Below are 72,089 nucleotides of genomic sequence, written 5' to 3' on the forward strand. Positions count from 1 at the left end.
AAAACTAATTACCAATGTCTTGAATTCATGTTTGAAAACGCACTAATTCTCTGGAATTTGGGCAGCTCTATACTTAGTTCTGCATTAGTCATTGTGATTCCTCGAAAAATGAAAAGCAGAAGTAATGGCTAGTGATTTTAGGAGCAGTTTGGTCATTTAGAAACGTTTAGCTGAATGAAGATGTCATTTAAGCTATTGCAAAAGTCTTACGTTTCATGAATTAGAAAGAAAAAAGAGAGTAACGACAGAAGTGAGTTTGGTTATTGCCAACTTGTTAACTTGTTAGAGCTTGAGCTATCTATTGGGAACATCATGCTAGGTTTAATATAAGTTTAGGTTTATTTGAACATCTTGTACGTACAGTGCATGCTAAAACATACATCATGTGATATCCACAGCACATTTGCCAATGTTACCTAGTGTTGATTTTTCAGTGTAACATTTCTAGTGTTGATTCAGATTTGAAATGAAATCTGTAAGTGTTAAAATAACACTCATTGGTGTAAAATAACCTCAGTGTTGGTGTCAATAACCAGTGTGATTGTCAGTTTTACTCTGTGGAGAGTAAAACAGTCCCATCAAAACCAAGCCCATAATTATATTTCCCAGCATGCTCCACTGCATGTGGAATTATTAGGATTGTTTTTATTATGCGTTTTTAATTGTACATTGATTGATTAATCTTATGCTACACAAAGATAAGTAACATTTTCTAAGCTTATCCAATCAGTTAGTTAGATTTGTTGCACCCGTTACTGAAATGGTTGTTCCAGCGTAGACCTTTCCTGCAGTCAATATCCAAAAACCCCCTCTTTAGCCTCATGGGTGGAACATTATTCATATTTTTCATAATTTAATAATAAATAAAGATTGTTTAAAAAAAAACAATGTTAATTAAACAGTTTTGTTATATTTCAGTCTTCTGTGAAGTATACCGTATAAAGCAGTGTTTCCCAACCCTGGTCCTCCAGTACACATTCTCAATGTAGCCCTGGACAAACACGCCTGATTCAACTTATTGAGGGCTTGACGATTAGTTGACTAGTTGAATCAGGTGTGTTTCTTCAGGGCTACAATGAGAATGTGTACTGTTGAGGGTGCTCGAGGACCAGGCTTGGGAAACACTGATATAAAGTGTAATTTTGGGATGCAAACTCAACATGGAAAACATTTCAACTCTATATCTGACATGTTACATGTGTCTTATTTCTTTAAAGCCCATAACCATTTGTGTGAGGCGTATACTTTTGTTTCAATATAGATTTGTTTAAAAGACTACCAAGATCACTCGGTGTGGCCCTGATTTAGCTCACTGCAGCAAAGGTTTAAATGATCTACATTATCAATGTTAATAACCCTGACGGTCATTCTGCATGTAGGTTGCAGGTGAATGAAAATTCCAACTGAAATATCCTAACTCTGGCTGGATTCCAATAGGAATTTACACAACACTTTGCAAGCCAGCATAATGTGATTTGATGTGGCCTGTAAACAATACGTTTCAGGCCACTGTGTTAGGGTAAAACTAGGCCTCAAAGTAAGGCCTCAAAATAAGGCCTTATGAGATACACTACATGACCAAAAGTATGTGGACACCTGCTTGTCGAACATCTCATTCCAAAATCATCGGCATTAATATGGAGTTGGTCCCCACTTCGCTTCTTTTAACAGCCTTCACTTCTGGGAAGTGGGACTGTTCTAGGACTGTGCAGGCCAGTCTAGTTCTGCCACACCAATCTCGACAAACCATTTCTGTAATGGACCTCGCTATTTGCACAGGTACAATGTCATGCTGAAATAGGAAATGCCTTCCCCAAACTGTTGCCACAAAGTTGCAATCACAGAATTGTCTAGAATGGCATTGTGTAATGTTGCGTTAAGATGTCCCTTCACTGAAACTAAGGGGCCAGCCCTTCCAAAAACATTTTTTTGTGTGTGTGTCAGCAATTGACCTTTGTTCTTAACAATTGGGTATTATTCTACACTACCTGCATACTCTTCAGTGGAATATGCAAAGCAGGTGTCTGTGCATGTGGGCTGTTACGTATGTGTGCGTCAGGTACTCTGAAAAACACAACAGGGTGGTGGCATCTTACACAACTACCTACAGTGTACATGATCCCTAGGTCTTCTCCTGCATAACTTCAAATGTAATGTGCTGACACAACATATCATCATGTGACGGTGATTTTAACGCAACATGATGGTTATTCTATCAACAGTTATGCAAAAAAATAGTTTCCACTGCCATTTGTCACTTCATTTGTTTCGAACGTAGGTCATTTTTGTTTTGTCAACATTTAGGAACGTTTACCGACAATTGCTTTTTCCATCAGACCTGTCGTGAGTTTTTTAATCCAACATGCACTTTACTCGCATAAAAATGGTTGGATGGAAATATTGTTAGCCTAATGATTCAATGCATTTTTGCTTGGTGGGGGGGGGGGGGGGGGGGGGGGTATAACAGAACTGATTTAGCAGGCGAAAATCAGAGAAAAATCCATTCAGGAAGTAGTTTTCTATTCAATGCCATTACAGTATCCATTGACTTAGGACTCCATTTGCAGTTCCTATGCCTTCCACTAGATGTCAACAGTCTTTAGAAATCATTTCAGGCTTGTATTCTTATAAATGAGGGAGTAAGACCAGTCTGAACGAGTGGACCCTAACGTGACGCAGAGTTTGTTCAGGCACATGTGCATTGCTTGTTTACCTTTTATATTGACGACGTTATTGTCCGGTTGAAATATTATAGATCATTTAGGCTAAAAAACAACTTGAGGATTGAATATAAACATTGTTTGACATGTTTCTATGAACTTTATGGATACAATTTTGATTTTTTGTCTGATTGTTTTGACTGAGTTTGAGCCTGTGGATTACTGAAGAAAACGCGCTAACAAAGCGGAGGTTTTTGGATATAAGGAGACTTCATCGAACAAAAGGAACATTTATTGAGTAAATAAATGTCTTCTGATTGCCACCATATGAAGATCATCAAAGCTAAGGGATTCATTTTCTCTCTATTTCTGAGTTTTGTAATGCGTCTGCTTGGCTGGTTACTGTTTGTAATAATTTGTCAACTGGGCTATGTTCTGGGCTAGGTATGTTCTGGGCAAGAAGGTCATTTTTATAATGAGCCTTTCTGTAATTGAATTTGGCGCTCTGCAACCTCACTGGATGTTGGCCAGATGGGACGCTAGCGTCCCACATACCCTAGAGACATATTTTAAGTCATATTCTTGCTTTAGACAACATCAATCGTTTATCACTAATTTCTTATTGTCTTTTTGGTCAATTGACTTTCTCTATCAGACAGTACCATCCGAATGAACAATTCTATTGCCATCAATGACCTGCTGTGAGAGGTGGACATCACAAATTTCTACCGCTATATGGGTTCCTGTACACCCCCACCAGTAACTAGGCCGTTGTCTGGACCATGTTTCAGGAGCCAATTAAAATCAGCAGCGAGCTGCTATCCTTTATAGCATGAAGAAATTGGTATTATTAATATGACTTGGGGTTTTGATTTAGCATTTGTGCAACAGTAAAAAAAAAATGATTATACAGTTGCTTGCGAAAGTATTCACCTCCCTTGGCATTTTTCCTATTTTGTTGCCCTACAACCCGGAATTAAATGGATTTTGGGCGGGTTTGTATCATTTGATTTACACAACATGCCTACCACTTTCAAGATGCAACATATGTTTCTTGTGAAACAAACAAGAAATAAGACAAAAAAAAATAACTTGAGCGTGCATAACTATTCACCCCCCCAAAGTCAATACTTTGTAGAGCCACCTTTTGCAGCAAATACAGCTGCAAGTCGCGTATGTTTCTATAAGCCTGGCACATCAAACCACTGGGATTTTTGCCCATTCTTCAAGGCAAAACTGCTCCAGCTCTACAAGTTGGATGGGTTCCGCTGGTGTACAGCAATCTTTAAGTCATACCACAGATTCTCAATTGGATTGAGGTCTGGGCTTTGACTAGGCCATTCCAAGACATTTAAATGTTTCCCCATAATAAACCATTCATGTGTTGCTTTAGTAGTATGCTTAGGGTCATTGTCCTGCTGGAAGGTGAATCTCCGTCCCAGTCTCAAATATCTGGAAGACTGAAACAGGTTTCCTGCAAGAATTTCCCTGTATTTAGCACCATCCATAATTTCTTCAATTCTGACCAGTTTCCCAGTCCCTGCCGATGAAAGACATCCCCAAAGCATGATGCTGTCACCACCATGCTTCACTGTGGGGATGGTGTTCTCGGGGTGATGGGAGGTCTTGGGTTTGAGCCAGACATAGCGTTTTCCTTGATAGCCAAAAATCTCAATTTTAGTCTCATCTGACCAGAGTACCTTCTTCAATATTGTCATGACGTTGCCCTCTTTGGACACAGCGAGCACCATTCCCCTACCTCTGAACAATCTCCCTCTCTCTGTCGCATACACCCAGGCTGCTGTGGTCAGAGAGGTCGTAAATTCATAGAAGAGATCCTCTCCTCATGGCCAGAGTATAGAGAGAGAGAGAGAGTGAGTTTTCATAGAGAGAACAAAGGAATTCCTTCCACCTCACAGACCTGGAGGTCCAAACAATATTTATGTTCTGGAGAATGTATAAAAGATCGGTGAAGAATCCAGCTACGAACTGGTCCGTTTGGTACAATTTTGTGAAACTCATGAGACAATACAGCCACATTACCATAACCATGTTATGAGGCTCCCATCTAATGGTTGTATAAAATGAATGAGTAAAGAATAAACTACACTGCTCAAATATATAAATGGAACACTAAAATAACACATCCTAGATCTGAATGAATGAAATATTCTTATTAAATACTTTTTTCTTTACATAGTTGACAACAAAATGTTGTTGTGCTGACAACAAAATCACACAAAAATGATCAATGGAAATCAAATTTATCAACCCATGGAGGTCTGGATTTGGAGTCACACTCAAAATTAAAGTGGAAAACCACACTACAGGATGATCCAACTTTGATGTAATGTCCTTAAAACAAGTCAAAATGAGGCTCAGTAGTGTGTGTGGCCTCCACGTGCCTGTATGACCTCCCTACAACGCCTGGGCATGCTCCTGATGAGGTGGCGGATAGTCTCCTGAGGGATCTCCTCCCAGACCTGGACTAAAGCATCCGCCAACTCCTGGACAGTCTGTGGTGCAACGTGAAGTTGGTGGATGGAGCGAGACATGATGTCCCAGATGTGCTCAATTCGATTCAGGTCTGGGGAACGGGCGGGCCAGTCCATAGCATCAATGCCTTCCTCTTGCAGGAACTGCTGACACACTCCAGCCACATGAGGTCTAGCATTGTCTTGCATTAGGAGGAACCCAGGGCCAACCGCACCAGCATATGGTCTCACAAGGGGTCTGAGGATCTCATCTCGGTTCCTAATGGCAGTCAGGCTATCTCTGGCGAGCACATGGAGAGCTGTGCGGCCCCCCAAAGAAATGCCACCCCACACCATGACTGACCCACCGCCAAACCGGTCATGCTGGAGGATGTTGCAGGCAGCAGAACGTTCTCCACGGCGTCTCCCGACTCTGTCACGTCTGTCACGTGCTGTTGGGAAAATTATGATTAAATGACTGAACAAATCATTTTAAATGGAACTGTAACTAAGTTAACATATACTCTGTTTTATTATATCTGATTAACAATATGAGTTCATAAGAAGGGATTGTGTGACACGGACAAGGAGTAATTAAGGTTAATGAACACCATTCCAACGAGGCAGAAACGAATGTGTTGTGGATTAAGTAAGAAGATAAGGTAGTTAACCTATGGTTGAACCGACGGAACTGAGCTCTGGGGTGTTTTAGATAAGGCTGAGTGCATTCCTAGGTTCTCTGTTAATTAGAACTGTCAGATAAGTGGTGATCGATAATGTTGATGGGTCAAAAGTTAATTCAGTTATGTTGTGTGACCTGTGTGTGTGTTAGTAAGTTAGAATGAACTATTAACCTCACTTTGTCCCGGTCGAGAGGAGGGGATTCTGTTAAGCAATGAAATGACGTCATGTTATTGTATATAAACTGTTGCTCGTGGTAACGTGGTAGCGTGCTCCGAGAATAAATTCTGTTACCTATTATTGAAATGGCTGGTCTCCGTCTATTTTATGCAAACAAGAATCTTACAAATTCTCATAAAATAGATTAAGGGTTTTCAATGAATGAAAACACATTGGCATAATTAAATTACAGTAACACGTGCTCAGTGTGAACCTGCTTTCATCTGTGAAGAGCACAGGGAGCCAATGGCGAATTTGCCAATCTTGGTGTTCTCTGGCAAATGCCAAACGTCCTCCATGGTGTTGGGCTGTAAGCACAACCCCCACCTGTGGACGTCGGGCCCTCATACCACCCTCATGGAGTCTGTGTCTGACCGTTTGAGCAGACACATGCACATTTGTGGCCTGCTGGAGGTCATTTTGCAGGGCTCTGGCAGTGCTCCTCCTGCTCCTCCTTGCATAAAGGTGGAGGTAGCGGTCCTGCTATATTCTTTCCATTTTTTAATAATGGATTTAATGGTGCGCTGGTGAAAATACAGCTGAAGCCGGAAGTTTACATACACCTTAGCCAAATACATTTAATCTCAGTATTTCACAATTCCTGACATTTAATCCTAGTAAAGATTCCCTCTTTTAGGTCAGTTAGGATCACCACTTTATTTGAAGAATGTGAAATGTCAGAATAATAGCAGAGAGAATTATTTATTTCAGCTTTTATTTCTTTCATCACATTCCCAGTGGGTCAGAAGTTTACATACACTCAATTAGTATTTGGTAACATTGTTTTTAAATTGTTTAATAACTTGGGTTAAACGTTTCGTGTCGCCTTCCACAAGCTTCCCACAATAAGTTGGGTGAATTTTGGCCCATTCCTCCTGACAGAGCTGGAGTAACTGAGTCAGGTTTGTAGGCCTCCTTGCTCTCACGTGCTTTTTCACATCTGCCCACAACTTTTCTATGGGATTGAGGTCAGGGCTTTGTGATGGCCACTCCAATACCTTGACTTTGTTGTCCTTAATCCATTTTGCCACAACTTTGGATGTATGCTTGGGGTCATTGTCCACTTGGAAGACCCATTTGCGACCAATCTTTAACTTCATGACAGATCTCTTGAGATGTTGCTTCAATATATCAACCTAATTTACCTGCCTCATGATGCCATCTATTTTGTGAAATGCACCAGTCCCCCCTGCAGCAAAGGACCCCCACAACATGATGCTGCCACCCCCGTGCTTCACGGTTGGGATGGGTGTTCTTCGGCTTGCAAGCATCCCCCTTTTTCCTACAAACATAACGATGGCCATTATGGCCAAACAGTTATATTTTTGTTTCATCAGACCAGAGGACATTTCTCCAAAAAGTACGATCTTTGTCCCCATGAGCAGTTGCAAACCATAGTCTGGCTTTTTTATGGCGGTTTTGTAGCAGTGGCTTCGTCCTTGCTGAGCGGCCTTTCAGGTTATATCGATATTGGACTCGTTTTACTGTGAATATAGATACTTTTGTACCTGTTTCCTCCAGCATCTTCACAAAGTCCTTCGCTGCTGTTCTGGGATTGATTTGCACTTTTCGCACCAAAGTACGTTCATCTTTAGGAGACAGAACGTATCTCCTTCCTGAGCGGTAGAACGGCTGCGTGTTCCCATGGTGGTTATACTTGCATACTATTGTTTGTACAGATGAACGTGGCACCTTCAGGCGTTTGGAAATTGCTCTCAAGGATGAACCAGACTTGTGGAGGTCTCAATTTTTTTTCTGAGGTCTTGGCTGATTTCTTTAGATTATCCCATGATGTCAAGAAAAGAGGCACTGAGTTTGAAGGTAGGCCTTGAAATACATCCACAGGTACACCTCCAATTGACTTAAATTATGTCAATTAGCCTATCAGAAGCATCTAAAGCCATGACATAATTTTCTGGAATTTTCCATGCTGTTTAAAGGCACAGTCAACTTAGTGTATGTAAACTTCTGACCCACTGAATTTGTGATACAGTGAAATAATCTGTTTGTAAGCAATTTTTGGAAAAATTACTTGTGTCATGCACAAAGTGGATGTCCTAACCGTCATGCCAAAAATATAGTTTGTTAAACTTATGGCTGCAGGGGCAGTATTGAGTAGCTTGGATGAAAGGTGCCCAGAGGTGCCCAGAGTAAACGGCCTGCTCCTCAGTCTCAGTTGCTAATATATTATTAGTATAATAATATTGGATAGAAAACACTCTGAAGTGTCTAGAACTGTTTGAATGATGTCTGTGAGTATAACAGAACTCATATGGCAGGCAAAAACCTGAGATGAAATCCAAACAGTAAGTGAGAATTCTGAGGTTTGTATATTTTCAACCCAGGCCCTATTGAATTCACATTGGGATATGAATGAAGTTGCACTTCCTAGGGCTTCCACTAGATGTCAACCGTCTTTAGAAACTTGAATGAGGCTTCTACTGTGTTGTGGGACTGAATAAGAGCTGAATGAGTCAGGTTACTGGCAGAGGGCCATTTCCTTTGCATTCCATTTGATATCGACTTGCGTTCCATTGCTTCTGTAGACACAAAGGAATTCTCCGGGTGGAACCTTTAGAATATTTGTGATAAACATCCTAATGATTGATTCTATACTTTGAAATGTTTCTGCGACCTGTAATATAACTTTTTGAAGTTTGAAGTTTTTGTCCGAAGTAATGCACGAGCGTTTGGATATGTATACCAAACACGCTAACAAAAACAGCTACTTGGAAATAAATAACAGACATTATCGAACAAATCAAGCATTTATTGTGGACCTTGGATTCCTGGGAGTGCATTCTGATGAAGATCATCAAAGGTACAGGAATATTTATCATGTCATTTCTGGTTTCTACTCCAACATGGCGGCTAATTTGATTATCTTTCTGAGCGCCGTCTCAGATTATTGCAGTTTTTTTTTAAATCTGACACAGCGGTTGCATTAAGGAGAGGTATATCTATAACTTGTATTATCATCTACATTTATGATGAGTACTTCTGTTGAATCGATGTGGCTATGCAAAATCACTGGATGTTTTTGGAACTAGTGAACGTAACGCGCCAATGTAAACTCAGATTTTTTTATATAAATATTAACTTTATCAAACAAAACAGACATGTATTGTGTAACATGACGTCCTATGAGTGTCATCTGATGAAGATCATCAAAGGTTAGGGATTACTTTTCTCTCTATTTGTGCCTTTTGTGACTCCTCTCTTTGGCTGGAAAAATGGCTGTGTTTTTCTGTGGCTTGGTGGTGACCTAACATAATCTTTTGTGGTGCTTTCGCCATAAATCCTATTTGAAATCGGACACTATGGTGGGATTAACAACAAGATTACCTTTAAAAAGGTATAAGATACATGTATGTTTGAGGACTTTTAATTATGAGATTTCTGTTGTTTTTAATTTGGCGCCCTGCACTTTCACTGGCTGTTGTCATATCATCCTGTTAACGGGATTGCAGCCCTAAGAAGTTTTTTACAAGACATTTGAGGAGTATTTGAAAATGAGTTTTAATGACTCCAACCTAAGTGTGTGCAAACATTTCGAATTCAACTGTATACTGAGATCATGTGACAGACAATGTGATACTTAGATTGCACACAGGTGGCATTTATTTAAGTAATTATGTGACTTCTGAAGGTAATTGGTTGCACCAGATATTATTCATGGGCTTCTTAACAAAGGGGCTGAATACATACGCACGCACCACTTTTCAGGTTATTAACAAAAATAAATCATTTGAAACAAGTTATTTTTTTCATTTCTTTTCACCAATTTGGACTATTACTTGTATATACATTACATGAAATCCAAATAAAAATCAATTTAAATTACAGGCTGTAATGCAACAAAATAAGAAAAATGCCTAGGGGTTGAATACTTTTGCAAAGCACTGGATGCATTCAAACAATTTACTGTACATTTTTAAAAGCTGAGGAAAGATTATATTGATGACGAATTGGCACATTTTCTGGTGCGACATTCAAAATTCAACACTAATCAATCAAAGAAGTGCTTTTAAATTCACAGTGCCGTGTCACTGTACTTACATTCTTTACACCTTAGTTTTTCAACACAAGTAAGCTATGACTATTCATCTGAGGTGACCCATCTATCTCCTGCCTTTATCAAATGCCAATCACTGTATTTTATCTGCTCCTTGTCTGGCTTTGTTGTCACGAGTCTCTCCCTCATCTGTACTGTACTCTACAGTGCCTTCAGAAAGTATTCACAACCCTGGAACCTTTACACATTTTGTTGTTTGTCTGAATATTAAATTGATTAAATTTAGATTTTGTGTCATTGATCTACACTCAATAATATCAAAGTGGAATTATGTTTTTCGAAATGTTTACAAACTAATAAAAAATGAAAAGCTGAAATGTCTTGAGTCTATAAGTATTAAACCTTTTGTTATGGCTAGCCTAAATATGTTCAGGAGGAAAAATGTGCTTGAAGCTGTAGTATGTAACTTTTTGGGGCGATCTGACGAAATTCAAATAGAAATGTGTGTTATAGATCGGTCATTCTCATTGAAAGCAAGTCTACGAAGCAGTAGATCTGTTCTATTTTCGCTATTCAATGCTTCCCGTTCTTAACTTTTCTTTTTGCATCTTTAACTTTCAGTTTTGTATACCAGCTTCAAATAGCTGAAAATACAATATTTTTGGTTATGTAAAATATATTTCACAGCAGTTTAGATGTTACAATGATTCTCTACACTATACCTGCTTGTTTTGTCCCATAAACTGAAATTAGGCAAACTATTCGAATTTTGGCAACCAGGAAATCTCGGAGCGATTTCTGTATAGTGCATCTTCAACAAGCCACATAGTACGTTGCATGGACTCACTCTGTGTGCAATAGTAGTGTTTAACATGATTTTTAAATGACTACGCAACATCTGTACCCTACACACACAATTATCTGTAAGGTCTCTGTCGAGCAGTGAATTTCAAGAGCAGATTCAACCACATTTCCAATGGCCACTGTGTTCTTGGGGACCTTCAATGTTGCAGACATTTTTTGGTACCCTTCCCCAGTAAAAAAAATGTTTTGACCAACAAGTGACAGGTTTAATCAGCACCATGGGCAGCACCCTACACACTAAAGCAAGATGTTGATAAAAACTGATCACATTTGTCGAAGTGGAAAATGAGTTGTAGTTGTAAACACCGCAAAAGTCAGTCCATGTTTCAGTGCAGTCAGTCCATGTTTCAGCATCGGCATAGCGGAGAGAGGCCAATGGAATCTTTGCAGGATATCAAGTGGGGTCCATTTGTTCTTATTGGAGCCAGAGTGGGCATTTTCAGTCTGAAAACACATTTTTGGACAGAAAACCCGTGGCTAGGGTAGGATGCTAGTCTAACCTGGCTCCTCTGTTCCAAGATCATCAGGAACAGTTGGAGGTGGAGGAAGCTATGGAGCTGTTAGGGTGGGTAGGCTCTGCACACAGAGCTAGCTGGAGCTCGGTAGAATCATCGCTGTTGGTCTTGATAGGGGCCTGTGGTTTGATGCTGCTGCGCATCGCTCTACATTTCCTTTGTTTGGGTACTTTGTCGATTAGCAGATTCTAACTAGCTTAATAGGCTAATAGCACTAGAGCTTTTTATAGCATCAAATTTTGATCTTATGGATGGTCAGTCCTCGCATCAATAGATTTGCCTATACATTTCAGTGGTTACATTTCTTCAGCCCCATCCCTCAGCTATTTACCAAAACAGTGGTGGAGTGGCCGCTGTGTTATTGATGGGATTTGAGATTACCCCTTTAAATAATGAAAGCAGGAATTCTGAAGAAACACATTGACTCATTTTCATATTTGTCCATTTTCTCACTACTGAACCGTGCTGTGTAGACTTGAGCCAAGCTGCACTGGATTGGTTACGCATCCACCATAGTTGCAGGAATCATGCTGGAAAGGAATGTGAAATAGCCGTGCCAGTTCAGAGCAGTTTGGGTCGGCATGATTGCGTGAAAGGCTTATAGGAAGCAACAGTCTCAGATTTAAATTAGTGTAACTGCTAGTAGAACTGACTTTCTCCAAAGAAATGACTTAAAGACTTAATCACTAAATATTGAGTATGACGATGAGATTGTGTATTTTATTAAGTAATGTGAATCATTAACAATGTACTGTATCTACTCCTATGACCTATGATGGTATTGAAGAACGCGAGGGGAAGAAATGGATGGGTGAACACAGAAATAGCGAGAGAACTGCAAGTGGAGGTTATTTTGGAAGATGGAGGGTGTCACAATCTCTAAGAAGTGGACCAAAATGCAGCGTGGTATGTGTTCATGGTGATATTTTAATTAAAGAAAACACTGAATACAAAACAATAAACAAAAAACAACTGTGACACTATAAGAACTGTGCTGACACAAGCAACTAACATAGCCAATCACCCACAACCCACAATGACAAAACAGGCTACCTAAATATGGTTCCCAATCAGAGACATCGACTAACACCTGCCTCTGATTGAGAACCATATCAGGACAAACACAGAAACAGACAAACTAGACATCCAACATAGAATACCCACTCAGATCACACCCTGACCTAACAAAACATATAAACATACAAAGCAAACTATGGTCAGGGCATGACAGAGGGGTTATGAAGATTGGATATTTATGAAATGTATTTTTAGCATAATTTATTTGTGTTGCTGTTTAATGATCCAATCTCCACGTAAATAAATATATTTCATTTTGCCAATCAGATCTAATTTGTACTCTTTTTTGGTCATCCCCAAAATGTATTATCAACATATGATAGAAAAATTGTGTATATTTTACCTGAAACAAATTATACAGTGGTGGATTATGTAATGATTTTGTATGGTATAATAATAATCATCACCATCTATTGGATTTATATTGCCCCAAGTCGTTAGTCGTGATAGCTAGAGGGACATTGTAGTCAGGAGGAAACTGTACTAATGTTTGGCACTCTCCGGCTTAGTTTACAGTCATCATTGGTAACAAACTCTGTAACCTGGGACATTTGCCAACCATGGATTAAATACTGTAGTACATTTTGAAAATGAAAAACACATCAGATCTCCCTTGCTGTGTACTATGTGAGTTTTGTCAGCCAAGCTACAACACATGAACATGAGCAGTCACTAAGGCCAATGTATTGACCACACTACAATGAACTTATCGATCATACCTCTCAAGTACATTGACATTTTTTATTGACGTCATGTTCTGGCTTAGTTTACAGTCATCATTGGTAGCAAACTCCGTAACTTGGGCCTATTTTTGCCAACCAAGGATTAAACACTGTAGTACGTTTTAGTTACAGACACCTTGTTAGTAATCTGAAAATAATGACTAACAACGCAACCAAAATGTTATTCAAGTTATGGAATATGGAAAGTGGGTGTCTGATGCATCTGCCTTGTGCCCTGAACTTAACAGTATGCTCTTGTTTTTAATGAAGTCTGAGACACTGTACTGAGGGTTTAACACTATCTGCCCTGACTCAGATGATTGCAATGGATCATAAATAATATGATGACTTGCCAGTACTTATTGACATGCATCTTCAATAGGATCTACAAATCTCTGCCGAGAACCATTTTTTTATCATAAAAATCTCAGGGATGATTGATTCACTTGGCATATAATGGTTTCCTCTTTTCTATTTCAATATGTTATTTCAATTCTCCCCACAGTTTATATCAGTGAGTGGTGTAGGTTGTAATGGAAAAGGTGGAGAGACAACCCAGCTAGCACCTAATGTTCTGAGAACCATGTTTCTTACAACTTGGTGAGAGTGTGGTTGTCCGGTGGTTATTTTGCATAGAAGGATAGTATCTTGGCTTTGGAACATTCTCAGCGTAATGAGAAAGAAGAATTAACAACATGTTATTTTCTTCTCAATAGAGAAAGAGAGGAAAGGAGGAAAGATTGCTTCCTTTGAAGCTGGACAGTTTTTCTTCTGAAGAGAGCAAACATGCTTTTATCCATTAGGGAGTCAAGGGGTGTGAAGATATTCCCCTAATCTATATTAATCTATGGAATTTGTCTCTATGTCAGGTTGCAAATAAAGTGCATTGTGGATGTATTTTGCAGCTGTTGTATTGTTTAAAACACTATGATGAACTGTAGACCAAATAGCCTACTGTTGAATCATGTCACTTTGTTTAGGTTGACTGGTTGTGCTGCTATGAGGACTACTTACAAGTAAGGTTCCAGTTAGTCTTGAATGGATGTTATTGCAACAGGAACTGCACACATTTCCAGGCAAAACTCGCCTAACTTTCTGCCTTTCTGCCTGCCTTTTTTTTTTTTTTTACTGTAGGCCTACTGTTAGCTGAGGTAAAAGAAGCCTCAACATACACACCCCCCCCCCCCCCCCCCCCCCCCCCCCCCAAGGTGATCAAAGGAGGCGTGTTTAGTTTAGCTAGTTGAGGTGTGCGACCGAATAAAAAGTGGAAGGATGGGAGGCTGAACGCACAGGACGGACAGGTGAAGACAGGTGTGGCTTCAAGGTAAGATCATTCTGGCATTGATGCAAACAGACATTGATGCCACAATATGCCCTGCTTTTAAGATATGATGGGTTCTATTTTAACAAAACTAACGCAATGTTAAATCTAAGCGCTGGCGGTAGGGCTATACAGTAGGTTTGGGGGTGTGTCAGATACAGTGGGGCAAAAAAGTATTTAGTCAACCACCAATTGTGCAAGTTCTCCCACTTAAAAAGATGAGAGAGGCCTGCAATTTTCATCATAGGTACACTTCAACTATGACAGACAAAATGAGAAAAAAAATCCAGAAAATCACATTGTAGGATTTTTAATGAATTTATTTGCAAATTATGGTGGAAAATAAGTATTTGGTCACCTACAAACAAGCAAGATTTCTGATGAAAATTACAGGCCTCTCTCATCTTTTTAAGTGGGAGAACTTGCACAATTGGTGGCTGACTAAATATTTTTTTGCCCCACTGTATACTGTATGTGTGCTATTTTTATTTTATGGGCGCAGATGCTGGCAGTGGCGTGAAAGGTCTGGGTTTTTATGAATAAACAAGTTGTGGGTGTGTCGAGGCTTGGTCTGTCACTGGCTGGCCACTAAATATGTGGTTTCTTCCAATTTCTTATTGTATTGTTTTGTATTGCATTGTCATCAACTTCAAGTTCTTAAATTGCCTTCCTCATATTTGAAAAATATGTTGAACATGTTTGTAGTCCACATTGTTCTAACTGCATTGCTTCAATATGGGGGGCACTCAGAGTCTGGGCAGGGGTGGCCGAACACAGGGGCCATGGAGGTTGGAGTGGGGATTTCATTTTTTAAATTTAATTTGACCTTTATTTAACTTGGTAAGTCAGTTAAGAACAAATTATTATTTACAATGACATACTACCCTGGCCAAACCCTGGGCCAATTGTGCGCAGCCCTGTGGGACTCCCATTCATGGACGGATGTGATGCAGCCTGGTTTCAAACCAGGTACTGCAGTGACAGCCTCACTCTAGGCTCCCAAGAGGCTCCCGTGTGGTGGGTCACCAGGTGCACAGAGACTGTTTCTCAGTGAGCTGAGATAAGGCGGAGCTTTACTTAGCGTAGACTTATAGATGACCTGGAGCCAGTCGGTCTGGTGACGAGTATGTAGCGAGGGCCAGCCAACTAGAGCATACAGGTCGCAGTGGTGGGTGGAATAAGGGGCTTTGGTGACAAATCGGATGGCACTGTGATAGACTGCATCCAGTTTGCTGAGTAGAGTATTGGAAGCTATTTTGTAAATGACATCGCCGAAGTAGAGGATCGGTACGATAGTCAGTTTTACGAGGGTATGTTTGGCGATGTGAGTGAAGGAGGCTTTGTTGCGAAATAGGAAGCCAATTCTAGATTTACATTTGGATTGGAGATGTTTAATATGAGTCTGGAAGGAGAGATTACAGTCTAGCCAGACACCTAGGCATTTGTAGTTGTCCACATATTCTAAGTCAGAATCGTCCAGAGTAGTGATGCTAGTCAGGCGGGCGGGTGCGGGCAGCGAACGATTTAAAAGCATGCATTTGGTTTTACTAGCTTTTAAGAGCAGTTTGAGGCCACGGAAGGAGTGTTGTATGGCATTGAAGCTCGTTTGGAGGTTAGTAACACAGTGTTCAAAGAAGGGCCAGATGTATACAGAATGGTATCATCTGCGTATAGGTGGATCAGGGAATCACCCGCAGCAAGAGCCAGAGACTGCCAGAGGTCCGGACAACAGGCCCACCAATTTGACACACTGAACTCTATCTGGCAAGTAGTTGGTGAACCAGGCGAGGCAGTCATTTGAGAAACCAAGGTTGTTTAGTCTGTCGATAAGAATACGGTGATTGACAGAGTTGAAAGCCTTGGCCAGGTCAATGAAGACGGCTGCACAGTACTGTCTTTTATTGATTGTGGTTATGATATCGTTTAGTAGCTTGAGCGTGGCTGAGGTGCATCCGTGACCAGCTCGGAAACCGGACTGCACAGCGGAGAAGGTACGGTGGGATTCTAAATGGTCAGTGATCTGTTTATTAACTTGGCTTTTGAAGACTTTAGAAAGACAGGGAAGGATGGATAAAGATCTATAACCGTTTGGGTCTAGAGTGTCACCCCCTTTGAAGAGGGGGATGACTGCGGCAGCTAGCCAATCTTTAGGGATCTCAGGCGATACGAAAGAGAGGTTGAACAGACTGGTAATAGGGGTTGCAACAATGGCGGAAGATCATTTTAGAAAGAGAGGGTCCAGATTGTCCAGCCAAGCTGAATTGAACGGGTCCAGGTTTTGTAGCTCTTTCAGAACATCTGCTATGTGGATTTGGGTGAAGGAGGAGCTGGGGAGGCTTGGGCAAGTAGCTGCGGGGGGTGCCAAGCTGTTTTTCGGGGTTGGGGTAGCCAGGAGGAAAGCATGGCCAGCCGTAGAGAAATGCTTATTGAAATTCTCAATTATCGTGGATTTATCGGTGGTGACAGTGTTACCTAGCCTCAGTGCAGTGGGCAGCTGGGAGGTGGTGCTCTTATTCTCCATGGACTTTACAGTGTCCCAAAACTTTTTGGAGTTAGAGCTACAGGATGCACATTTCTGTTTGAAAAAATGTAAATAAATAATTTAAAATAGTTTGAGATGTAAACCGAAAACAAAGTGTGTGCAATGTGTGTCTATGTCATTGGGTTAGCTGGAACCCGTTTTAAACGTTTTAGGAGTACTGGTTTAAGAGCTATTGAAATGTGAACATTTTGATTTGCCACTATTTTGACGCTCAGTGCTGTTTGTGGATGTAAGGAAAACTACAGGTGAATATGAGTTGAATATCCAACTTGAATCTGTCTTTACCTCGGTATTATGAACTGAGGTACGGTTAATACCGGCTTTTTGTGGGTCTTAACTTTCCATTAGTGCTGTATGAAAATGTCACCTTTGCGTCAGTTTAAAAGGACACACCTCAAATATTGCCACCCCTCTCCCTCAGCGCAAGTGAGCTGATGTTAGACAGCTAAATTTCCGTACCTGGTGTTCAGAATGGAAAATGCCAGTGTGCAAGTCTTTACTTAACGAAATTGCAAACTATAATGTCCGTTTGACACTTGCACCTCCTTACCGCGAGCTGAAAATAGAGCCCAACATGTTTTAAGTGGTGCACATCTAATTGATTTGGCCTGGCTAATACATTATTTGTTTGTTTTCAGGCTGCCTGGTAATTTACCAAGGTATGAATTGTGTGAGGTTGGGGTCTCCAGTCATGTAAAAAATATTTAAAAATATGATTGCACCATGAAATATTTATAATTGCTCCCATCTGTCACTTGCACTTATGTTAGCTTTTTTTAAAAGCATCAGAACCAACCGAACATTTCAACTACAACAACATTCTCAGTAAAAGGTTATAGAAACATTTTACTTGCTATAATAACAAAATCATTTTAATGAATTGCATTTATATAGCTCCTTTCCGGATGCTTAAAGCGCTCACCTCATCCACCACCAATTTGTAGTACCCACATGGATGATGCAGGCAACCACTTGTGCCAGAACGCTCAACACATATCAGCTATCAGGTCGATAAGTGAGGAGTGATATATGCCAATTAGGAATGAGGGGGATTATTACATGGCAATGATGGAAATGGGGCCAGGTTGATAATTTACAGATTATGATGATGATGATGATGATGATAAAAATAATAAATAACACAATAATCCACATTATAATTCACATTTCCTGTTGCTGCAGGATTATTTTCCTGCTGTCGCAAACTGGGTCAAATTAAGATCCTACATCTGTAGCCAGGACATCGGGTTAACACCCCTACTCGCTATGACTATGAAATGTGGTTGTTTATCTACCTTAGTTGAATTACCTGACTAAATTGCTCTAGATAAAATCGTCAACTAAAAATCTAAGTTTGTGGGATGTTGAAATCAAGGCCAGGGCGGACTGACCAAATTTCAACCACATTTCACATCCATGGCTCTTCCGACGTCGTCGGTGCTCAGTGGGCTCTCTATTCATAATTTCCTATGCCTCGCTTTCAGATGAATCGACTTGTGGTTATCGTTGCGACACTCTTTGTCCCCACTACATACGGTGCTGCAGGCGGTTGTAAGTGATTATTCTATTATTTTGTTGGACTGTGACTCTTCTATCAATGTTGTGACTCTGCATAACTTTTTCCCTTCTTCAATTGTAACAGTGTGGTGTTACCATGATCCTAGTTGTGGTAAGTATTGATTTTACCCACTGATTACAGTGTAATTTCTACTCACAAATTGAAGTGATTGTGATGGCAGTGGATAACAGACTAGAGAATTGATTTATTAGCATATTATATGACCCTTATAAAACGATGGTACATTGACACCATGGTATGATTGATTCCATGTTAAGATGATACCACTTGGTCCGCCATTGTCACTGAACATTGCAATGGATCCCGTCAGTCTCCCATCAACATTGTCTCTGCATCAGCAGTGGGCGATGAAACCCTGACTGCCTTCACTTTCACTAAATACGGAGACAACTCCACAATGAACAAGATCAAGAACACTGGCAAAACTGGTGAGGAGAATGGATGGATGCCTTGCTTTCTCAATCCATGGACACAAAGTCCCACTTGAGGAAAATGTATGTACTAAACCAGGAACCTTCATTTTCGAAATGTAACCAATTCCTCTCCTATTGTTCCTCCTCTCTTTCTTTCAGTCAAAGTGACGCTCAAGAGTGGTGTCCAGGTTACAGGTGGAGCACTGTCTGAGGCCTATGACAGCCTGCAGTTTCACCTCCACTGGGGGAATGGTACCTCAGTACCTGGGTCGGAGCACACAGTGGATGGAACGCGCTACCCCATGGAGGTATGGAAAGGTTCAACACAACATTGCTGCGTTCTGATTCTCTAACCTTCTCCAGAATTATGCCCCCTCCCTTCCACACTCCCACTTCTTGGATTTGTGCAAGCATGGCTGGAAGGAATTTCCACCATATTCCAAACACTAATCCATTCCTTTTAAATTCATGCAGGGAAGAGTGTATGCGTGCACTTCGGGAGAAGGGTTGAGATTCTGAATGTAGCCCATGTCACATGGGGTGACACTTCTCATACTGATGCACATATACCACACTGCAATGGACCAATGTCAAGGTCTTCATTTAGCCTTAGTCCAGTCTGAATTAATTCCCCTTCAGCCAAACTGTATCCCTGCCACTTGGTTTACTATAAATCTGACAGATGGGGAAATGTAACCTCTCTCAAATTCATAAATGGTGCAATAGTCCACTGTTGTACTGAGCTCATGAGGCATTTATACGTTCCTTTCCTCAAGAACCGGAGCATATATATATCATTAAATTACATTTCTTTTGAACAGCTGTAAGTATGGCAGATTGTAGTCTACCTTTTTAAATGTATCATTCCAATATTTTAATTTTCCAATCGTGTCAGATAACTTTAATTGATAATCTGTTATGCTTCACCTTTCAGATGCACATAGTAAATGCCAAGTCTTCGCTCAATGGAAATACGACCGCGGCCGTTGCAGACGACACGGGACTCGCTGTTCTTGGCTTCTTCATAAAGGCGAGTGGATGGTTTAACCTTCCTAGAAATGGCATCCATTTTCCACTGTAGATTGGGCATTTCAGTGTTTTATTGCTGTTTTTGTTTATAAAGTTAATCTTGTTCCATAAAGGCCATGCCGAGTAATGTGACTGGTTCACCAGCAGCCTGGAATACTCTGACATCCTACTTGGCCAACATCACACTAAAAGGTGAGAGGAGAGATTTAACTGGTTCTGATTTGATCAAGAACTACTTCCTCGAAATAAAGCTTGGAAGAGGATTTGGGTTGAATTTTTCTCTTTGAATTCAACATTTGTATTTTTCTTGTTCCATTTCAGTACCATATTATTTTGGTATACATTTTATTTCTCTCTTCCTCCAGATGAGTATATAAACATTACTCATGATGCTTTTTCATTGGATGAGCTCCTGGAAGGAGTGGACCGCACTAAATACTACCGTTACCTTGGATCCCTGACCACTCCAAACTGCAACGAGGCTGTGGTGTGGACCGTGTTCAAGGACCCTATCAAAGTCAGCCAGGATTTGGTGAGTTTGTGCAACAATTTCACAATAAACTGAATACAATTTCTATTTACCAGGAAATAAACATAGCTCCGACAAGAAACATGGACTGTATTCAAATATCTTCAAGTGCAGGATCCATTCCTGATCCATTCTGCTTTTGAAATATTATCACAGTAATGATTCCGAAATAATACCGGCCTGAAGAAAGACACATGGAACAAGGGGTTAATACGGTAATCAGGGGGAGCTGTAATCTATAACAAACCTTGTTCAGTCTCCTCAGGACGTTGAATGGCCCCACAAACCGCGGACCCAGCTTCTGGCAGGGCAGGTGGAGGGTCGAGAGCCAGACCCGGTCCCCCGGCGCGAACACCGGGGCCTCACTGCGGTGGCGGTCGGCGCTCTCCTTCTACCACCTGATGGCACGTTGCAGGTGCACATGGGCAGCGTCCCTAGTCTCCTCCGAGCACCGAAACCACTCATCCCCTGCAGGTGCTTCGATCTGGCTCTGATGCCACGGTGCCAGAACCGGCTGATAACCTAGTACGCATTGGAAAGGAGAGAGGTTAGTGGAGGAGTGGCGGAGTGAGTTCTGGGCCATCTTTACCCAGGGGATGAAAGCCGCCCACTTCATCGGCCAGTCTTGGCAATAGGACCGCAGATACCTACCCACATCCTGGTTAATTCTCTCCACCTGCCCGTTACTCTCAGGGTGAAAACCTGAGGTGAGGCTGACCGAGACCCCCAGACGTTCCATAAATGCCCTTCAAAACCTGAACGTGAACTGGGGACCCCGATCAGAAACTATATCCTCAGGCACCCCGTAGTGCCGGAAGACGTGGGTGAACAGGGCCTCCGCAGTCTGTAGGACTGTAGGGAGACCGGGCAAAGGAAGGAGACGGAAGGACTTAGAAAACCGATCCACAACGACCAGGATCGTGGTGTTTCCTTGTGATGGAGGAAGATCCGTCAAGATATTCACTGATAGGTGTGACCATGGCCGTTGTGGAGCGGGTAGGGGTTGTAATTTCCCTCGGGGCAGGTGTCTAGGTGCCTTGCACTGGGCGCACACAGAGCCGGAGGAAACATAAACCCTCACGTCCTTAGCCAGGGTAGACCACCAGTACTTCCCACTAACACAGCGCACTGTCCGACCAATGCCAGGATGACCAGAGGAGGGTGACGTGTGGGCCCAATAGATCAAACGGTCGCGGACAGCAGACGGAACGTACAGACATCCAACTGGACGGGCTCTGTACGTAATGCCCGCTCGATGTCCGCATCCACCTCCCACACCACCGGTGCCACCAGGCAAGAAGCCGGAAGTATGGTAGTGGGATCCGTGGACTGCTCCTCTGTGTCATACATCCGGCAAAGTGCATTTGCCTTAGCGTTCTGGGAACCTGGTATGTAGAGGATAGGGTAAAAACAAAAAGGGTCAAAAACATAGCCCATTCATTCTCCTCGCCGCCCGGATGTACTCCAGATTGCGGTGATCAGTCCAAATGAGAAAAGGGTGTTTAGCTCCCTCAAGCCAATGCCTCCACGCCTTCAGAGCCTTGACGACAGCCAACAACTCCCGGTCCCCCACATCATAGTTACGCTCCGCCGAGCTGAGCTTCTTCGAAAAGAAAGCACAGGGGGGGGGGGGGGGGGTTTGTGGCGTACCCGGGCGCTGAGACAGCACAGCTCCTATCCCAGCCTCGGATGCGTCCACCTCCACTATAAATGCCAAGGAGGGATCAGGATGAGCCAGCATGGGAGCTGAGGTAAACAGAGCCTTTAGGTGACCAAAAGCCCTGTCTGCCCCAGCTGACCACTGCAGTCGCACCGGTCCCCCCTTCAGCAATGAGGTAATGGGAGCCTCTACTAGACCAAAGCCCCGGATAAACCTCCAGTAGTAGTTGGCAAACCCTAACAACCTATGCACCTCCTTTACCATGGTTGGAGTCGGCCAATTACGCATGACTGAAATTAGGTAATTTTCCATCTCCACCCCTGATGCGGAAAGGCGGTACCCTAGGAAAGAGACGGACTGTTGGAAGAACAGAAATTTCTCAGCCTTGACGTACAGGTCATACTCCAACAGTCGACCAAGCACCCTGCACACCAGGGACAGATGCTCAGCTCGTGTAGCGGAGTATATCAGAATGTCAACGAAGACTGCGGGAGCATTCATCAACCCATACGGCATGACATAGTCATAGTCAATTGACCTCAATAGTCAATACACCGGCATAAGCCTCCATCCTTCTTCTTTGCGAAAAAGAAACTCGAGGAGGCAGGTGAAGTGGAAGGCCGAATGTATCCCTGCCCCAGAAATTCGGAGACATATGTTTCCATAGCCGCCGTTCCTCCTGTGACAGAGGATACAAGTGACTCCTGGGAAGTGCTGCGTCTACCAGGAGATGTATCACACAATCCCCCCCGTTGATGGGCTGGTAGTTGAGTCGCCTTTGTCTTACAGAAGGCGAGAGCGAAATCGGCATATTCAGAGGGGATGTGCACGGTGGAGACCTGGTTTGGACTTTCCACCGTAGTTGCACCTATGGAAACACCTACACACCTCCCCGAGCACTTATGTGACCATCCCTTGAGAGCCCTCTGTTGCCACGAAGTAGTGGGGCCATGATAGGCCAACCAGGGTAGGCCCAGCACCACGGGAAATGCAGGAGAATCAATAAGGAAGAGACTAATTCTCTCCTTATGACCCTCCTGCGTTATCATGCATAAGGGAGCGGTGGTTTCCCTAATCAGCCCTGACCCTAACGTCCGACTATCTAAGGCGTGCACAGGGAAGGGCATATCAACAGGAACAGTAGGGATCCCTAAACTATGTGCAAATGAACGATCAATAAAGTTCCCAGCTGCGCCTGAATCTACTAGCGCCTTATACTGGGAATGCAGGGAAAACTCAGGAAATTATATGAACACAAGCATGTGAGCAACAGGGAGCTCTGGTTGAGTCGGGTGCCTACTCACCTGGGATGATCCAACAGTGCCCTGCCTGCTACCTCAACTCCCTGCAGAACCTCCCCAGCAACGACCAGCAGTGTGTACTCTGCGACCACAGGTGGTGCAGGGAATGCCTCCCCTCCGGTCCCCCTCAGAGCAACACCTCCTAGCTCCATAGGTGTCGGATCGATGCTGGGGGATGGAACTGACGGACCCCGATCCGGACGTCCACGGGAGGCCAACAGGTTATCCAGCCGGATGGATAGGTCCACCAGCTGGTCAAATGTAAGGGTGGTGTCTCTGCAGGCTAGCTCCTGATGAACGTCCTTGTGTAGACTACACCTGTATTGGTCGATCAAGGCCCGCTCATACCATCCTGTGCCGGCGGCCAGAGTTCGAAGTCCAGTGCAAAGTCTTGTGTGCTCCTCATCCTCTGTCTAAGATGAAACAAGCGTTCCCCCGCCGCTCTTCCTTCAGGTGGGTGATCGAAAACCGCCCGGAAGTGGCGGGTGAAATCCTCATAGTTGTCCAACGTCGCTCCTTCCCTTCCCCAGACGGCGTTGGCCCAATTTAAGCGCTTTCCCAGATACACAGGAGATGAGGGCGTTCACACCCTCACGTCCCAAAGGAGCCGGGTGGACGGTTGCCAGGTAGAGCTCCAGCTGGACTAGGAACCTCTGGCACCCGGCAGCCATCCCATCATATTCCCTCGGGAGCTCGAGCCGAATCCCACTGGGTTCAGGTGAAGGAGGCGTGGACAGCGGTGTGGCTTGTTGTGGGAGCTGGGGTGATGATGATGGGGTTGCTGGAAAAACCCCTCTCTCCCATCGCTCCATGGTTTGCAGCACGCGATCTATGGCTGTGCCGAGACGTCGCAACATAGTCGCATGCTGCTGGACGCTCTCCTCCACAGGTATAGGAGGGCTGTGTGCACCTGCTGACTCCATTAGGTCGGGTGCGTGTTTCTGTCAAATGTCTAGGTGATGCTGGTAAGGCGGAGTCAGGCTCAGGACACAGAGATGAGTAATACCGGAACTTTGCTTAAAAACAATATTCCATGAAGGAGACAAAATAATCCAGTTCACAAAACGAGACAACTTGACAATAACAAACACGCACAAAATCAAGGGGCAAACCAGAGGGTTAAAGAGTGGAACAATGATTATGGAATGGAAACCAGGTGTGTACAATGAAGACAAAACAAATGGAAAATGAAACGTGGCGACTAGAAAACCAGTGACGTCGACCGCCAAACGCCGCCCGAACAAGGGGAAGGACCAACTTCGGCTGAAGTAGTGACAGGGTCAAACGTTTCAGGTAGCCTTCCACAAGCTTTCCACAATATGTTGGGTGACTTTTGGCCCATTCCTCCCGACAGAGCTGGTGTAACTGATTCAGGTTTGTAGGCCTCCTTGCTCGCACACACTTTTTCAGTTCTGCCCCAAAACGTTCTATGGTATTGAGGTCAGGGCTTTGTGATGGCCTCTCCAATACCTTGACTTTGTTGTCCTTAAGCCATTTCACCATAACTTTGGAAGAATGCTTGGGGTCATTGTCCATTTGGAAGACCCATTTGCGACCAAGCTTTAACTGATGTCTTGAGATGTTGCTTCAATATATATCAACATAATTTTCCTTCCGCATGATGCCATTTATTTTGTGAAGTGCATCAGTCCCTCCTGGAGCAAATCACCCCCACAACATGCTGCTGCCACCCCTGTGCTTCATGGCTGGGATAGTGTTCTTTAGCTTGCAAGCATCCCCCTTTTTCCTCCAAACATAACGAAGGTCATCATGGCCAAACAGTTCTATTTTTGTTCCATCAGACCAGAGGACATTTCTCCAAAAAGTACGATCTTTGTCCCCATGTGCAGTTGCAAACTGTAGTCTGTCTTTTTTATGGCGGTTTTGGAGCAGTGGCTTCTTCCTTGCTGAGCGGCCTTTCAGTTTATATCGATATAGGACTCGTTTTACTGTGGATATAGATACTTTTGTACCTGTTTCCTCCGGCATTTTTCACAAGCTTCTTTGCTGTTGTTCTGGGATTGATTTGCACTTTTCGCACCAAAGTACGTTCATCTTTAGGAGACAGAAGGCGTCTACTTCCTGAGCGGTGTGACGACTGCGTGGTCCCATGGTGTTTACACTTGCGTACTATTGTTTGTACAGATGAACATGGCACCATCAGGCGTTGCTCCAAGGATGAACCAGAATTGTGGAGGTCTACACTTTTTTAGCTATTGGGTGTTTTCTACCATGAGGTTAAGCAGAGACACTGAGTTTGAAGGTAGGTCTTGAAATACATCCATAGGTACGCCTCCAATTGACTCAAATTATGTCAATTAGCCTATCAGAAGCTTCTAAAGCCATGACATAATCTTCTGGAATTTTCCAAGCTGTTTAATTTTTATTTTACTAGGCAAGTCAGTAAAGAACAAATTCTTATGTTCAAAGACATCCTAGGAACAGTGGGTTAACTACATTGTTCAGGAGCAGAATGACAGATTTGTATCTGGTCAGCTCGGGATTCAAACTTGCAACCTTTCAGTTACTAGTCCAATGCGCTAACCACTAGGCTCCCCTGCAGCCCCAAAGGCACAATCAACTTAGTCTTTGTAAATTTCTGTCCCACTGGAATTGTGATGCTTTGAATTATAAGTTAAATAATCTGTCTGTAAATAATTGTTGGAAAAATTAATTGTGTCATGCACAAAGTAGACGTCCTCACGGACTTGCCAAAACTATAGTTTGTTAACAAGAAATGTGTGGAGTGGTTGAACAACGAGATTTAATGACTCCAACCTAAGTGTATGTTTACTTCCGACTTCAACTGTACATATCCTGTATCTTAATTTTGAGCCAGTTTCAAACAGCAGGTTAATAATCCTGCAGCAACAGGAAATATGAATTATGTGGATTATAATTTTTGGAATTTTTTTTACAGGGGTTGCTACATTTTACATGGAATGTCAAGTCTGAAATGAAAATCACAAACTTTAGAAAAGCTTTTTAAACCTTGAATACAGTAGAAGCAACAACAGGATGATCAAATTAAGATATCACAATCTGTACATATATTTCAGTAATTTGTCATTTTTATTCAACTTTTGACCAGAATGCAGTGACATGCCTCAAAGTTGTTTTTGTGATATATTGATATATTTACTTGGAGAGCAGTTATCTCAAAGTTTAGTTGATTTCACATTACTTGGCAGCTCAACTGAAAGTAGATGTTGAGCTGACGTTTGTGCCCAGTGGGTAAAGCCATTGGGCCAGCCTGATGTGACACTTATGTCTATGATCCCAGTAATTCATTAACCTTCTCTACTCAGATTGATCTCTTCAGCACAACAGTGCACATTGAGCACAACTCCACCTCTGACTTGATGACCAACGTCTTCAGGAACATCCAGCCTGACAACGACTGGGTGGTGACGACCCAGGGCCATCCAGCGTCGGGAGCCTCCACAATGCGCTCCTCTCTGGGCCTAATGGCCCTGGCCTGGATGCTGCTGAGGGTTTAGTGACGGCTAGTAACGCCTCACCTGAAGTGCACTACCATACATACATCGATTACCAACAGGGTTCACTTTGATCCAAGGAGAAACTATTTGTTAAAGCAACAATTATAGCAAAATATCAACTTATTTATTATCCAAACATCATTAGACATGTAATTAATCTGAAAAAGAAAAATGACCGAAACAGACTTATTTTAACAAAATTACAGTACATTTGAATGTACCGTATAATGAAAAAATATGTAATGTGCATTTCTTTTCCAAAATTCAACCCACAATACTAAGAAGCTAATTGACCATAATTTGATTAAAGTATCATGTAGTTTTCTGAACTTTGAAGTAAATATTAATGCTGTCATATTTATGTAGTTAAAGCGACTGCCATTTAAAGAGACAGTACATCAGTTCACTTCAAAAGGTGATCTGAGAGCCGACTTTTTGGACGACTTTATTGGAAGATTTTTATATGCGTTGGAAGACTTTTATATGCACAAAATAAGGTCATTTTGGTTTTGTACACAGTCTTATGATACGTGGTATAGAAAAGTATAATCTTAGGTGAGTACGTGGATAGCTATATCTAGGCAAATGATCTGTCTTACTGGTCAAAATAATTGATACAGGTCCCCCTCCGCCCTCTGGTGGTATGAATAACTTGTAATTGAAGTATGTCTACAGAAAAACCTTGATAAAAAAATTATTCCTATTTATCAAATTACAATAGGCGGAATTGTGTGTTTTGGGCTGGGGTCAAAACAGTTACTGAGGATTAAAGGGATGTTGACATGGTGTCTGCCTTAGAATGACAAGACAATTGATGAACATTGACAAACGGCCATTCCTTTAGTCAATGCAGTTTTACCAGTTGTCGTGAAAGGTCATTGTATGTCAACAGCAGTATAGAAGACTTAGGGCGGTGGTGGACTTAGGTGGTTTACCTGAATGCATGTCTCAGTGTGCCTACATTACTTTTCCACATGTACACTATTGCCTCAATGAATTCTGTATATTTAGTAATGCTGAATTTGCAACCAGGTGGGAGGTGGGAATTTACCAGTTGTGAAGTAGTAAATACCATTTAGATGAATTCATGTCCTTTGAACTCGTTGAGAAATCCCGATTGGCTAATGGCCAACAAGCTGCGTCAACCAACATTTAAATGTCCAGCTATCATGTTTGTAAACAAATTATAGAGTAAAAAAAGAAACATTAATAGATTGCTTTTTGTTGTTATATTTTACATGACTCCTTCAGGCTTTGTTGAATATGAACTTTCTTGTTTACCCAACGGTGGGACAGACTGTTTGTTCCCACACTCGGGACTCTGACTCTCTATTGCCTACACAGACTTTTGGCCTCCCATCCCATTCTAACCACCTCTCGCCGGCTTTGTATTTATGTTACCTGATGAAATTGCTGTACAGTATGATCTTGTTGCCATCTAATGCACATTCAAATGTCAAAAATCAACACTGCAGAGCTTTCCCTGTCATCTTCCTTGCCTTGATTGTATGACTGTTGATGATATCTGGAAATGTGCATATACACCATGGCCCATCTACTGTTGCTAGCCCCAATTCTGACTTGTGCTCTGAAATCTGCTTCACTGATTTCTGCTCCCGTAAAAGCCTGGGTTTTCTGCACGTTAACCCTAGAAGCTTATTACCTAAAATTGATAAATTGAAAGTTAGTTACTTTAAGGAGCAGTTCACTCTCTGTGGGTCTAACCCCAATAAGTTCTGGAAAACGGTTAAAGACCTGAAGAATAAACTCTCACTCACAGCTGCCCATGTCGCTTAAAGTTGATGATGTGGTTGTTACTGACAAGAAGCACATGGCTGAGCTTTTTCATTCACCACTTCATTAAGTCAGGTCTACTATTTGACTCAGCCATGCTTCCTTGCCCGTCCAACAATTTGTCATCTCCTTCCCCTTCTAATGTGACCTAATGTACTCATCCCTTTTTTTCCCCTGCCCCGCTACAAAGTCTCTCCCTGCAGGAGGTCACTGAGTCCGAGGTGCTAAAGGAGCTCCTTAAACTTGACCCTAAAAAACATCTGGGTCAGATGGTTTAGACCCTTTCTTCTTTAAGGTTGCTGCCGCTATATATATCTCTGACCTTTTAAACCTGTCTCTCCTCTCTGGGGAGGTTCCCATTGCTTGAAAGGCAGCCATACCCCTCTCCCCACAGGTTTGATTACTACCTCTGAGGGTTTAGAGCTTGAGGTAGTCACCTCATACAAGTACTTGGGAGTATGGCTTGACGGTACACTGTCCTTCTCTCAGTACATATCAAATCTGCAGGCTAAAGTTAAAATTAGACTTGGTTTCCTCTATCGTAAACATTCCTCGTTCACCCAGCTGCCAAACTAGATCGGTAGGTAAGGGTGCTCTTGAGCAGCTAGATGTTCTTTACCATTCGGCCATCAGATTTGCTACCAATGCTCCTTATAGGACACATCACAACACTCTATACCCTTCTGTAAACTGGTCTTTCAACCCTCACTGGTTGATGCTTATTTATAAAAACCCTCTTAGGCCGTACTCACCCCTATCTGAGATATCTACTGCAGCCCTCATCCTCCCCATACAACACCCATTCTGCCAGTCACATTCTGTTAAAGTTCCCCAAAGCTCTCACATCCCTGGGTCACTCTCCTTTTCAGTTCGCTGCAGCTAGCGACTGGAACGAGCTGCAACAAACACTCAAACTGGACAGTTTTATCTCAATCTCTTCATTCAAAGACTCACTCATGGACAATAATCATGGACAATATCAATATTGTTGTCGTGTTGTGTTGCTAATTATCATGGGGCGGCAGGTAGCCTAGTGGTTAGATCGTTGGGCTAGTAACAGGAAGGTTGCAAGATCAAATCTTTGAGCTGACAAGGTACAAGGTAGAAATCTGTCGTTCTGCCCCTGAACAAGGCAGTTAGCCCACTGTTTCTAGGCCGTCATTGAAAATAAGAATTTGTTCTTAACTGACTTGCCTAGTTAAATAAAGGTTAAATAAATACATTAAAAATAATTTAGCTGCCGAAAATGCTGTTGTAGAAGTAATTTCCTTAGTAGGTGACATCAGAGGTCAGCAAGTGGTAGAATTTGGATCTCAGGGATGATGACATTCCCGTTAGTTGGAGGGCCATTCAAGTTGGTTTTCCTTAGTTGTATGTGGTAAATTCGCACTTTCCACTTGGTTACGAAAACAGCATTAGTGAGGTACTGTTATCATTTCCTTCAGACTCTCCTCCTTTTTATGTCAATCACTAATCAACCCAGAAATTGCAGAGCGCCAAATTCAAATGACATAAATAGTAATAATAATCATTCATGAAAATACAAGTGTTATACATCAGTTAAAAGCTTAACTTCTTCTTAATCCAGCCTCCTTGTCAGATTTCAAAAAGGCTTTATGGCGAAAGCATACCATGCGATTATCTGAGGACAACGCCGCTCATACAAAAGCATTACAAACATTTTCCAAACAAGCAGAGGCATCACGAAAGTCAGCAATAGCGATGAAATAAATCACTTACCTCTGAAGATCTTCCTCTGTTTGCAATCACAAGGGTCCCAGCTACACAACACATGGTCATTTTGTTCGATAAAGTCCCTCTTTATATCCCAAAAAAGTCAGTTTAGTTGGCGCGCTTGACTCAGTAATCCACCGTTTTCCCTCGTTTAAAATGCATACAAATGAATCCCGAAAGTTACCAATAAACTTTGTTCAAACAAGTCAAACAACGTTTCTAATCAATCCTCAGGTACCCTAATATGTAAATAAATGATCAAATTTAAGACAGAGAAATGTATGTTCATTACCGGAGATAAATAATGAAGTGAAAAAAAGTTTAAAAAACAAGCCTGAAACTCTTTCTAAAGACTGTTGACATCTACTGGAAGCCCTAGGAACTGCAATCTGGGAGGTATTCCATTGATTTTCCCATAGACATGCATTTTAAGTGGTGTCACCTCCCAAAAATATTTTTTCTGGATGGATTCTCCTCGGGTTTTCACCTGCTTTATCAGTTCTGTTATTACCACAGACATTATTTTATCAGTTTTGGAAACTTTTGAGTGTTTTCTACCCAATACTACCAATTATATGCATATCCTAGCTTCTGGGCCTGAGTAACAGGCAGTTTACTTTGGGCACCTCATTCATCCAAACTTCCGAATACTGCCTCCTATCCCTAAGAAGTTTTTTAATGGAACTGTGTAAAGATAGGAGATTGACAAAATAGTATGTTGAATAACTATCCTTGCATACAGAGGAATTATTAAACAAGTGTTAAACAAGGAGTATAAAGTATATACTGGGGTAGAGGAGTATAAATTACAGAGAAATATAGCTATATTATACGGTTGAAATAAATCTATGCTATTGGAATAAATAGCGGTAATAGACACATAAAGGACAGTACAGTAGTATGGTTTATAGTAGCACCTACAAGAGGCATTTAGTAATGTGGATAAACAGTAGGAGGAAACAGAGTGTGGACGAGCAATCCATGACTTAACAGACCACTAGTGTAACAGTTTTCCTCCTCTTCTGACGAGGAGTATGATGGATCGGACCAATGCGCAGTGTGGTAAGTGTTTATGTTATTTAATTGGAACAGAAACACTAAACAAAATAACAATGAGAGCGAAACGAAAACTAAACAGTCCTGTAAGGTGCAGCAACACAAAACAGAAAACAACTACCCACAACCCATAGTGGGAAAACAGGCTGCCTAAGTATGGTTCTCAATCAGAGACAATGATAAACAGCTGCCTCTGATTGGGAACCATACCAGGCCAAACACAGAAATACAAAAACATAGAACAACACATAGAATGCCCACCCCAACTCACGCCCTGACCAAACTAAAATAGAGACATAAAAAAGGAACTAAGGTCAGGACGTGACAACTAGGAAGATATAATCCAGGAATGACAGGGATAAATATTAAAGCAACAGAGGAGGATTGGTTTTAAATAGGTGAATAGCACAATAAAAATAACCAAGACAGCATAGCTAGTGCAGATATTAAATGAAGATAAAAGAATAACTAAACAATAAATACAAAATTGAAAGTATGGATATCAGTAGCAATAGGACAAGAAAGAAAGAGAAAAATAAATACTGAGAATTTTTAAAGAAGGAGAAGGATTGTTCAAAAGTATAAAGAAAGCTTATGCTGCAGGTTCAGGAATGTTGAAGAAGGACAATGAAAAGTCAGACAGGAAGAAGGTTGTTATGGTGAGTGAATGAGGACCCAAAAGCGAACTAACTTAAACAGAGCTTCTTTAATAACCAAACATAGGTAGGCTCAGATAGACCGGCAGATTCCGACAGGACAGGACAAGGTTACAGCAAACATGACGATAGTCTGGCTCAGGCATGAAACACAAACAAACAAGAATCCGACAAGGACAGGAGCAGAAACAGAGAGAGATATAGGGACCTAATCAGAGGGAAACAGGGAACAGGTGGGGAACGGGTAGTTAGAGGAGACAAGGGACAGCTGGGGGAAAGCGGGGGAGAAAAGGTAACATAACAACGACCAGCAGAGGGAGACAGGGTGAAGGGAAAGGACAGAGACAAGACAACATGACAAAGGTGGAATGGTTTACACAACCTCCACCATACACCAGTGGGTGTTTGGAGTTGTGGAAATATAGAGAGAAATAGAGGTGAAAGATGATAAGGAGACTCTCTCTGTGCCCTCTTAGGTAAAAGAAAAGGATCTGGAAAGGACAGGGGAGACTGAGCAAGGTGCAGGAAGGAACCCAGAAAAGTTTAACTGTTATGAAAGATGATGTGGAAATAGGAAGACAAGTGTGAATGGTTTTGGTAACATGGGTTATCAATAATAGTGATATTTGAGGTGCTATACTGGAATAAGACATTAAGTAATCTCTATTATTCAGTAATACAATTGCAGACATTATAGTATAGGTTCTAATACAAGGTATTAAGTGCCGTGACTAATTAATTATTGTCTGGGAAGTGGATAGCCCTACCTTGGAAAATAGTTAATAGAAGGATTGGATTGTAGAAGGGGGGGTAAAATAATTAGCAAAGAAGTTACTAAGCCTAAAATGAACTATAAAATGTTTTAGTTAGTTTATGAACATTGTGATGGTTGGCAAAACAATCAGAGACAACCACAGGGCCCTGTGAACCCATGGGCGGGGCCTAATCAGGGATACTAGGGATGCCCAGAGAATCCTACAGGCGAGGGTCAGTTTTCAATGATATCCACGAGAGCTGATCAAGAACTTATGCTGCAAGTTCAAATAGAGAACAGAGGCACACCCACAATGATAGATTCTGGAGCCATCCACACATATGTAAATCCAAATTATGCCTCTCATCTCCCCATGTCTGACAAATATACCAAAACTATAGGATGCTCGGGACAAACGCAGCTAATTCCAGTGACAGCCCAGTTCGTTTAACAGCTGATGGCAGATCAGCATTACTCCCTATTCTAGTGTCAGAACAAACTCTGATTAATTTAAGTGAAGAGATGTAGACTAGTGAAGGTAACAAAAGACAGTCATTTGGAAAATAAGAATTTCGAATTTGAATTGATTAAGAATTGGCTGATGTATTTTCTACATTAGGCACATTACAGGTTCATCTTAAAATAATAGATGTTTACTGAGTGTGAAGCAGTGGTTAGTGATAAAAATATAGTATTTGAAAAGGAGGGTTGATGTAAATGTGATGAGTGTTGACAGTATGTGAATGGTAATATGTTATTAGTACCTTTTTATAGCACTCTAACAATATTTTAGTAATTTGATAGGCTGAGGTTTCAATACAAGGTTAAAGGATGAGTAGAGGGATTGAACCATGAGATTGTAAAAAATATTAGCTGCGGTTGAAAGCAAGCAGGTAGTGGGACATTTGAAGTAGAGGTATGAGAAACATTATTTGACAGATTTTGATTATTGTTGCTTGGTTTTATAGTTAGGCAACTCCAGTGAATTTGAGCAGGAAGATAATGTATTAAAAAATTATAATCTGTCTCCATTATGTGGAGCAGTGTCCAGTAATGCAAGTATAATGAAATACGTCTTGACTGCCAAGCTGATAAGACATCACCAACTTTTTGAAGGTTCTACATTTGTTAAACAACAGTTTTGTATTTTACTAAACTTATGCAACAGGTTAAATTGATAGGATTACTGGAAAGGGGCTCTGAGATTGTTTATTTTAAAATGGGGTCAATTCCACTTAATGGAACACTGTATTATCTAATGGGTCTTGAATAAGAATTCTTGCTTCCAGGAAAAATGCAGGTTCAATACAGTGTGTATGTTAATTAAGGGAGACATAGGTGACCATTTCTAAAACAACTTTTTATTTGATGCCCAGGATCAAATATCACTGATTTCTTCAGCTGAGAAATTGACTACATTTGCAAATGAAAAAGTATTACATTTAGAATGGTTAACAGGAACAATCGAAGGTGAAACAGGTATTAAATGTGTCGATTGGAAATTGGTCTATTAACAATACCAGAATATTTGTACATGATTATGACAGTGAGAGACCAATCACATAATATCATATGGGTGTATAGTGACTAAGGGTAGTGCATGCTGAATAAAGCATGGGAAGGCCTGGCCATTTCTGTTTCTTTTTGACATATGGTTTAACACACACATACACCAGCACGCACACACCATTTACTGGTTATGAATATGGGTTAGTGTTGTTGACACTGTGGGATTTATTTTGGATGGGGTCTTTTCAATTCAGTTTTAAATTGGTTATGCAGAAGGATGGAAATGTTTTTGAAATGTGTTTAAAGGGTTTCGGAAGGTCAGGGAAAGAAGAGAGAGAGGAAATATTTTAATGGTGTCGATTTCTTTCCTATTGAGACCTGATCAATCTCATTAGAAATGATCGAAACAGCTGGGATTAAATTATAAAATAAATGAAAAAAAAACAATCTCTATTCAAATCGTACCACTACTTTGAAATTCTATGATTTTGTCAGGAAATTATAAAGAGTTGTAATCTAAGCTGACTAGTTATTTGAATAAGTACATTTTTTGATTTAACATGTAGTTTTTAAGTCACGTGTTCAAAGGGAAAATTAACAGTTCCCTGGGGTCATGGTCTTTGGGTAGACATAAAAATGTACTTTGTTCAGTCTGCATATAGAAGTTCAAATATATGTTAACAAGAGATGACAGTTACTCCAAATGGATTGTGATATATGTATTGATGATTTAATTTTTGGTTTTTGTTTCGATACAAATTTCACCAGATTGGGATTTATGGAGTTTGGGATTCTAGGAGGGGTTAGGGCGATAACTTCATGATCTGATAACTCTTCTGAGAGGTCGCCAGTAGAATAAAGGAGTTATCATGGAAGGTGACATCAGATTGTGTCTTAATACATGGTAGGAGTAATTTGACCACAAACAGTGTGTGTAAACCTCAAAGCCCTCGCTAACCGGCTGGAGAAAGAGCGACAAGGGTGTGCAAAACGACAGTGACTTTTAGCACTTCTGAGTCTACACACTGCCAACAGTTTGGACTAAAGAATGCATTGAGTTACTGATCTTCATTACCAGGCCACTCATGACAGGAAAACAGGTACAAAGGGGGCTGTAATGAGAACAGTTATTACTTGTACTAAAAGTTAATTTTTTTTAAATGTACATTTTAATAGGGATGATGTGTGCTAAATTGAGACATTTGAATTTGAGTTAAAGTAAGCACTAAGGACTGTTATTGTGAATTTGGGCTGGATCATTTATAAATGTTTTAGTTATGAGTTGGATAAAGCAAGAGAGAGTTGCTTTTGAACAGGTGAGGGTTAGGGGCACTGTTCAAATGTATTAGGCCTAGGGAAGCTCTGGAAACGTTATCTCTAAATTGTTAGAACTTACTGGATGATAGCTTGGGTTAACATAAAGGTTTTTGTTTCTTTTGTTTTATTATGTCATTATAATTGTAATGTTACATTGTATTGATAAATAGAGATGTCTGGGTGATAGAATACAAGTAATTACATGTAAGGTTTATAGTCTGTGTTTTGTAATAACACCCAATGATGGAGATGAAGGAGATGGCGTGAAGACCTGCATAACATGGACATAGAACGTAACGGATGGACGTTTCCCCCCAGTTCTAGTTGCATTAAGAGTAGTGGGAAGTTATTAAACAAATGTTTATGTTTATTTTTCTCTTTTCTTGTTAAGTCAATGTGTTTTAAGGTTTTGTGGAACAGGAGAGGGATCATTGTTCCAGAGGAGGGATTGATTGACTTAATGATTTTAGAATGCATTAGTATGTTTATAACTGTAGAGGTGCATTAGGAGTAGTGACTAGTGTGTTATGGGTTTAGATGGAATGATATGTAGGTTGAATATTCATCCAATTCAATAATCTCTTTCCCAATTTCTAACAGCCGGCGAACACTTGATATATTATAGGCAGTAGTTATTCTCGCGGCAGTTGCAATCACAATTGAAAGCGATTATAGGCATGGGCCATGTTAGTAGTAGCAGGGGTCACTTTAGTAGCATTGTTGGGATATCAGTTTATGAAGACTCATGCCACATAGATTGATAACTGGTAACTGGGAGACTGATGGGAGTACATGGGATGTGGTTATTCAAATGTCACAAATTATGTTGTCAGGAAATAACCCATGTGTTGCAGTGTGTATATCCTCAGGTGAAAACAGAGATAACCAAGGGCATGGGCTGAATTATGGAGATTGAGGGAACATCCAGATACACCAGGAGGGGGTGTTGGGATAGATTTGGTCTGGTCCACACATATGTACTGTATGTGCGTATGGTCCTTACAGCACCTGCAGTGGTAAAGATAGTCATGTCTCTCTTTGGTGGGTGCATAATTCTCACAAGAAGTAAGGTCCAGCTGCATAATGGGTGAGCTTGAAAACACCATGTAATGGGTGAGCTTGAAAACACCATGACAGAGGAAGCAGAGCTAAAGAGAGAGACTAGATTCCACTGTAGACATACATGCAGATGGTTTAAGTCTAGGAGCTACTTGTTCTATTGGTTAATTGATGCATCACATGAGGAGGATAGATGTTGGGGTAATTGTTCTCTAAACAACATGTTGAATGCATTAATGTGAAAGCATATACAGTGCTGAGTTACCTCAAGAGGATGTAACGTTGATTAGGGATACGCACTTGCCTATCAGGGGATGTGCCTATTAAGTGGCAATAAAATCACATGGCTTGGGAACACCTCTCGGAACCTGGGGCCGAATGGGGAAGACTGGGCGAAAGCATGAGGAAGTTTCTTTAGGGATTTTATTTTTGTGGATTCCCGCAGAAACGTATCCTGGAGGCATAGAGTCAGGTGAAGAGAGAGTGGGAATTGTCATGGTCTCATATTTCGGTTTTCATGAATATACATATGCATAACTTACTACATTGTTAACAACCTTTTTGGGATAGGGGGCAGCATTTTCACTTTTGGATGAATAGCGTGCCCAGAGTGAACTGCCTCCTACTCTGTCCCAGATGCTAATATATGCATATTATTATTAGTATTGGATACAAAACACTCTGAAGTTTCTAAAACTGTTTGAATGATGTCTGTGAGTGTAACAGAACTCATATGGCAGGCAAAAACTTGAGAAAAATCCAACCAGGAAGTGGGACATCTGAGGTTTGTGGTTTTTCAAAGCTTTGCCTAGCGGAGTACATGTTGAGAAATGGATGAGGTTGCACTTCCTAGGGCATCCACTAGATGTCAACTGTCTTTTGAAACTCGAATGAGGTTTCTACTATAAAGGAGGGGCTCATGAGACCTGTTTGGGTCAGTGGTCTGGCATAGTGCCTCGGTCTCATGACGCGCACTCCTGACAGAGTTACCTCGCGTTCCAGTGCTTTTTCTGAAGACAAAGGAATTCTCCGGTTGGAACATTATTGATGTTTTATGTTAAAAACATCCTAACAATTGATTTGACATGATTCTAAAGGACTGTAATGGAACTTTGAGTTTTTGTCTGGATGAAATGCTCGCGCCTCATGAAGATGGATTACTGGGCTGAACACGCTAACAACAAGAGGCTATTTGGACATAAATGATGGAACTTTATGGAACAAATCAGTATTTTATTGTCGAACTGGGGTTCCTGGGAGTGCCTTCTGATGAAGTTCATTAAAAGTAAGTGAATATTTATGTTGTTGTTTCTAACTTTGTTGATTCCAAAATGGCGGCTATTCCTCTTGCTGTTTTGGGTTCTGAGCGCCGTTCTCAGATTATGCTTTTTCTGTAAAGTTTTTTTGAAATCTGACACAGCGGTTGCATTAAGGAGAAGTCTATCTTTAATTCTGTGAATAACACTAGTATATTTTATCAATGTTTATTATGAGTATTTCTGCTAAAATCACTGGATGTTTTGGAATCAAAACATTACTGCACGTAAGGCGCCAATGTAAACTAGGATTTTTGGATATAAATATGCACATTATCGAACAAAACATACATGTATTGTGTAACATGATGTCCTATGAGTGTCATCTGATGAAGATCATCAAAGGTTTGTGATTCATTTTATCTATATTTCTGCTTTTTGTGACTCCTATCTTTGGCTGGAAAAATGGCTGTGTGTTTTTTCGACTTGGCAGTGATCTGACATAATCATCTTTAGCTGTAAAGCATTTTTGAAATCAGACACGATGGGTAGATTAATAAGATGTTTATCTTTCATTTGCTGTATTGGACTTGTTAATGTGTGAAAGTTAAATATTTCAAAAAAATATTTTTGAATTTCGCTCGCTGCCTTTTCAGCGGAATGTTGTCGAGGTGTTCCGCTAGCGGAAGCCCTGCGCTAGAAAGGTTAAAGCTTGGTCGCAAATTGGTATTTTTGGGGATATAAGGACGGACTTTATCGAACAAAAGGACCATTTGTGATGTCGCTGGGACCTTTTGGAGTGTCAACAAAAGAAGATCTTCAAAGGTAAGGCATTTATTATATTGCTATTTCTGACTTTCAACCTGCCTGGTTGAAAAATGTTTTTCATGCTTTTATATGCGGGGCGCTGTCCTTTTGTTGTGGAATTGTTAGATATTACCTGTTAGATACTGCTGCACAGTCGAAGCATTAGCATTTCGCTACACTCGCAATAACATCTGCTAACCATGTGTATGTGAACAAGACAATTTGATATGATTTGACTAGTCTCCCAGTCCCTGCAGCTGAAAAACATCCACACAGATGCCACCACCATGCTTCACCGAAGGGATTGTGCAAGGTTTCCTCCAGATGTGAGACTTGGCATTCAGGCCAAAGAGTTCAATCTTGGTTTCATCAGACCAGGGAATCTTGTTTCCCATAGACTGAGGGTCCTTTAGGTGCCTTTTGGCAAACTCCAAGCAGGCTGTCATGTGCCTTTTACTGAGGACTGGCTTCCGTTTGGCCACTCTACCATAAAGGCCTGATTGGTGGAGTGCTGCAGAGATGGTTGTCATTCTGGAAGGTTCTCCCATCTCCACAGAGGAACTCTGGAGCTCTGTCAGACTGACCATCTTGGTCACCACCCTGACCAGGGCCCTTCTCCCTGATTGCTCAGTTTGGCTGGGCGGCCAAATCTAGGAAGAGACTTGGTTGTTCCAAACTTCTTCCAATTAAGAATGATGGAGGCGTCTGTGTTCTTGGGGACCTTCAATGCTGCATAAATGTTTTAGTATCCTTCCCCAGATCTGTGCCTCGACACAATCCTGTCTTGGAGCTCTACGGACAATTGCTTCAACCTCATGACTTGGTTTATGCTCTGACATGCACTGTCAACTGTTGGACCTTATAAGGACAGGTGTGTTCCTTTCCAAATCATGTACAATCAATTGAATTTACCACAGGTGGACTCCAATCAAGTTGTTGAAACATCTCAAGGATTATCAATGGAAACAGGATGCACGTGAGCTCAATTTTGAGTCTCATAGCAATGCTTATGTAAATAGGGTTTATCTGTTTTTTATTTTTAATACATTTTCAAAAATGTCTAAAAACCTGTTTTTGCTACATCATTACGGGGAATTGTGTGTAAATTGATGAGGAAAAGGTTTTATTTAAACCATTTTAGAATAAGGCTGTAACGTAACAAAAGGGAAGGTGTCTGAATACTTACGTTATATGCCTACCCATCCACCCCGACCAACCACTCTACTTCGTTTTTGCCTTAAGTAACCGTTTGTCTTATGTAACCGTACCAAACGTAACACATCATACTATTTTGAGTGTCCTGGATTTACTTTTACTATTTTACATCTAGTCTATGAAACCAGGATGTGGTTCTGAGTAAAGTTAATGATGCCTTGACCTTAACAAAGGTCCCAGGACCAGTAAAAGCAAAATGGCCCAGTAACATCAAAGATCCATCAACATATTGTACAGTAGGTATGGGTGCTCTTTTCGGCATATGCATATTTCTTTCGAGGTAAAACCCACCAAAGCTCTTTGGCCACTCATAACGGTGGTAGGTTTTGTGTTGAAGAAAGATGCATATGCAGAAAACAACCCCATACTTACTTTCAAATTGGGTGGTGGATCTTTGTCATGGGGCTATTTTGCTTCCACTGGTCCTGGGCCCTGTTCAGGTCAACTCCAATCAGATGTTATTTTACAGTATTACACAACTTTGAACCCTGAACCCCCCCACACACACTTATTTGGGCTTCCAATCTGTTTTTATTTTATTTTACCTTTATTTAACCAGGTAGGCAAGTTGAGAACAAGTTCTCATTTACAATTGCGACCTGGCCAAGATAAAGCAAAGCAGTTCGACAGATACAACAACACAGAGTTACACATGGAGTAAAACAAACATACAGTCAATAATAAAGTATAAACAAGTCTATATACAATGTGAGCAAATGAGGTGAGAAGGGAGGTAAAGGCAAAAAAAAAAGGCCTTGGTGGCAAAGTAAATACAATATAGCAAGTAAAACACTGGAATGGTAGTTTTGCAATGGAAGAATGTGCAAAGTAGAAATAAAAATAATGGGGTGCAAAGGAGCAAAATAAATAAATAAAATAAATACAGTTTGGAAAGAGGTAGTTGATAGGGCTAAATTATAGGTGGGCTATGTACAGGTGCAGTAATCTGTGAGCTGCTCTGACAGTTGGTGCTTAAAGCTAGTGAGGGAGATAAGTGTTTCCAGTTTCAGAGATTTTTGTAGTTCGTTCCAGTCATTGGCAGCAGAGAACTGGAAAGAGAGACGGCCAAAGAAAGAATTGGTTTTGGGGGTGACCAGAGAGATATACCTGCTGGAGCGTGTGCTACAGGTGGGAGATGCTATGGTGACCAGCGAGCTGAGATAAGGGGGGACTTTACCTAGCAGGGTCTTGTAGATGACATGGAGCCAGTGGGTTTGGCGACGAGTATGAAGCGAGGGCCAGCCAACGAGAGCGTACAGGTCGCAATGGTGGGTAGTATATGGGGCTTTGGTGACAAAACGGATTGCACTGTGATAGACTGCATCCAATTTGTTGAGTAGGGTATTGGATGCTATTTTGTAAATTACATCGCCAAAGTCGAGGATTGGTAGGATGGTCAGTTTTACAAGGGTATGTTTGGCAGCATGAGTGAAGGATGCTTTGTTGCGAAATAGGAAGCCAATTCTAGATTTAACTTTGGATTGGAGATGTTTGATATGGGTCTGGAAGGAGAGTTTACAGTCTAACCAGACACCTAAGTATTTGTAGTTGTCCACGTATTCTAAGTCAGAGCCGTCCAGAGTAGTGATGTTGGACAGGCGGGTAGGTGCAGGTAGTGATCGGTTGAAGAGCATGCATTTAGTTTTACTTGTATTTAAGAGCAATTGGAGGCCACGGAAGGAGAGTTGTATGGCATTGAAGCTTGCCTGGAGGGTTGTTAACAGTGTCCAAAGAAGGGCCGGAAGTATACAGAATGGTGTCGTCTGCGTAGAGGTGGATCAGAGACTCACCAGCAGCAAGAGCGACCTCATTGATGTATACAGAGAAGAGAGTCGGTCCAAGAATTGAACCCTGTGGCACCCCCATAGAGACTGCCAGAGGTCCGGACAACAGACCCTCAGATTTGACACACTGAACTCTATCAGAGAAGTAGTTGGTGAACCAGGCGAGGCAATCATTTGAGAAACCAAGGCTGTTGAGTCTGCCGATGAGGATGTGGTGATTGACAGAGTCGAAAGCCTTGGCCAGATCAATGAATACGGCTGCACAGTAATGTTTCTTATCGATGGCGGTTAAGATATCGTTTAGGACCTTGAGCGTGGCTGAGGTGCACCCATGACCAGCTCTGAAACCAGATTGCATAGCAGAGAAGGTATGGTGAGATTCAAAATGGTCGGTAATCTGTTTGTTGACTTGGCTTTCGAAGACCTTAGAAAGGCATGGTAGGATAGATATAGGTCTGTAGCAGTTTGGGTCAAGAGTGTCCCCCCCTTTGAAGAGGGGGATGACCGCAGCTGCTTTCCAATCTTTGGGAATCTCAGACGACACGAAAGAGAGGTTGAACAGGCTAGTAATAGGGGTGGCAACAATTTCGGCAGATAATTTTAGAAAGAAAGGGTCCAGATTGTCTAGCCCGGCTGATTTGTAGGGGTCCAGATTTTGCAGCTCTTTCAGAACATCAGCTGAATGGATTTGGGAGAAGGAGAAATGGGGAAGGCTTGGGCGAGTTGCTGTTGGGGGTGCAGTGCTGTTGACAGGGGTAGGAGTAGCCAGGTGGAAAGCATGGCCAGCAGTAGAAAAATGCTTATTGAAATTTTCAATTATGGTGGATTTATCAGTGGTGACAGTGTTTCCTATCTTCAGTGCAGTGGGCAGCTGGGAGGAGGTGTTCTTATTCTCCATGGACTTTACAGTGTCCCAGAACTTTTTTGAGTTAGTGTTGCAAGAAGCAAATTTCTGCTTGAAAAAGCTAGCCTTGGCTTTTCTAACTGCCTGTGTATAATGGTTTCTAGCTTCCCTGAACAGCTGCATATCACGGGGGCTGTTCGATGCTAATGCAGAACGCCATAGGACATTTTTGTGTTGATTAAGGGCAGTCAGGTCTGGGGAGAACCAAGGGCTATATCTGTTCCTGGTTCTAAATTTCTTGAATGGGGCATGTTTATTTAAGATGGTTAGGAAGGCATTTTTAAAAAATATCCAGGCATCCTCTACTGACGGGATGAGGTCAATATCCTTCCAGGATACCCCGGCCAGGTCGATTAGAAAGGCCTGCTCGCTGAAGTGTTTTTACAGTGATGAGAGGAGGTCGTTTGACCGCTGACCCATTACGGATGCAGGCAATGAGGCAGTGATCGCTGAGATCTTGGTTGAAGACAGCAGAGGTGTATTTAGAGGGGAAGTTGGTTAGGATGATATCTATGAGGGTGCCCGTGTTTAAGGCTTTGGGGAGGTACCTGGTAGGTTCATTGATAATTTGTGTGAGATTGAGGGCATCAAGTTTAGATTGTAGGATGGCTGGGGTGTTAAGCATGTTCCAGTTTAGGTCGCCTAGCAGCACGAGCTCTGAAGATAGATGGGGGGCAATCAGTTCACATATGGTGTCCAGAGCACAGCTGGGGGCAGAGGGTGGTCTATAGCAGGCGGCAACGGTGAGAGACTTGTTTTTAGAGAGGTGGATTTTTAAAAGTAGAAGTTCAAATTGTTTGGGTACAGACCTGGATAATAGGACAGAACTCTGCAGGCTATCTTTGCAGTAGATTGCAACACCGCCCCCTTTGGCAGTTCTATCTTGTCTGAAAATGTTGTAGTTTGGAATTAAAATGTCTGAATTTTTGGTGGTCTTCCTAAGCCAGGATTCAGACACAGCTAGAACATCCGGGTTGGCAGAGTGTGCTAAAGCAGTGAATAGAACAAACTTAGGGAGGAGGCTTCTAATGTTAACATGCATGAAACCAAGGCTATTACGGTTACAGAAGTCGTCAAAAGAGAGCGCCTGGGGAATAGGAGTGGAGCTAGGCACTGCAGGGCCTGGATTCACCTCTACATCGCCAGAGGAACATAGGAGGAGTAGAATAAGGGTGTGACTAAAAGCAATAAGAATTGGTCGTCTAGAACGTCTGGAACAGAGAGTAAAAGGAGGTTTCTGGGGGCGATAAAATAGCATCAAGGTATAATGTACAGACAAAGGTAAGGTAGGATGTGAATACAGTGGAGGTAAACCTAGGTATTGAGTGATGAAGAGAGAGATATTGTCTCTAGAAACATCATTGAAACCAGGAGATGTCATTGCATGTGTGGGTGGTGGAACTAATAGGTTGGATAAGGTATAGTGAGCAGGACTAGAGGCTCTACAGTGAAATAAGCCAATAAACACTAACCAGAACAGCAATGGACAAGACATATTGACATTAAGGAGAGGCATGCTTAGTCGAGTGATCAAAAGGGTCCAGTGAGTGGAGAGGTTGGTTTAGGGTCACGGCGATTTAGACAGCTAGCCAGGCCAACCGGTAGCAAGCTAGCATAGGATGGAGTCTGTTGTTAGCCACCTCTTGCGTTCGGTCAGTAGATTAGTAGGGTTCCGTGTGGTAGAGGGGATTAATCCAAATCACACAACAACAACAAAAATAAGAACAATAGATATAGTTATAGAGGCCCGAGAAGAAAACATAATAATAAAAATAAATAAATTGTCCGATTGTCTATTCAGATAGCAGCCGGTAAGACAGCTAACGGTTAGCGGGCCGCAGATGGGCGTTCAGGTAACGTCGCGACAGAGGAGCCAGCCGGATCTCATTCAGGTAGATAACGTCGGCAGTCCGGTTGTGAAGGCCCGGTGGGGCTCCGCGTAGGCAGTGAAACGGGTCCGGATAGGTGACTGCAGCCCAGGAGTGAAGGATGGAACTCAGGAGTGATTGACGGAGCTGGCTAGCACCGGAACAATCAATGTTTGCTCCGGAATCGACGAAAGCCGACTGTCACACGGATAGCAGCTAGCTAGCTGTGAGATCCGGGTATGAATGTCCAGAGAGCAGTTGAAATCCAGGGACATGGAGAGAAAAATTGGTCCGGTATGTTCCGTTCCGAGCCGCGCTGCGCCGTACAAAACTGGCGATAGATTTTCGATAGATTTTCGAGCTAAAGGACAGCCGATGACCACAAACCGTGGTTAGCTTCTGATTAGCTTCTGGCTAGTTTCTGGCCAGCCTCCTGGAGTTTCTGGCTAGCTTTCTGAAGGATTGCAGATCTGAGGTAAATAATACTTTTTTATAAATATAAATTGGTGAGGCTGGTTGCAGGAGAGTGTTTAGAAGATGAGTTGATGGAAAATAAAAATAAAATGTGAAAAAAGTTGTAAATATATATATACAGGACACGACAAGACGAGGACAAAAGACGTCTGAACTGCTATGCGATCTTGGAGAGAAAATGACATTGTGACATTTGTGACATTTGTCATTCACACAAAGCAGTTTACGGTATGTGAACAAGTGTAACATACAGTACAGTTTGACTGCACAGCCTTGGAGTGATGCTAATGCAGCTTGCTTTCAGATATCTTGGCAGTGCTTCAGTGAAATGACGTGTGCACTTATCACATGAAACACACCCACAGTCTCCCAGAAAGCAGATAAACCTGATAATAAATGCCATGGAATATGAGTATCTGCACAAGTTAAACACTGACAATCCAACATCAGAGAGGCCAGGTGGTGGCAAATGTCAAGATAGGTGACGTCACAAGTTTAAATTGCATTGATACCATCATTACCGCCTTTCTTTCTCTCCCTTATCCCAATCCTAATCTCAATCCATTTGTCGCATTCTCATTCTCTCATTCCAGGAGAAATGTCATAATATTTGAGAAATTGAGCATGACACTGGAAGTCTGGCTGGCTGACAACAACCTTGAAGTTCCCCTGACTTCAGAATCTGGAAAGGCTTTTTCTCCTCTGTATCTTTCTCACTCAAGCATTCACAAGGACACCCACACAGCCCTCCAGCACTGCCCCTTCAAATACCACTGTTTGATTTTCAAATCCAAACAACGAGAGGTCTCAAGCCCACAGGAAGTATTTTGTTGTTGTTGAGAGAACCAATCAAAGCTCAAGCCAGCTTTTGCGTGAATACTGCACCAACAACAGACTACATTGAATTTATCAATCATACCTCTCAAGTACATTGACATTCTTTATTGACTTCATGCTCGGGCTTAGTTTACAGTCATCATTGGTAGAAAAGTCTGTAACCTGGGGCTATATTTACCAACCAAGGATAAAACACATTTCGCTATGATTGTTGCTTTTTCCAATAGTTTCTCCTTGGGGTCAAGATGACCCTTGTTGGTAATCGACATAAGGAAAATTTGTTGGTAGATTGAGGGTTCATGGAGATATGGCAATGCACTTCAGGTAAGGAGTATTTCGCCGTCACTAAACCCTCAGCAGCATCCAGGCCAGGGCCATGAGGCCCAGAGAGGAGCACATTGTGGAAGCCCCCGACGCTGGACGGCCCTGGGTCGTCACCACCCAGTCATTGAACGGCTGGATGCTCCTGAAGACATTGGTCATCAAGGCAGAGGTGGAGTTGTGGTCAATGTGCAATGTTGTACTGAAGAGATCAATCTGAGGGGAAAAGGTTAATTAATTTCAGATAGGATCATAGACATAAGTGTGACATCAAGCTGGCCCAATGGCTTTACCCACTGGGCACAAACGTCAGCTCAACATCTAGTTTTAGTTGAGCTGCCAAGTAATGTGAAATCAACTAAACTTTGAGGCAATTGCTCTCCAAGTAAATACATAAATAGATCACAAAAACGACAACTTTAAGGCATGTCACTGCATTCCGGTTAAAAATGTGATTAAAATAAGAAATGTATGAAATGTGTGTAGATATGCCGTACATCCTGTTGCATGCATTTTCCTGCACAGCATGAAATTATAACTTTTAGAGTGCTCAAGGTTTTGAAAAGGCTTCTAAAGATTGTAATCCTCACATTAAATGTTCCTTCTTAATTTGCCCTAACAAAAAATTTAGCAACCCCTATAAAAAAGTCCTTTAATTATAATCCACATAATACACATTTCCTTTTGCTGCAGGTCTATTTCCTGCTGTTTGAAACTGGCTCAAATGATTAAGATATCGGATCTTTATGTTCATGACTTCTTGAAGAGCCAATTAATACGTCACAATCTCTTTTGTTGGACCACCCCAGATGAAAGATCTGTATATTTTTGAATCATAACTTTTATAATGTTTCATAAGCAGAATGGATAAGGAATGGATCCTACACTTAAAGATATTAAAATACAGTCCATGTTTCTTGTCGGAGCTATGTTTATTGTCTGCTAAGAAGAAATTGTGTTCAGTTTCTGGTGAAATTGTTGCACAAACTCACCAAGTCCTGGCTGACTTTAATAGGGTCCTTGAACACGGTCCAAACTACAGCCTCGTTGCAATTTGGAGTAGTCAGTGATCCATTGTAACGGTAGTATTTGGTACGGTCCACCCCTTCCAGGAGCTCATCCAATGAAATAGCATGAGTAATGTTTACAATATCATCTTGAGGAAGAGAGAAAGAAAAAACGTATATAAAATCATATGCTACTGAAATTGAACAAGAAAATGACTAATTTTGAATTCAAAGAGAAAACTAATGCCAAATCCTCTTCCAAACTTTATTTTGAGGAAGTAGTCAGAACAAGTCAAATCTCTCCTCTCACCTTTTAGTGTGATGTTGGCCAAGTAGGATGTCAGAGTATTCCAGGCTGCTGGTGAACCAGTCACATTACCCGGCATGGCCTTTATGGAACAAGATTGACTTTATAAACAAAAACAGCAATAAAACATGTAAATGACTAATCTACTGTAGAAAAATGGATGCCATTTCTATGAAGGTTAAAGCATCCTCGCACCTCTATGAAGAAGCCAAGAGCAGCGAGTCCCGTGCTGTCTGCAACGGCCGTGGTCGTGTTACCGTTGTGCGAAGACTTTGCATTTACTATGTGCAACTGAAAGGTGAAGCATAACAGTTGATCTAAAAAGTTATCTGAATCCACTGGAAAATTAAAACACTGTAATGATACATTTAAAAAGGTAGACTACAATCTGCTATATATACAGCTGTTCAAGGGTCATTTAAATGAATGATATATATATGCCCACTGATTCTTAAGGAATATAACTTATAAATGCCTCAGGAGCTCAGTACAACAGTCAGATTATTAAACCATTTATGAATATGAGATTGGTTACATCTCCGCACCTGTCAGCTTTATAGTAAACCAAGTGATGGGGCTGCAGTTGAGCTGGGGGGGAATTAATTCATTCTGGACTAAGGCTAAATGAAGACCTTGACATTGATCCATTGTAGTATGGTATATGTGCATTACTATGAGAAGTGTCACCCAATGATAAATAGGCTAAATTCAGATTCTTCAGAACCCTTCTCCCAGAGAGTACTAATACATTTCCCCTCTTGAATATAAGAGGAATGGATTAGTGCTTGGAATATGGTGGAAACTCCCTCCAGGCATGCTTGCACTAATCCTTGAAGGGGGGGGTGGATGAGGGGACACTTCTGGAGAAAGGTATAGAATCAGAACGCAGTAATGTTGTGTTGAACCTTCTCATACCTCCATGGGGTAGCGGGTTCCATCCACTGTGTGCTCCGACCCAGGTACTGAGGTACCATTCCCCCAGTGGAGGTGGAACTGCAGGCTGTCATAGGCCTCAGACAGTGCCCCACCTGTAACCTGGACTCCACTTGTCAGTTCCACTTTGACTGAAAGAAAGAGAGGAGGAACAAAAGAGAGGAATTGGTTACATTTTGCACATAAGGGTTCCTGGTTTGGTTAACACATTTTCCTCAAGTGGGACTTTGTGTGTATGGATTGAGAAGGCAAGGCATCCATCCATTCTCCTCACCAGTTTTGCCAGTGTTCTTGATATTCTTCATTGTATAATTGTCTCCGTATTTGGTGAAGGTGAAGGCAGTCAGGGTTTCATCGCCCACTGCTGATGCAGAGACGATGTTGATGGGAGACTGACGGGATCCATTGCAATGTTCACTGGCAATGGTGGACCAGGTGGTGTCATCTTAACATGGAATCAATCATACCATGGTGTCAATGTACCATCGTTTTATAAGGGTCATATAATATGCTAATAAATCAATTCTCTAGTCTATCATCCACTGCTATCGCAATCACTTCAATTTGTGAGTAGAAATTACACTGTAACCAGTGGGTAAAATCAATACTTACCACAACTAGGATCATGGTAACACCACACTGTTAAAATTGAAGAAGGGAAAAAGTTATGCAGAGTCACAACATTGATAGAATTGTCACAGTCCAACAAAATAATAGAATAATCACTTACAACCGCCTGCAGCACCGTATGTAGTGGGGACAAAGAGTGTCGCAACGATAACCACAAGTTGATTCATCTGAAAGCGAGATAAAGGCAATTATGAATGGAGAGACCACTAAAAGCACCGACCAACACAAGACATCCATGCACTTAGAAAAGTGGTTGAAATTTGGTCAGTCCGCCCTGGTCTTAATTCTCTTCATCCACAACGTCCACAAACGTAGACGACTAGGATTGGTTCCGATTTGGTCGAATCCGTACTGGCCTTGATTTGACCCAAATATAGGCATTGATATTTCACAAGTTTGGACACTACTGTAGTCTACTATGCTCTACTGTACTGTGCTCTCCAAACTTGTGAAACATGGACATCTATGATTGGTTCAGATTTGGTCCAGACCGACCCAAAACAATTTGGTCTTGTTTGGCGGCGGAGGTCATTAGTATAATACCCAGTGTGCTTTGAACATGTTAATTGTTATATATTGGTCATTTAGAAGATCCTTATCCAAAGTGACTTACAGTTGGTGCAATCAACGAAGGGAGATAAACAACCACATACAATATCACAGTCCTAGTGAGTAGGGGTCCTGGCTGCAGATCTTAATTTGACCCAGATAGGATTTTTACATACCAAATAACCACATCATATGTTATAGCAATCTGTCAGTCGATGACAGTCTTTAACATGGCATTGGTTAATGCATGCAACATCTAAGCAGGGGAACGCGACCAAAATGTCTTTTGGGAAAGGCTGGCATTAAAACTCCTCCTTTATCTGTTGTTGGACATCTGTCAGGTTCTCCAGCAACACTGAATCCTTTTTGTTTACTTTGTGTGCATCCAAGAAGCAAACATGAGTAAATAGACATGTATTTTGTTTGACTGCTTTCACTGATGCGGGTGATTGTTTTGAGTTGACTCACGATTGTTTGTAAATGTATATACGGCTCCCGGAGCACATTTTCCTTTGTTATGTTGGCGGGTAAAGTATCGAGCTGATTACTCCGTTTCCTATCTCTTTTATTTTTGAATTCATTCTGTTAATTAGAAATAATTATTTCTGGTCTGAGTTATGACATGAGTAAGAATAAATGATGTCATGTTGAAACTACCTCGATGAATTCTGATTGTTTGCCATTATTGAATAGTGACTATCTTTATGATTTGATTTATGCTTTATGGCATTTTATTTATTATTGTTTGTCTCAGATTTTCATTCCAACACACTCTGAATCAATTAAAAGTCAACAACAGTGAGACTAACCAACTCTGTGTCTTTCCTTCTGCCAAACCTTATTAGTTCATCAATTTCTTCTCCTGGCCAAACCAGTCCCCCTGGCCTAACCAGTCACCCGAGTGCCAACACTCATTTTTAAAAACGTTTCTGTAACCGTTGTTGAAGTGTTCTGTTGGTTCTTCAGAACTTTGCACATGAACACTGCCAGTTCTGATGCTTTTGGGCAAGTGACAGATTTGAGCAATTTTAAATATTCCATAGGCCTACTGCAATCTTTTATTCCACACTGAAGTCCTATATTACTTGGAAATGTTACTTTTGAACATGCACATAATGCTTTCTTTGTTGACATGTATATATAAGTGATTATGTATGGCTGAAATATGGCCGTAGAAACAATTACCAAAACAATATGTATTTTTAACATCCGGAAAATAATTTTAAATGTCCATAAACAATGTATTTTCGATACCCCAACCTCACACTCTTTGTAATTCATCCTTTGGTAAATTACTAGGAAGCATGAAAACAAAAAAAATGAATAAACACTGACTTCCCATCACATGATTTGGCATAAATGCAGTGAAACAGCTGTAACTTCTTAGCCCAGCCTAGTCAATGAGATGTGTGCCACTTCAAACATACCATATCTTAAAAGCAGGGCATATTATTCCATAAATGTATATGTATGTTAGCATCAATGCCAGAATCATCTTACCTTAAAGCCACACCTGTCTTCACCTCTCAGTCCTGTGCGCTCAGCCTCCCATCCTTCCTCTTTATATTCAGTGGCACACCTCAACTAGAAATAATAAACACACCTCCTTTTTTATCTCAGCCGGTGGGTTTCAAGTTGTGTGTTCAAAATGGTGTAATACTGTAAAAAGAACGGCTATTTGGAAAGAAGAAAGTTAGGTGAGCTTTGCCGGGAAATTTATCCAGTATCTGTGGCAATGACAATATTGAAAGATTAACTTGGACCTTAAGAAAAATGAAACAGTCAGCTTTAGCAAACTCCAAAATCTTGGCTTCAGACTAGTCCTCATAGCAGCACAACCAGTCAACCTAGATAAAGTGACATGATTTAACAGTAGGCTATTTGGTCTACAGTTCATCAGTGTTTTAAACTATACAACAGCTTCAGACAAAATACATCCAAAATGGAACATTATTTGCAACCTGACATAGAAACAAACTGCATAGATGAACATATAGATTGGGGGAATCTCTTCACACTCCTTGACTCCCTTTTGAATAGAAGGATGTTTTCTCTTCTCAGAAGAAAAATTGTCCTGCTCCAAAAGAAGCATTCCTCCTTCCTCCTTTCCAGCCTTCCTGACCTTACTAAAATTCAAACCCTGTTTATGTGTTAATTGCTCTACAACATAGCTTTCTTAGTGTCCAACACGCTTTCTCTACCCTTAACCTTGTTCTGAACACCTCCAAAACAAGGTCATGTGGTTTGGTAAGAAGAATGCCCCTCATCCCATAGGTGTTATTACTACCTCTGAGGGTTAAGAGCTTGAGATAGTCACATCATACATGTACTTGGGAGTATGGCTAGAGTGTGCTCTGTCCTTCTCTCAGCACATGTCAAAGTTGCAGGCTAAAGTTAAATCTAGACTTGGTTTCCTCTATCGTAATCGTTCCTCTTTCACCCCAGATAACCATCCTGCCAATGCCAGATTACGGAGATATACTTTATCGATCGGCAGGTAAGGGTGCTCTAGAGCAGCTAGATGTTCTTTACCAGTTGGCCATCAGATTTGCCACCAGTGCTCCTTAAAGGACACATCGCTGCGCTCTATACTCCTCTGTAAACTGGTCATCTCTGTATACCTGTCGCAAGACCCACTGGTTGATGCTTATTTATTAAACCCTCTTTGGCCTCACTCCCCCCTATCTGAGATATCTACTGCAGCCCTCATCCTCCACATACAACACCCGTTCTGCCCGTCACATTGTGTTAAAGGTCCCCAAAGCACACACATCCCTGGGTCGCTCCTCTTTTCAGTTTCCTGCAGCTAGTGACTTTAACTAGCTGCAACAAACACTCAAACTGGACAGTTTTATCGCAATCTCTTCATTCAAAGACTCAATCATGGACACTCTTACTGACAGTTGTGGTTGCTTTGTGTGATGTATTGTTGTCTCCACCTTCTTGCCCTTTGTGCTGTTGTCTGTGCCCAATAATGTTTGTACCATGTTTGGTGCTGCTACAATGTTGTGTTGCTACCATGTTGTTATGTTGTGTTGCTACCATGCTTTGTTGTCATGTGTTACTGCCTTGCTATATTGTTGTCTTAGGTCTCTATTTATGTAGTGTTGTGTTGTCTCTCTTGTTGTGATGTGTGTTTTGTCCTATATTTATATTGTATTTATTTTAAATGTTTTATTCCAGGTCCCTGTCCCCGCACGATGCCTTTTGCCTTTTTGCAGGCCGTCATTGTAAATGAGAATTTGTTCGTAACTGACTTGCCAAGTTAAATAAATACAAATAAATACATTTGTCCCTGCCTGTAAGATATGTTATGCTAAAGTACTGAAATTCCCACAAAAGAATGTTGTTTCATAACGTTCTCTGAACTATTTGAGATCATTCCCAATGTCAAGTCATTTGCAGAATGTTTCTAGAACATCACAAAAATGGAAATGAAATGTAACCATGTTTAGAACATTTAGGAAACCTGCTGTTAAAGTATTGACATACCAAGAAAATCATGTTTTTTTGTGCTGAGAATTCTGAGAATGTTCCAAATCCAAGCAACTATCCTGCACCTTTACTAGAAAGTTGTACTCAAACTAACCATAGGACTACCATGCTCTCACCAAACTCTGATAAATATTTGGTTCTCAGAACGTTATGTCCAAGCTTGGTTATCTTCACCTTTTCCATTCAAGCGCGACCTACACTACACACTGATATGAACTGTTGGAAAAATAAAAAATAACAAAGTATTGAATAGAAGCAAGGAAACCCAGGCAGACACCATTATGTGCCAATTTAATCAATCATTTCTGAGATTTTTATGAGAAAACTGGTTCTCTTCGGAGATTTGTAGATCCCGTTGAAGATGCATGTGTCACGATTTTCTTTATTTGCAAATGTCGCCAACAAAACAATAATACAACACAAACGAGCGTGAAGATCCATAAGGCTCAACATGCACAAACGAAGACAACTACCCACAACTACCAAAAGGAAAAAAACGCTGCCTAAGTATGATTCCCAATCAGAGACAACGATAGACAGCTGTCCCTGATTGAGAACCATACCCGGCCAAAACATAGAAACAAACAACATAGAATGCCCACCCCAAATCACACCCTGACCTAACCAAAAATAAAAATAAAACAGCTCTCTAAGGTCAGTACCCCCCCAAAGTTGCGGACTTCCGGCCGCAAACCTGAACCTATAGGGGAGGGACCGGGTGGGCATCTACCCTCGGTGCCGGCTCTGGCTCGGGACGTAGCCCCCGCTCCACCTCTGGCTCCCCCCACTTTGGTGGTGCCTCTGGTGCGGGGACCCTCATCGCCGACCCCAGACTGGGGACCCTCTCTGCAGGCCCCGGACTGGGGACCCCCGCCACATGCCCCAGACTGGGGACTCTCGTTGCAGGCCCCGGACTAGGGACCCTCATTGCAGGCCCCGGACTGGGGACCGTCGCTGGAGGTTCTGGACTGGCCTGTGGAGCAGGCACAGGATGAACCGGGCTGTGGGGGAGCACTGCAGATCTGGTACTTATCCTTGGCACCACTCTTCCAGGCTGAATGCCCACTTTAGCCCGGCACCTCCAGACCACAGGCACAGGTCGAACCGGGCTGTGAGGGAGCACTGGAGATCTGGTGCTTAACACTTGCACCGCTCCTCGTGGCTGAATGTCCACTTTAGCCCGGCACGTGCAGGCTCAGGACGCACTGAACTGTCACAGCGCACCGGAGACACAATGCGCAGAGCCGGCGCAGGATACCCTAGGTCGAAACGGCACACCGGAGACCAAGAGCCCTGAGCTGGCACAATCTGCCCTGGCTGGATGCCCACTCTAGCGTGGCACTTGCTCCGAGCTGGCTCCGAGCGCACCGGGCTGTGGAGATACCCTGCGCTTTACTGCATAACACGGTGCCTGACCAGTACCACGCTCCTTGCCGTGAGCACAGGGAGTTAGCTCCGCCAACCTCCCCATGTGCCCCCTCCCAAATTTTGGGGGGAGTGTCTTCTCGGGCTTCCGTCGATGACTTGCCTCCTCATATCGTAGCCGCTCCTGCTTCGCTGCCTTTATCTCCTCCTTTGGACAGCGATATTCTCCAGCCTGCCCCCAGGGTCCGTTACCGTCCAGGATCTCCTCCCATGTCCATGAGTCCCTTTCTCCACGCTGCTTGGTCCTTTGGTGGTGGGTAGTTCTGTCACGATCATCGTATGGAATGGATCAACGTACAGCGTTGTGAGCGTACCTCGTGAGCGTAAACAAACAGCATAGAATGCCCACCCCAAATCACACCCTGACCTAACCAAATAGAGAAACAAAACGTCTGTCTAAGGTCAGGGCGTGACAGCATGTCAATATGTTGGCAAATATAGTCCCAGGTTACGGAGTTTGCTACCAATGATGACTGTAAACTAAGCCAGGACATGACGTCAATAAAAAATGGCAATGTACTTGAGAAGTATGATTGATAAATTCATTGTAGTGTTGCCTTAGTTACTGCTCATATTTCTGTGTTGCAGCTTGGCTGACAAAACTCACATAGTACACAGCAAGGGAGAGCAGTGACACACTGATCTGGACAGGAGTCCGTTGTAAGTGCAGTATTAATGCAGACTTTAGCTTGAGCTTTGATTGGTTCTCTCAACAACAACAAAAAAGTCCTGTGGGCTTGAGACCTCTCGTTGTATGGATTTGAAAATCCAATGGTTGTTTTGGAAGGGTGCCGCGCTCGGGGGCTGTGTGGCTGTCCAGTCCATGTGGGTTTTGAGTGAGAAGACAGAGGAGAAACAGCCTTTCCAGATTCTGATGTCAGGGGAACTTCAAGTTTGTTGTCAGCCAGCCAGACTACCAGTGCCATGCTCTACTTCTCAAATATTCTGATATTTCTACTGGAATGTACATGTGACATTCAAGAGAATGCGACAAATGGATTGAGATTACGATTGAGATAAGGGAGAGCAAGAAAGGCGGTAATGATGGTATCAATGCATTTTAAACTTGTGACATTCGCAACCACCTCTCCTCTCTGACGTTGGATAGTTAGTGTCTTGTGAAGATACTCACATTCCATGGCATTGATTATCAGGTTTATCCGCTTTGTGGGAAGAGGAGGAAGAGGGTCAGCATTCCTGGAACACTGGGGGCAGCACTGGTGTACACTATCCTGCCGTGAAGGGACTGCTAGCCGTGGTAAATGTCGTGGTAGTCTGCGTGGGGGGGGGACATCTTCATCTAACACAGAGATAACAAGACAATGAGAGCGAGACAGATGCAGGTAGAGAGAGAGGGGCAGCTGCAGGATTAATTGCCAATAGTAACTCCCATAAATACCAGTTACCATAACACTTCATTTTTTTGTAGGCCTATTGCAGAAACCTTTGCCTATTATGTGATAACTAGCTGGCCTTTAAAAAAAGGAGGTAGAGGAAGAAGGTTAATGAAAACAACAGGTCAACGTTTATTGTCATGAATTGCCCTGGAAGCAGAATTGAGCGATTTCTGCTTGATGGGCCAGCTGCAAAGTCAATATTAGCAACAGTATATTGTAAAAATTCATTAAAACAAAAATGTGAGTTTTGGTCTTAATTTAAATTCAGAGTTAGCCATTTGGGTTAGCAGTGTGGTTAAGGTTAGGGTTAAGATTAAGCACTGGGTACACACATCAATTCAATGTACAGTATATTCCACATTGATTCCACAATGTTGATGCAACCAGTGTGTGCTCAGTGAGTAGGATTCGGTTTCAAATCTGATTTTATGACTTTGAGGCTGTGCCAGCTTGCGACCACTCTGCAGAACTGCCTCCAGAACAAGATTCATGACGAAAAACTCTAACCTGCAAACAAGCCGGGGTGAGACAGACGTGCAGAGAATTTCTAAATGACATGATCGGTTTAAGCACATTCAATGTAATGTAATGCAGAAGAGAAGACAGAGGGATCATGTACACTGCAGTGAGTTGTGTGAGATACCACCACCCTGATGTGTTTTTCATTGTGCCTGACACACGCACACATGTAGAACAGCCCACTGGGCACAAACTGATTCAATCAACATTGTTTCAAAATCATTTCAACGTTTTGTGAAGTGGAGACTACTAATTGGATTTGAAGAGTCACCTCTTCACTGTTGACGTTGAGACTGGTGTTTTGCGTGTACTATTTAATGAAGCTGCCAGTTGAGGACTTGTGAGGCATCTGTTTCTCAAACTGGACACTCTAATGTACTTGTCCTCTAGCTCAGTTGTGCACCGGGGCCTCCCACTTATCTTTATATTACAACAATAGGCTGGGCAGCACTTCCTACTGGAGAATTGATCTATCTACAGCTAACCTTTGGTCTCACATCCAAGGTTTTAAACAAGCCCAGCCCTGCTTAACTATGATATTTATGACTGACTATTACCAATATAACATCGTGAGAATGATTGCTGAGAGATCACAACTTGAAAAACGAAATAGATTCACTATTACTATCAAAGGGTATATTTAAAAGAGAATACGTTCTCAATCATTAATGATGCTATTCAGGCCTATATCACAGTTGCAAAGTCATCGACAGCAATTATTTGAATTCAACCCAGAATTCAACTACAAATAGACAATACAATAAGGTTTGATTACAAATGTTGATTACAAATTACTTTTGCTCTCTTATTGAGTAGGTGAATATTGGTAGTAATCTCATTGAGCAAGGTCTCAACCAAATATTACCCAATTATCCACATTGAAATGACGTGTTATGCCCAGTTGGAGGAAATATGCACAGACACCTGTGCGAGCAATGAATCTCTCTTGTGCTCGTCTTCCACTGAAGAGTATGCTGGTGGAGTACAGTACACGAGGGAGACTTGTGACCACAAAGCCAGATAACATGTTTAAGGATCAGATAAAATTCTGTGAAGTAGATAAAGGCAGTACATAGATGGGTTACCTCAGTTGACTACTCATAGCTGATTTGTGTTGAAAAACAAGGTGTATGTACATTGATACTGCACTGTGAATTTTAAAGCACATCTTTTGCCAATTTGCGTTTGGGTTACAGGATCCTAGGCATTTGACGTTAGTTCCTAAAAACATATTTTTTATGACTGAAGTTTCTTCTAGGAAATGTGAACTTTCAGGTGCCTTAATTACAAACTCATATGAATAAAAATATGAAATGATGAGATTAGTTTAGCCAAGGAGAAAACACTGAGCTACAGTACATAGGGAGAAAGAAAATACAAGATACTTCCAAGCTAGCCATGACTGGCTGAGCTTATGGAGGGGCTGGACATGCCAAGAGATGAGTCCTGCTTGGTCTGTCTGTAACAGAATGCGGCTTCCCTGGTCAGTCAGGTTTGAAATTATTGTCACTCTTGATAATGATAAGATTAAGACTACAAAATAAATAACACAATTACTGAGCTAAATTGTATGCTATTGCTCATCAGAGATAAGGATTTTTTTTAACAAGTAATACTTTTTCTCAGAAAGATAGGAGTCAAATATTGGCACCAGTGTCACCGCCGTTAAAAGAAGAGGACCAAGTGCAGCGTGGTGAGCGTACATTTTCTCTTTCTTTGGAAAATAGATGCCGAACAAAACAATAAACACTTCAAAAACAAACCTTGAAGCTAAAGGCTATGTGCCCTAAACAAAGTCAACGTCCCACAAAGACAGGTGGAAAAAAGGGCTACCTAAGTATGGTTCTCAATCAGAGACAACGATAGACAGCTGTCCCTGATTGGGAACCCTACCAAAACATAGAAATTCAAATAATAGAGTATAGAACACCCACTCCAACTCACACCCTGACAAAAAGTGTCTTCAATACCTCACCTTGTGTGGATAATATGTCACTGAGCCTTTTTCTAAATTGTTTTATGAGATTGGAGAACACATTGGGATCTTAGACCATTCCTCCATACAAACTCTTTCAAGATCCTTGATATCCTTCATCTGTGCTCATGGATTGCCCCCTACAATTCAAACTGCAGGTTATCAATGGGGTTCAAATCCAGAGATTGAGATTGAGAAAAATGTTTATTTGTATTTAATTAATAATTTATTTTTGAGTTATTGTTTTGCAGGTGTGCATGACCAAAAGGATGACCATAGGTGAGATTCCAATCCAAGTGCAAATGAGAGAGAATAAAGTAGACAGCACGGGTCAAAATGTAGATTTATGACCCTATGTCCGGATGACGCGTACATGCCCAAATATGGGCATCCGGCCAGGATATCCTGTTCCTGTTGTCATGTGTTAGAGGGTGTGTTCTTTTTTTAATCTATATTGCATCTATTCCTTTGAAGTTGTCATGATGATTGATGTGTTTGAACATTTCAAAGAGGGTGACCCCACAACCACCCTATTTTATTGCCCTTAGGGTTGTTGTCTATGAAGTAGGAATGTCCGGGGGGGTTGTATTTGCGGTAGATGCATTATAAATAAAGCCCAGAACAAGACATGCGGCCCCAGAACACTAAACAAGATTTTAAAAATAAATCCCAGAACATTAACCTCTTGGTGTTAGGGGCAGTATTTTCATTTTTGGAAAAAAAACTTTCCCGTTTTAAACGGGATATTTTGTCAGGAAAAGATGCTAGAATATGCAAATAATTGACAGCTTTGGATAGAAAACACTCTAACGTTTCCAAAACTGTACAGATATTGTCTGTGAGTATAACAGAACTGCTGTTGCAGGCGAAAGCCTAAGAAAAATCCAATCCGGAAGTGCCCCAGGTTTTGAAAGCGCTGCGTTCCAATGACTCCCTATATGGCTGTGAATGTACCATCAACGAGCTTACGCCCCAAGGTGTCTAAAGCATTGTGACGTAGTTTTACGCATTTCTGTTGAAGAATAGCCATATAGGGGCACATTGTGTAAGTGGTCACATGGTGGCTCCGAGAGAGATTCTCGCGTAAAGTGCAGAGGTAGCCATTACTCCAATCGGTCCTAGAGAAAAAGGAATTGTCCCGACGGATATATTATCGAATAGATATTAGAAAAACACCTTGAGGATGGATTCTAAACAACGTTTGCCATGTTTCTGTCGATATTATGGAGCTAATTTGGAGAAAAAAAATCACAAATAATATTTTATATTATTAATTTCAAACAATGGCATTAGCATGAGAATAATTTACCAGTCCAAAACAATGTCCTCTCTGTTCAAAAAATATTCCTCCATTTGGGAATCGCTAAATGAATCGTCCTCCAACAATCTCTGTCTCACTTTCCCGATCAATTTCTTCTAAAATTGTGTATACATCTGTATATCTAGACTTAGATTTAGCTTTCCCTGACTTAGTCGCCATTGATATATAAACAGCTGAAGATGCGCTTTACCAAAACAACGCTGTGCGTAACATGCGTTGCTCCTTTCGGTATGAAACTTCAATGGAGAATGACCCTCTTTACGCCGGAGTTTACTACATGGGTTGGTCTTCCAACACATAAACATTACATATTGCCGTTTACCTCAGCTCATTGGCTATCTACCCAGCTAGATTTCAAGACGATCAGTGGTCATTGGGTTAAAATACAGTCAATCAACGAAACAGTGGTCATATCATTGGTGCACAGTGATGCCATTACTTGTTTTCTTCAAATCGGTTTCTTTCAGTCAATACGTCCCGCAAAATGACCCATCAAGTTTGGTTGTGTTACAAACAAACCAGTTGATTGCAATGAAACCAAACATGACTGGAAAAGTCATGTTTAGTGTGTTTACGACACAAGCGGAATTTACGACACAAGCGGTTCACAAAATGTTTCGTGTTAGACGATAAAAATAGATTTTATAAAACAAAAGACCATTCATTGTGTAACAATGAGCATTGGGATTGCAAACTGAGGAAGATCGTCAAAGGTAAACAATTTATTTTATTGCAGTTCGTGATTTCGTTACGCCTGTGCTGGTTGAAATAGTTGTTTTTTATGGGGCTCTATCCTCAGATAATCGCATCGTATTCTTTTGCAGTAAATCCATTTTTAAATCTGACAACGCAGTTGGATTAGCAAGATTCTAGGCTTTCGAAACATGTGACACTTGTATTTTCATGAATGTTTAATATGACTATTTATGTAGCGATCACCGTATGTTGTCAAATTTCATCCCGCTAACGGATTCGGTGCGCAGAGAGGTTAACCTCTTGAAACGAGGGGGCACTATTTTTATTTTTGGAAAAAATAACATTCCCAAAGCAAACGGCCTATTTTTCAGGACCAGAAAATAGAATATGCATATAATTGTCAGATTAGGATAGAAAACACTCTAAAGTTTCCAAAACTGTAAAAATATTGTCTGTGAGTATAACAGAACTGATATTGCAGGCGAAAGCCTGAGAAAAATCCAAACAGGAAGTGACTCTTATTTAGAAACCTCTGCATTCCTATGCGTCCCTATTGAGCAATGAAAGGGATATCAACCGGATTCCTTTTTCTATGGCTTCCCTAATGTGTCTAGTGTCACAAGACATAGTTTAAGGCTTTTATTTTGAAAAATGAGCGTGAATGACAACATTGCGTCAGTGGTCAGATGGTGGCTCTCAGAGTGATTTGTGCGTAATAGACAAAGGCGGCCATTGTTTCTCTCGCTCCTACTAAGAAGCCAACTGTCCCTGTTGATATATTATCAAATAGATATTTGAAAAACACCTTGAGGATTGATTATAAAAAACGTTTGCCATGTTTCTGTCGATATTATGGATCTAATTTGGAATATTTTTCGCCGTTGTCGTGACTGCAATTTCCGGTGATTTCTCAACCAAACGTGAAGAACAAACAGAGGTATTTCGGCTATAAAATAATCTTTATGGAACAAAATGAACATTTGCTGTCTAACTTGGAGTCTCGTGAGTGAAAACATCCGAAGCTCATCAAAGGTAAACGATTTAATTTGATTGCTTTTCTGATTTTCGTGACCAAGTTACCTGCTGCTAGCTGGACATAATGCTATGCTAGGCGATCGATAAACTTACATAAATGCTTGTCTAGCTTTGGCTGTAAAGCATAATTTCAAAATCTGAGATGACAGGGTGATTAACAAAAGGCTAAGCTGTGTTTCACTTGTGATTTCATGAACATTAATATTTTATAGTAAGATTTTTTGTCCGTTGCGTTATGCTAATTAGTGTCAGTTGATGACAATTCTCCAGGATCTCCCGGGAGGGAGAGGTTATTAAACAGAAAATTATGGCCTCCCGGGTGGCGCAGTGGTTAAGGGCGCTGTACTGCAGCGCCAGCTGTGCCATCAGAGTCCCTGGGTTTGCGCCCAGGCTCTGTAGTAACCGGCCTCAACCGGGAGGTCCGTGGGGCGACGCACATTTGGCCTAGCGTCGTCCGGGTTAGGGAGGGATTGGTCGGTAGGGATCTCCTTGTCACATCGTGCACCAGCGACTCCTGTGGCGGGCCGGGCGCAGTGCGCGCTAGCCAAGGTTGCCAGGTGCACGGTGTAGCCTCCGACACATTGGTGCGGCTGGGTTGGATGCGCGCTGTGTTAAGAAGCAGTACGGCTGGTTGGGTTGTGTATCAGAGGACGCATGACATTCAGCCTTCGTCTCTCCCGAGCCCGTACGGGAGTTGTAGCAATGAGACAAGATAGTAGCTACTACAACAATTGGATACCACGAAATTGGGGAGAAAAAAGGGGTAAAATTCAAAACAATTCTCGGGGTGCTATACGTCTCGTCACGAATCCAATGATAAAAGCATCGAGGAAGTTTTGGGTGAGGCCCCTGAATGTTTTAATGGAGTTTTGGGTACGAGTGAGTATGTCTCACATATTCCAACCTGAGGATTCTACGGTTAAGATATTCACAAACAGCGGCCCCAAACCCCTTTATCATGCAAAACCCGGGAGTTTTTCTCCTGCGCTGCGGATGAGAGAATGTCAAATTAGACAGGCCCTGAGTGGTATAACCCTGCCCAGGATATGCAATGGAAGAACTGGTGTGCGGCCGCAGTGATCTGAAGGCCCTAAGAATCGCTTCAATGGCGTATAGCCCCGACTCCATAGTGACATTTTTAGCATGTGACCAATTTGATAGTACAAATGCAACAAAGTCTGTCAGTTCATATGTATTTTCCAAAGCCTGCAAGGATGTAAACTTTTTTATGCCAGTGTTTAGCTTTAAATTGATTGATTATCCCATATTCATAAACTTGATGAATAAGCTGGACAGTCTTTTACAAAATCATGAATAATTACGGCGCTGGCCGCGTCTATCCTTAAGACATACCCAGGGTCTACATGCCAGACGTTTGATCTATCCATGGAGTGAAAACTTACGGAGTCTTGACGGGGCGTGTGTGGGATATCCTGCGAGCAAGAGAGCCTGTCTTGACGCGGGTGAATTGGAGACGGATGCCGCTAACCAGGCCCTTTATCTGTAATAAATGAGTAGTAAAAATGTTTAATTAATTCTAACATGTTTTAAACTGTATGTTCTAAAGATTTAGAATGAATGGGGATTAATGCTATATCTCAACCCTTAATTAACGAACGGGAAGCTGTCTTTTCTCATTAAAGGTTAAAGATTAAAGGTTAAAGATTTAAGGTTATTAAAAGTTTAGTACTGTCTGGTAATGATGTATAACTGTTGTACAACCACTGTTTATAAATAAAACATCCGTGCATGTTTCAATATTGCGCAGTAAAATTGTTTTGGATTAATTATAAATATTTTAAAATGGTCTGTACTAAATATTATGTATTAAATAAATGGTTTTAAAGGAGGTATCTCACCGTTTAACTTCTTGATGCACCCATCCCGTTAGCGGAATCATTTTCGTCAACATCCGCTGAATTGCAAAGCGCTAAATTAAAATTAAATTACTAAAAATATAAAATTTTCATGAAATCACAAGTGCAATATTGCAAAACACAGCTTAGCTTGTTGTTAATCCACCTGGCGAGTCAGATTTCAAAAAAGCTTTTTGGAGAAAGCATACCAAGCGTTTATGTTAGGACATCTCTCAGTAGACAAAACATTACAAACAGCTAGCAGCCAAGTAGATTGGTCACGAAAGTCAGAAAAGCAATAAAATGAATTGCTTACCTTTGATGAACTTCGGACGTTTGCACTCACGAGACTCCCAGTTACACAATAAATGTTCCTTTTGTTCCATAAAGATTATTTTTAGAACCAAAATACCTCCATTTGTTTGGCGCGTTATGTTCAGAAATCCACAGGCTCGAGCGGTCACGACCAGGCAAAATTCAAAATAGTATCCGTAAAGTTCGTAGAAACATGTCAAACGTTTTTTATAATCAATCCTCAGGTTGTTTTTACAATATATAATCGATAATATTTCAACCGGGACTGTAGCTTCTTCAATAGGAGAGAGAGAAAATGTCTGCTCCAAGCTGTTGCGCATGCAAAACGCTGCTGTCACCCAGCCATAAAATGACGTGATGTGATCTTTCTCACTCATTTTTCAAAATAAAAGCCTGAAACTATGTCTAAAGACTGTTCACACCATTGCGAAGCCATAGGAAAATGAATCTGGTTGATATCTCTTTAAATGGCACGTCCGGGTTGGATTTTCCTCAGCTTTTCGCCTGCATTATCAGTTCTGTTATACTCACATACACTATTTTAACAGTTCTGGAAACTTTAGAGTGTTTTCTATCCAAATCTACCAGTTATATGCATATCATATCTTCTGGGCACGAGTAGCAGGCCGTTAAATTTGGGCATGCTTTTCATCCAAAATTCTGAATGCTGCCCCCTACCCTAGAGAGGTTAATCGCAGGCCCATCCAATAGTGGTAAAACTTGTTTTGTAAAAAGTATTTTAGAGAATTCTGAACATGTGTTATCTCAAAAGCCTAATAATATTGTGTGGTGTTATTCCTGTTATCAAACTTTGTATGATGAATTGTTGAAGAAAATAAAAATACAGTTTGTTGAAGGAATACTTGAATCCCTGTCTGATGATGAACTTCTCCCTCCTCATAAAAACAATCTGCTGGATTTGGACAATATGCTATTTGCAGGTAGCGAACATCCCGAAATTACACAAGCTTTTACCCAATATACTCATCATAGAAACCTGTCCGTGCTTTACTTGTTGCAGAATGTGTTTCACCAAGGTAAAAATAGTCCATTAGTTTGAACGCCAATTACATGGTTTTGTTCAAAAACCCTAGAGACAAACTACAAATTAACACTCTAGCTCAGCAGATGTACCCAGGAAGGAAATCCTACTTCATGGAGAGCTATGAGGATGCTACCAAAGCACCATTTTCATATTTAATCGTGGATTTAAAAGCAAATACTCCAGAACACCTGAGACTACGAACCGGTCTGTTCCCATGGGAGTGGCCGGATGCGTACATTCCTAAAAAGTAACCGCTATATCTCTACGTTTAAAAAGAAACCTGCCCCTCTTGAGATGCCTAGTTGGGGCTACAGCTAAAGAACGGAAGGCCATCTTGGGTCACTGTTCTTCAGATCTCATATTATCCCTATATGAGATTGCTTTGAATCTTCTCAAAGGATGCATTCCACTCACCCTGACGCAATTAAAAAAATTCAAGAGACAAAAGACCGTGATAAAACTCCTTGCCAATAAAAGGGCCAGTTTTCAAAAGAAAAGACATAGCATACAACAGTCTGGGGGTTCTTCTAAACTTCTTCTTCTTCTTCTTTTTCTTCTACCTTTACTAAGTATAGCCATGCCCTTCATCACCAGCCTTATTGCTGCCAGACTTGGGGGTTGAACACAGAGTGTGATGGCCAATAAAATGTATTTGGTGCCTCAACAAGAGTTGGATAGACTTAAAAAAACAAATGCAGGGTCCTGAAAATATCCGACAAACAGCGGAAAATGATTTGGATACGGCCATGAAGGATATTTTGAACCGAAAAGGATTGAACCCCTATGATAAGGTCCAAAAATACACAAACCTATTGCAAAGGTATTTGGCCTTGGTAAAGCAAGGTGAGAGAGAGAGACCAACCATTTAACGCTTTCCCTACCGGACCCTTTAAAAGATGACGAGCCTAGCGAGAGCCAAGCCCCTGTAATGCCTGTACCTGCGATCTTACTGGCTGAAGATCAAATGCCTGTTGAAGATAAAGTTATGCATGACATTTTGACACATGTTCAGGCATGTAACAGGAACATTTTTAAATACATTATGAACAAGATAAAAGACTTAAAGGGGACCGCTACTTGGAATGACAAAGGAGAGTTTATCCTTCAGGGCTCTGTTGTCAGGGGTTCACATATGCTTGACTTGCTTAAAAGTACCACGGCTGCCCACAAGGTTGCTGATGACAGAAGACCTCCTGGGTGGCGTCAGTTTCCTAAGGCCCTGGCAATCCTCAACATTTCCCTCTCGGGGGTACCCAACTATAAGCTCGTCAACAGATTCAAGCTTTAAAACAAAAACCTTCAAAGAGTTACAGCACCCCTAAAGATGCCACAACAACCCCTCCCCCTATGAAAGGGATGATGATAACTCATTTACCCCCCTAAACGTCTCCGAACCTTTTCCTAATCCCGATCTCTCAGGGTGAATGACTTTTGATTAAATTCAATACATTTTATTTGAAAAATTAAGCATTCTTGAAACATTTGACGTGAGCATACGCCTTGATTACACGGTCTTAAAGCACACATATTTGAACACTTTTGATATTTTCTAACAAAACAAGCTACAACGTTATCATTACTTCTTAAATCATCATTATAAAGAGACATAACATCTTCAAAAGAAACTCCCCGGGCTCTTTGGCATAGGTAGAATACACAGTGGTGACCGCATGTAGTGGAAAGGTTATCTTGCACTTGTTTGATGCTGTAGTATATCTTTGATCCATTTTCTTTAATAGATTTGGGGTAATGGGAATAACCGGGGGGAAAGCCATAGGAATCCAAAAATATTTGATTTTTCTTCCTCCTTCGTCTTCTAATGTCACAGCTAGCCAATGTTCATCCGGCATGTGTTTACGATGTGTATTGACAATAAACATGGCTCATGAGCCCTTCCAACTCTTGGGTATTCATGTCTTTGCTCAACGATCCTTAATAATAATCCAATAAGACCTGTCTTCAGGTATTCACTTCCAAGATTGAATCAGAGCATGCTTAAACAATCATGCTAACGGTACAGGCGGTACAGGCTATTCTCGCACCGATATGTTTATAAATTGCGATTGGAAAGCCTTAGCAGGGACCTGACGTCCATCCTGACAGAGAGCTACATACTCTGCATTGAAGTGTTGAAAATGAAATGGGTTTTTATGTAAGCTTCCCGTATTAGAGGCGTGATCAACCAAACCTATAACAATATATCAGGGTAAAGGGCCTAGAAAAATGTTTTCTTGACTGCAGATTCTACTGCCCACAGGTATGCTAAAGGTTTTCATGGTCATTCTTTGGAGAGGGTAAAGGGCATTTCCTTTCATCAAAGCCTGTGAGTGACCCAGACGAACTGCCGAAGAGAGACACTTTTTTAATAAAAAGCGTAGAGGTTTATGTAGAGTATGATCATCCTGCTCAGCTAACCACTCATTCACTATAGCAGCGCTATAACAGCTACCTGTTTCTTCTGCTATAGCTCTCTGTAAAGCTCCTTACCCCCATAAGACCCAGGGTTAGAGGGGTTATAATAAATGTTTTTCAACATCTGCTCCGCCATCCTTCTTGCCTCTCTGAGGTACAATAACATTAATGAGCCACTTTCAAATAACGACAACATTTAATTTTCCTCGTTTTCTCAACGATCCCAGCATGCAACACCCTGTATATTTGGTTTAGATTTACAGGCTTGTGTCGCTGAATTTGTAAAACACACACATCCTCTATATACAGTGGGGAGAACAAGTATTTGATACACTGCCGATTTTGCAGGTTTTCCTACTTACAAAGCATGTAGAGGTCTGTCATTTTTTATCATAGGTACACTTCAACTGTGAGAGATGGAATCTAAAACAAAATGACAGAAAATCACATTGTATGATTTTTAAGAAATTAATTAGCATTTTATTGCATGACATAAGTATTTGATCACCTACCAACCAGTAAGAATTCCGTCTCTCACTGACCTGTTAGTTATTGTTTAAGAAGCCCTCCTGTTCTCCACTCATTACCTGTATTAACTGCACCTGTTTGAACTCGTTACCTGTATGAAAGACACCTGTCCACACACTCAATCAAACAGACTCCAACCTCCCCACAATGGCCAAGACCAGAGAGCTGTGTAAGGACATCAGGGTTAAATTGTAGACCAGCACAAGGCTGTGATGGGCTACAGGACAATAGGCAAGCAGCTTGGTGAGAAGGCAACAACTGTTGGCGCAATTATTAGAAAATGGAAGAAGTTTAAAATGACGGTCAATCACCCTCAGTCTGGGGCTCCATGCAAGATCTCACCTCGTGGGGCATCAATGATCATGAGGAAGGTGAGGTATCAGCCCAGAACTACACAGCAGGACCTGGTCAATGACCTGAAGAGAGCTGGGACCACAGTCTCAAAGAAAACCATTAGTAACACACTACGGCGTCATGGATTAAAATCCTGCAGTGCACGCAAGGTCCCCCTGCTCAAGCCAGCGCATGTCCAGGCCCTGCTGAAGTTTGCCAATGACCATCTGGATGATCCAGAGGAGGAATGGGAGAAGGTTGTGTGGTCTGATGAGACAAAAATAGAGCTTTTTGGTCTGAACTCCACTCACCGTGTTTGGAGGAAGAAGAAGGATGAGTACAACCCCAAGAACACCATCCCAACCGTGAAGCATGGAGGTGGAAACATCATTCTTTGGGGATGCTTTTCTGCAAAGGGGACAGGACGACTGCACCGTATTGAGGGGAGGATGGATGGGGCCATGTATTTTTGTAAATTTGTAAATTTGTAAATTTTATTTTACCTTTATTTTACTAGGCAAGTCAGTTAAGAACAAATTCTTATTTTATCGCGAGATCTTGGCCAACAACCTCCTTCCCTCAGTAAGAGCATTGAAGATGGGTTGTGGCTGGGTCTTCCAGCATGACAACGACCCGAAACACACAGCCAGGGCAACTAAGGAGTGGCTCCGTAAGAAGCGGCTCCGTAAGAAGCATCTTAAGGTCCTGGAGTGGCCTAGCCAGTCTCCAGACCTGAACCCAATAGAACATCTTTGGAGGGAGATGAAAGTCCATATTGCCCAGCGACAGCCTCAAAACCTGAAAGGATCTGGAGAAGGTATGGAGGAGTGGGCCAAAATCCCTGCTGCAGTGTGTGCAAACCTGGTCAAGCACTACAGGAAACGTATGATCTCTGTAATTGCAAACATAGGTTTCTGTACCAAATATTAAGTATGGTGGTTAGAGTGTTGGGCCAGTAACCAGCAGGTAGCCTTGTGGTTAGAGTGTTGGGCCAGTAACCAGTAGGTAGCCTAGTGGTTAGAGTGTTGGGCCAGTAACCAGCAGGTAGCCTAGTTGTTAGAGTGTTCGGCCAGTAACCAGCAAGTATCCTAATAGTTAGAGTGTTGGGGCCGTAACTGAAAGGTTGCTAGATCAAATCCCCGAGCTGACGAGGTAAAAAAAACTGTTGTTCTGACCCTGAACACGGCAGTTAACTCACTGTCATTGTAAATAAGAATTTGTTCTTAATTGTCTTGCCTAGTTAAATTAAAATTACATATAGGAGAAAATCCGCCAGAGATTGCTACCCCTCTTTCCCCACAAAAAGTTATACGTTCATTCCACGTGGACCTATTGACCCAGCTGTGGTTACGTAGTACAAATCAAATTGTATTGGTCACATACAATTGTTTTTGTAGATGTTATTGCAGATGTAGCCAGCGTGGTAGGTGTACATTTTCTTTAATTTTAAATGTTCCACCAAAACAATAAACAACGACTATAAAGCTAGGTGTGCAACACATGCAACACAAAAAGACAAGATCCCACAACAGAAGGTCGGAAAAAGGGCTGCCTAAGTATGATCCCCAATCAGAGACAACTATAGACAGCTGCCTCTGATTGGGAACCATACTCGGCCATCAAAGAAATATAAACATAGATTTCCCACTATAGTTACACCCTGACCTACCAAATAAAGAATTTAAAGGATCTATAAGGTCAGGGCGTGACAGTTTGTCCGGTTAAGGTAATTTCTGTAAATACATTCAAAATGCAGAACAAAAATGATTTCAGTCTTTTACTGTTCTCATTGTCGAAGTGGACACATTGTTCACGGACCGCGCAACCTAGGCTATGCTTGTGAGGAACGAGTTTTGGTTCATTTGAATCCATTTACAAGTTGTCAATTTATGCTCCTGTCAATGTTGATTAAGAACGCGCACCTGGTTATGAATAGAGGTCAAGGGGTCTGAATACTTTCCGAATGCATTGTAGGGTGATTTATGCTGCGAACCACATGCTTTTATTAGCCTACCAGAATCGCCAGGGGACTGTGGTGATGCCTCTTGCACTGAGATGCAGTGCATTAGACCACTGTGCCACTCGGAAGCCCAATTAAAAAGTGTAACTTGTTTTAGCCTACAGTTCACAATAGCAGGAAAAAATACATGTAATTACCTAAATAAAACGAAGAGATGGTAAACTGATGACACTTCATTTAATATTCGTAGTTTTGGCTGTTTGCTAAAACATAGGGAAGCTATCCAATTTTTTATAGCACCGATGACAACAACCTTTTAATTTGATGATAAGGCAAAGAATAAATGTTTTATTTGAATGCAATTTCATGAACTTCTTATGGGATGCTTGCGTCCCACTCTGCCAAAAGCCAGGGAAAATGCAGCGCGGCAAATTCAAATAAATTATATTAAAATCAAACTTTCATTAAATCACACATGTAAGATACTAAATTAAAGCTACACTCGTTGTGAATCCAGCCAACATGTCAGATTTTAAAAAGGCAGGTTCGGCGAAAGCATAAGAAGCTATTATCTGATGATAGCACAACAGTAAACAAAGAGGGTAGCATATTTCAATCCTGCAGGCGCTACACAAAACGCAGAAATAAAATATAAAACATGCCTTACCTTTGACTAGCTTCTTTTGTTGGCACTCCAATATGTCCCATAAACATCACAATTGGTCCTTTTGTTCGATTAATTGCGTCCATATATATCCCAAATTTCAATTTATTTGGCGCGTTTGATCCAGAAAAAAACAGCTTCCAAAATGCGCAACGTTACCACAAAATATTTCAAAAGTTGCCTGTAAACTTTGCCAAAACATTTCAAACTACTTTTGTAATACAACTTTAGGTATTTTTAAATCTTAATAATCGATCAAATTGAAGACGGGTCTATCTGTGTTCAATACAGGAAGACAACAAACCAAGCTACTTTTCAACTCTCAACAGTGTTACGCAGTTCCTAGATGGCCGTACTCCTTCATTGCACAAATGAATAACCTCAACCAAGTTCCAAAGACTGGTGACATCCAGTGGAAGCGGTAGGAACAGAGACAGAGACCTAAAAAAAATTAATTCTGAACGGTTAGTCCTCAGGGTTTTGCCTGCTACATAAGTTCTGTTATACTCACAGAAATGATTCAGTGTTTGCTATCCAAATCTACTAATACTATGCATATCTTATATTCTTGGCATGAGTAGCAGGAAGTTGAAATTGGGCACGCTATTTATCCAAAAGTGAAAATGCTGCCCCCTATACCTTAAGAAGTTAAGGAGATCCAGAGGGAGAACCGTGCATAATAGATGGTTTTGGTGAACTGTCTGCTAAATCTATCCTGTCTTGTCAGGGACCACCTTGCTGTGGCACTTTTATAGCCTCATGCAGTAGTAGCAATAATAATAATAAATTACTACCTTACTATTATGTGTAGGCTGACACAGACCGATTAGGCTATTTCAAACACTTCAAGCTACCAGGACTCAAAACCCACATTCTGGGCAAAAAATGGCTGAGATGCGCACAAATCATTTGGACAATAATGTTGTGTGGAGTCATTTTCATTAGCGGGAAGAAGTTTAACTAATGTCTAATTGTGGGGTATTTGGTAAACAAAACTGTCACAACACACAGGGGTATATTTATCAATCAGGGCAATTGAAGCCAAGCAAAGATCTTCATTCCTTCTGCCAAACCTGGTCTGATATCGCAAAGATTTGTCCTGTCCCTTTGGGGATTTCAACTTTATTTTAGAGACTGCAGGTTTCCGGTATGGAGCTGTTTTTAAGCAACGTTCATTACAGCCTAATGCTGTTTTGTGGGGTTTGTACTGAGTCTCTTAAAGAACTTCTGATCATTAAGTT

The 72,089-nt window shown here is 41.5% G+C and overlaps 2 protein-coding genes across 2 annotated transcripts; one reads left to right on the plus strand and one right to left on the minus strand.

Annotated features, from left to right (window-relative positions):
• The first annotated feature begins 14,477 nt into the window (after positions 1 to 14,477).
• LOC110530650 (carbonic anhydrase 4-like) lies at positions 14,478 to 28,681 on the plus strand. Its single transcript, XM_021613865.2, has 9 exons — positions 14,478 to 14,551; positions 18,575 to 18,641; positions 18,733 to 18,759; positions 18,927 to 19,097; positions 19,242 to 19,390; positions 20,017 to 20,112; positions 20,225 to 20,303; positions 20,477 to 20,643; positions 26,910 to 28,681. The coding sequence occupies exons 2-9, from the start codon at positions 18,575 to 18,577 to the stop codon at positions 27,099 to 27,101; spliced, it is 948 nt and encodes a 315-aa protein (XP_021469540.2). The 5' UTR covers positions 14,478 to 14,551; the 3' UTR covers positions 27,102 to 28,681.
• Positions 28,682 to 46,184: 17,503 nt separating this feature from the next.
• Positions 46,185 to 51,459, minus strand: LOC110530651 (carbonic anhydrase 4). Its single transcript, XM_021613868.2, has 9 exons — positions 51,373 to 51,459; positions 49,424 to 49,490; positions 49,306 to 49,332; positions 48,968 to 49,138; positions 48,676 to 48,824; positions 47,956 to 48,051; positions 47,764 to 47,842; positions 47,439 to 47,602; positions 46,185 to 46,662 (listed from the first exon to the last, which is right to left on the minus strand). The coding sequence occupies exons 2-9, from the start codon at positions 49,488 to 49,490 to the stop codon at positions 46,471 to 46,473; spliced, it is 945 nt and encodes a 314-aa protein (XP_021469543.1). The 5' UTR covers positions 51,373 to 51,459; the 3' UTR covers positions 46,185 to 46,470.
• Between the last annotated feature and the right edge of the window lie 20,630 nt (positions 51,460 to 72,089).

The sequence above is a fragment of the Oncorhynchus mykiss genome, chromosome 8 (genome assembly GCF_013265735.2).
Source record: "Oncorhynchus mykiss isolate Arlee chromosome 8, USDA_OmykA_1.1, whole genome shotgun sequence".
Taxonomy (NCBI): domain Eukaryota; kingdom Metazoa; phylum Chordata; class Actinopteri; order Salmoniformes; family Salmonidae; genus Oncorhynchus; species Oncorhynchus mykiss.

Bases quoted from the DNA above. Each gene is read 5' to 3' on its own strand.
- LOC110530650 (XM_021613865.2), top strand. From the start codon at position 18,575: ATGAATCGACTTGTGGTTATCGTTGCGACACTCTTTGTCCCCACTACA. The intron at 20,304-20,476 runs GTGAGAGGAGAG...CTCTTCCTCCAG, and splicing joins GGCCAACATCACACTAAAAG to ATGAGTATATAAACATTACT. The intron at 20,644-26,909 runs GTGAGTTTGTGC...TTCTCTACTCAG, and splicing joins TCAAAGTCAGCCAGGATTTG to ATTGATCTCTTCAGCACAAC.
- LOC110530651 (XM_021613868.2), bottom strand. From the start codon at position 49,490: ATGAATCAACTTGTGGTTATCGTTGCGACACTCTTTGTCCCCACTACA. The intron at 48,825-48,967 runs GTGAGGAGAATG...TCTTTCTTTCAG, and splicing joins CAAGAACACTGGCAAAACTG to TCAAAGTGGAACTGACAAGT. The intron at 46,663-47,438 runs GTGAGTTTGTGC...TTTTCCCCTCAG, and splicing joins TTAAAGTCAGCCAGGACTTG to ATTGATCTCTTCAGTACAAC.